This window comes from Magallana gigas, chromosome 6 (assembly GCF_963853765.1).
Source record: "Magallana gigas chromosome 6, xbMagGiga1.1, whole genome shotgun sequence".
NCBI classification, from domain to species: domain Eukaryota; kingdom Metazoa; phylum Mollusca; class Bivalvia; order Ostreida; family Ostreidae; genus Magallana; species Magallana gigas.
Window position 1 is genome coordinate 50,622,534 of NC_088858.1, and position 52,910 is coordinate 50,675,443.

The following is a 52,910-nucleotide window of genomic DNA, read 5'->3' on the forward strand; positions in this document are numbered from 1 at the left end:
TATCCTATGTTCGTTTTTTTCCTAGCTCTAAAAATCACATTATTTTTATCTAAAAACGGAAATGGTTGAAGGGTTTACATAATTCTAATTAAAAAATAAGCATATAAAGATTTAGAAACTGAATATCTTCTAACGAATAGTTAACGAATTGTTTTTTTTTTCTATTGCACAATCCTACATTCAATTTTATAATTATATGCATGTAAATATTTCACAACCGTACAATTACAGACGTTTTGAATTTCATCAAAATAGCAATTGAATTGAGAGAGAGAGAGAGAGAATTAAAAAATTCTTTTCTTCATAATTAGTGGTCTCATTTTCACAATTAGTTTATTTTTTGCTTATTAATGTCCATTAGTCTTTATTTTCTACCGTTTTAAAAAAATCATACATTAAATATCAGATATATAGTCAATGAACAATCCTGTTGTATTTTTGTTTTGTTATGCACCTTCATTTATATTTATCCAAATATTATTTATAATCTACAATAGGTAAACCAAATACGTATTTATTTTCTAACTTGCATTTAAAAATCATGCTTTGTGCTTCAGTCTTTGATTCTGTTGAAGATGGATTTTTTTTTTAATTTCAGTATTCATTTGTTTCACCATTGAGACGTGTGCTGAAAAATTAGTTCATTCTGCTGAGCAACAAGCTCAAGATTCAACAGCACATTCTTTTAGGTATAGTCGTTTTACCGGTAACGAATCAGTATGCGGTTTCGTCGTGTATGCGACTATTATTATCAGAATTCCAAATGTTTTTATTTTTTGTTTAAATCACGTATCTTTGTCGTACTTAACTGTAGTATCAAACTTCCGAAAATATAAAGGATGAATTACGGAGACAGTAATTTCAACACCCCCTCCATTTTTCTAGTTTCAAATTCGTTTTCCAGTATCGAATCAAGCGCCCTCTATAACTTCTGACCGAATATTTTGAGGCGAATTAATTTCAAAAATATACTAGAGGTACATGTTAATAGACTTATAAATGAAGAAGGAAAACCAATGGTGGGAATATGTCATTTAAACAAATAATATGATCGTTATTTTTATCATATCGTTTTCCCGTCAAATTGAAACTTGACTTGAACAGTTTTCATTTGCGTTACTTTATGAAATTGAATTTTCATGAAAACACTTTGTAATAGTAATTGATGATACGTAGTTGCCATTTTCATTTGTTTTGCCCGTATATCTATCAATATATCCAGCCAAATAATACTCCTGTCCCAATGAACCGAAACTAGGAAAACTGCAGTATCAAGCAAAGTTTGGTCATGTTTCAGCATGCCAATGTATCCTGTTTCTCTGAGAGGACTTTCCATAATATTCAGCAATATTACCTTGTTCCAGCTGTGGAAAGGGTTGGAATGCTCACCAAGATGCCTTATTTGATTTAACAAGATATCTGTGAGCCAATGCTCACTAGTGATACCCCCGCTCTGATGTGAATATGCAAAATAAGCAAAGTCGACATTTAACAGAAAGCTGGCATCCGATTGGTACAGAAATATATCCCACAATATGGCATGCCTAAACAAATAGTGTGTTAAAATTTCAAGCATCTGCGATAAACAGTTGCTGAGAAATCTTTGACGAAAATTTGTTTGAAAATTTTGGTTAAAAAATAAGCAAAGTCGTCATTGAACAGGAAGTTGACACCCGATTGGTACAAAAATATATCCCACAATATGGCATGCATATACAAATATTGTGTAAAAATTTCAAGCATCTGCAATAGATATTTGCTGAGAAATCTTTGACAAAATTTTGTTTGAAAATTTTGGTTCAAAAATAAGCAAAGTCATCATTTAACAGGAAGTTGACGTCAGATTGGTACAAAAATGTATCCCACGATATGGCATGCCTATACAAATACTGTGTAAAAATTTCAAGCATCTGCGATAAACAGTTGCTGAGAATTCTTTGACAAAAATTTGTTTGAAAATTTTTGCTAAAAATAAACAAAGTCGTCACGTCATTTAACAGGAAGTTGGCGTCCGATTGGTACAAAAATATATCCCACGATATGGCATGCCTTAACAAACACTGTGTTAAAATTTCAAGCATCTGCGATAAATAGTTGCTGAGATAAATGCGACAGAAATTTTTGTTACGGACGGACAGACAGACAGACAGACGGACGGACAGACGGACGGACAGACACACAAGGGTAAAACAGTATACCCCCTCTCCTTCGGAGCGGGGGTATAATAAGACGACAGAATGAAGCTTTAGTTGCTGGAGGAGATGCTAGGTGTTGTTCGCCAGGACACACAGCCAAATATGGGTCATACAGTCTTCAGCTGGGACAAATCCTTGATGTTCAGCTTATTCAGGTAAAAAAAAAATGTTGCTTGAAAAGCTTTGTTACTTGCTCAAGAGATGATAAAAAATTTTAATTAGTTTAACACTAATTTTTCTCATTATACCTGCACTTTCTAAAGAAAGTTCGGGTATATTGTTGTTACCCTGTTCCGTCCGTCCGTCCGTCGGTCCGTCTGTCACGTTTTACTTTCTCAAACTGCTCTTACATCTTATAAACCAGCAAACTCAACTCTTGGGAGTTTGATTTGAGGTATCATGTTGTTTTGTAAAAAGGTATTCTCTGTTAGTCCTGGGGGTCAAATAATTGGTAAAAAATGACGTTTTTTCACAAAAAATCTTTCTCGAACTCCTCCTACATTTTCAACAGTAGACAAATCATCTCTTGGAATATGTTTAAGATATCCTATAGATGCGCGATAAAGTTTCGGAATTTTCAATTTTGTCCTGGGGTCATTTAATGGCTGAAAAATGACGTTTTTTAAACAAAAAACTGGTTTCAAAACCGTCATTATTTTGGCATTAGCCAAATGATCTTCTAGAATATGATTTGGGGTGTCATATTGTGATCATAGTGTGATCATGTTCCAGAATTTTTTGTTTATTAAGGGGATCAGTGCGCAACAAAAAATGACATTTTTTTGCAAAAAAAGTATTGTTCCCAGAACTCCTCTTACATCTTTTGGAGTAGCTACGTCATCTCTTAAGATATAATTGGAGCTGTCCTATAGATGTGCAATAAGGTTTTAAAAAGTAAATTTCATCCAGGGAGTCATATAGTAGCAGAAAGTTGACGTTTATCACCAAAAAAAAACCCCATAGATCCAAGAGCTCCTCTTATGGTTTAATGGATAGACACATCATATCTTGGGATATGATAGGGACTGTTCTATAGATGTGCAGTAAGGTTTTAAAAATTTAAATTTCATCCAGGGAGTCAAAAAGTAACAGAGAATTGACGTTTATCACTTCAAAAAAACATAGATCCTAGAACTCCTTTTATGATTTAATGGATAGACACATCATATCTTGTGATATGATAGGAACTGTTACATAGATGTGCATTACACTTTTGATAAATTAAATTTAACCCTGAGGCCCATTACCTACATACCTTTTGTTGCCCTTTAAGGATCAAGAACATATATGGTTAAGGGGTGGGGATCTCAACCGTTTTCGAGATATTCGTGCACTTACTGTTCGAGGGGGGTCATGACCACCCTCGGGGCCCATGACCTACATACCGTTTGATGCCCCTTGACACAAGAAACAAGAATATATATGGTTTAAGGGCGGGGATCTCAACTGTTTTGAAGATTCATGATTTTGACTCATCCAGGGAGTCAAAAAGTAGCAGAAAATTGACGTTTATCACTTCAAAAAACATAGATCCTAGAACAAATGCCGTTGTGCAAATGTGAGGGTGAATTTCTTGCATTCCTCAAGTGGTTTCTTGTGGAATGCTAAACACTGATTTAACAAATGGCTGGTTCCATGTTATGGACACAGTAGTGCGCCTTCTGAGCCTGTTGCTCCTGTAGTAGTTTCCGTTTTCTTGATGACCACGGTAAGCAATTTCCTTGATGAACTGCGGTCACTTGAGCTCGTGTTCGCCTTCTCAGAACGGTCAAACTGAAACTTGGGTCATTGCGTGTTCGTGCTGTGTCATGTATGAATTTGACAAATACGGAAAATGGAGGAAAAGTGCTCCCGTTTTGACGTTTGAATCTACTGGCTTCCGTGACCCACTTGTCTTGCAAGTTCCATGGCAACTTTGAGGCAATAGGGTTGATTCCTGTGGTTGTTCCTTCACAGCGGCTATTTCGCTTACTAAATCAGCCAGGTCAAACAAGCGTTTGTTATCGTTGCCAGCAATCCTCGGAAATGATGAAATACGCTCTTTCAGACTCCTTTCGACCATCTCTGGTGACCCGAATCGCTCTTCAAGTCTTAACCAGATCTTCTTCACAGCCTGGGCCGGGTTGTCGGCATTGCACGCACGAATGCTATTTGCTTGTTTGGAAGATGCAGGGCCGAGCCATCTGACAATCAAGTCGAGCTCTTCAGTTGCTGTAGTGCCTAGCTCTCTCGTTATCCTTTTAAAGTTCAGCTTCCAAGATACATAGAGCATTGGATTGTCATCATACATAGTTAGTATTGACATAAGTAGGTGAGGAATCTCTCTCTTCGATTCTGTCTCCAGTTTCAGGCTCATCTTGACCGACGATGGAAGCCAGATATTTTCACTGTGCAGTTATAAGACTGAAAAATCTGTCTTGTTCTTCAGTTTATTGTTGCCTCCTCGTGAGAGGGTGAAAATACTGAAAATAAAAACAAAATAACATAAGTACATACTTGCATAAACATTATTATACAGATGACAAATGTAATGAGCTGTTAAAAATACAGGTAACAGATCCACATTTTACACTATGCCAAAATTCAAAAAACCATGAATATGGAAGTTTTACACTGTAAAATCATTATAATTAGTTGCACATTTGTCAAGCACACTTTATCTGATAAAACATTTTCAGAGAAACTTGTACTGTCTAAATGATGCAAACTTACTCTTTGGTTCACAAAGGATTGGAGGACGAAAATAATAACGAAAACATTTCGGCGGCAATATTGCACTACCTTCTATATAACAAAACCAATAACGGAGGGTGAACAAAGAACAAAAATTCCGGAATAACAATTCCGTCACATGCCATATTGGGAGTAGAGAAGAACATTTTTTTAAGATTTAAAACATTTTTACAATATGGCCATATTGGCCCCACCCTAGAACCTGAACCCCTGAACCAGAGGCCATGAATTTCACCATTTTGGTAGATGGCTTCATGGACATCATAACCATGCATTCAGTTTTTTCCTCACATGTGCGGAAGTAGAGAAGAAGATTTTTGAAAATTGGCTTTTTTGGCATATTTGGCCCCGCCCGTGGCACCCCAGGGGTGGTAGAGCCATTAATTTTACAATTTAGATTCTTCTTACCTTAGAGATGCTTCACACCAAAAATGGCAACGATTGGCCTGGTAGTTTTCAAGAAGAAGATTAAAACTGTAAAATTGTTAACGCACGACGACCAATTGCAATAGGTCACCTGAGTGACTCAGGTGACCTAAAAATGGGGAGCCAATATACTCGATATTATATCCAAAAGGCAGAAAAGGTGCTGGTATTCCAAAGGAAGTAAAAGTTCAGCAAACCAAGTAAACTCTTTAAGATTAAGTTTTGTAATTTGTTTCTATAAATTTTACAAAATATACCATTATTCTATTATTATCATTAATTTTGAGCCCCTTTACAAAAGAGCATATCCGTTGATATATATGGCTCCTGCGGAAAATTGAAGCCGCCGAAAAGTTGTCCCAAAACAAGGGATGTTGCAATAAGAGAGTGTTGGGGTTTAGTTAAAAGTCGGTGTTACGACATACTTGACGAAAAGTATCTTTTTTATTTATCATTTGAAAACGCAATATGCAAGGACTATGTGACCGAAAAAGGACTGCATCACGTGACTCAACAATTTGTTTTCAGATTATGTACTAGTATTGATGGAAGAAGTGGTCAAAGTGAGACTTCAGTTGGGTTCCTACCAAAATTTCAGTAGTAATCGGGAGGCTGCCATGAGGAATTACCCAGCTCCAATGGCAGACTCCTATCCACACGTCCCAAAGACTGAGCTGGTTGAACGCCACATCTGTCGTTTTAACAAAAAGTGAAGATAATAAAAAAACTGAAATGAATATAATTGTAATGTAATGTTCTTAACTTTCTTAAAATCATACCATTTTAAACAAAATTTGTTAAATTTATTGTTGGATATTCTATTTAAATCCAGTTTAGAAGACTTTACAAACAATAATATTTTATTTCAAATGCCAGTGAAAGTGATAACCAGGTAAATGTAAATACATGTACACTGTACCTAGTAACTCCCTGATAGGTACTTAAAACGACAGTATTGTTGGGAGGGAAAAGCAGTTCTAATCTTGTTAACAACACAAGATGGCAGAATCCTCCTGTTGTTTTACCCCAGTCGCTGCCAAATCCACCGAACAAAACGTCGATATGCTAGGAGTCTGTAAACCCTGAAATTACAAACATGTTCCGTCATTATTTTAATTGTACTGAATATACAATGTAACTGGCTGTCTACTACAATTAAATGACCCCTTTAGCTAATATCTAGATTTAATACCTTCATTAATATGAAAATAAAAACAAAAAATTTAATTAATTTAATTTGGAATATTCTATAATATTTATTGTTTCTATTGTACATGTAGATCAAAAATGTGATAGTGGGATATTTACTTGTGTATTAACTCATTTTCTTCCAAAGGTCCATTTTCATGTAAATATTCATAAGAGGATGTTTCCAAGACCCATCTGTTAAGGAAATTGGCAACAAATCCCTCATGTTCTGTGATGCACTTGACACTGGCCTCCTATATTCTAGACTCTATAGCAGTATAAAAATTGCAGCACTTGCACTCTCTTGCAGTAGGCATAATAGTGCAATTTTCACTGGAACACCTGCATTACAAAACGAATGTACCCTTCCAACCCCCAATCTTTTTCGATCTCGTTTCATCCCCCCCCCCCCCAATGGATACTGTTTACTGTAATCAGCGATATGTATACGTCAGTAATTTAATTTAACAATTTTTTTATTTCATTCTATTTCATTTACTTAATCATTATTTATATTTATCCAGTAGATTTACGGTATTTAGATGCATTTACCAGTCCAAGTCTTAAGGTATATTTTCATTCTCCGTTGGGTCTTCGTCGTCGATTTGCGACGGCTCCGAGTCACTGTCTTCATTAAAAATATGTTGAGACGGTTCTTTTCGTCGTATAGGTTCGTATTGATAAAGCTGTACATTTAATTTAAGGCATATGTCTATTTCTGGTATACTTTCGTCCGAGTCACTTTCGTTGGATTCGAAATCAACGCGCGACGCCATGTTCCACTAAAGGGCAGATAACTCGTTTCAAACTTTTTACCTGCTCTTTGCGTTTTCGTTAATTTCTACCTGTGTATCAATAAGGTGACAAAAATAAAAGTGTGGTAATTTTTATTTTAACGTAAACTTACTAAAAACGCATTCTTATAAAAAAAAATAAAAACCGTTTCAGTTGGCCTTTAATACTTCATGCTGATCCAATACAGGACTAATAGGAAGGATAGTACTGTCCTTAGGGAGCTGCTTCCCCGCCTGTAGAGACTGAATTTCTGGTCCATACCTCTCCTTCTGAATTTCTCTTACAATGAACTGTTCGGTTTCTGAAGACAAAGCGCAGATCTCATCCTTCAGATCCCCACCCTGTCGTTTCTTTCTAATTTTACGTTTCAGAAGGAAATGACGAATACTAGTACCTCCCATTCTGAGAATTTCAAGAAAACGTCCGAGATAGACGATTCGTGTGGTTTAGCAGTTGTTTTCAGGGTTTCAATTTCTGGTCTGATCTCTCTGTCCTCGTCTGCATTGATGAGATCGAACGTTTCTCCGGTGGGCTGAAGTTCTGTCTTGAGGAAATCTGGTCCCCTTAGCCAAAGGATATTCTGTAGTGCTGCTGGTTCTAGACCTCTAGTAGCAAGGTCTGCCGGATTTTGGTTGGTGGGAACATAATGTCACTGTTCTGGGTTGCTAGAGTGTCTGATTTTTGCCACACGGTTGCTGACATAGACGTAAACAGACTTTGATGATGAAAGCATTTCTCTGAGGAGAAGTTTTATCTGGATGACAACAGGAGCTGCAAACCCAATAGGATCAAAGACACTATTGATCATTGACAACACACCTCGACGTGTGTAAGGCTTTGGTTCTGATGATAACTGGAATTTCATAGTGTCAGCAGAAGTGTCCCATGAAAGGCCAAGAACTCTCCGCATGGGTAATTCGTCAGATCCAATATCTAAGTTCTTTAAGTTAGATGCCAAGTCATTTGAGTCAAACTGTTCCAACACTGCTTTATTGTTAGAAGCAATCTTGTGCAGTCTTAGACGGCCTCCTTTATAGAGTGCGCGTTGCGTTTGTTTGATGAGCTTCACTGCTTGTTCTGTAGTTTCACACGAGGTTATACCGTCGTCAAAATAAAAATTGTCATTGTTTTTCACATCTAGATTAGCACCTTCCACACATTTCCTCAAACCTTAGGTGGCGATCGCTGGAGAAGCTGTGTTCTCAAATACATGGACAGTCATCCTGTAATCTATAAAGGGTTTGGAAGGGCCGTTTCCTTCATGCCATATGAACCATAAGTAGTTCCTGTGTCCTTCGAACACATAAAAGTTGTAGAACATTTGTTCCACATACCGTAATTCCGTAGTAAGATGCCTAACAAGCTGTTGTGTAAGGGTGTTCCCTTCATTAAAACGTCGTTGAGAGACGAACTGTGAAATTTGACTGCAGAGTCAAAAACCACTCGGACACTATCTGGATTCTTCGGATGGTAAATGCTGAACAAGGGTAAGTACCAATGTTCGGTTTTCTCATCTACAGGGGAAGCAATTTCAGCATGACCATTATCGAACATCTTTTGCATAAACTCCAGGGTATGTTGCTGCTTGTTTGGATCTCGTTTTAGACCCATGTCAAATGATTTGGCTCTTTTGAGTGCTTGCTCCCTGTTGTTGGCTAAAGGAGTCAATTCGACCGGAAGGGCAAAGGGGCTGTCCACCTTCCGCTGCTGTCTTTGGCAAAATTTGATTCCATTACTTCAATGAACCTCTTGTCTTCAATGGAAAGTCCTATGGTTTCATCCGAGCTGGTTTTCTTAAAGAGCGGCTCTGATTTCGTGTTCACACTAAGAAGACTTTAAAAAGGTTCAAAGTGTGTTGAGCGCCCATTGTCTAGGATAACTGTCTTAGTAACACAAACGCTGGTGGGCGGATGTAGTTTCCCGAGACTGGTTTCTCCTATAATCACCCACCCAAGCGGAAGTTTCTGAGCATACGGAAGGCCATTATCACCAATGCGATGAGCCAAAACGTGGTGTGCATCAATAAGGTCTCTTCCAATCAGGAGTTCGATGTCTGCGTCTGGTTGGAGTTTTGGGATTTTATGGGCTATATCACGGATATGTTGGAACTGTCTGGCAACGTGTGGTGACGGAATTTTATCTCGGTTGTTTGGGATGCTGTCACATTCGATGAGTTCTGGAAGAGTGAGGCGGAATTCATAACCAATGCTTTCCACAACATAATCACTAGCAGTACGACATGATGTTCTGAACTTTCCTGAACATGAGGATAGAACATATTCCAGTGCTGGAGTGTGTTCCATAAATTTGTCAAAAAAGGAGGATGCCAAGGAACGATTGCTTTGATCATCTATTAGAGGATACAAAGTTCTTGAACAATGTGGGCAGTCTGTAGGGTACACGTTGAACAGGACGATCTTGGCACATGATCTGCTGGTGTCTGCTATAGTCCCACATACTTGAGTACAAGTGGTATTTACACTGTTGTTCATTCCCTCCCCTCCATGAGCTTCCATCGCTTTCGATCGAGTTTCATGATCGTCTTCATGTAGAGCTGATGGGTGTTTGTCACTTTTGCACACTACACATTTCACAGTCTCACGACAGTCTCTTCTGAATTGTCTCTGAGGGCCGCAGCAATAAAAACACAATTCGTTTTTCTTTAAGAATTCTTTCCGTTCGGTGATGGGCTTGGCTCTGAAGGAGCGACACATGTTCAAAGAGTGATTAGTACCATGGACTGGGCAAGAGTCAGGCATCCTGGGAGAACTGTAGTATGATGGGTGAGTCTCCATCTCGGTTTTCCTGGCTGAAACTTGCAATGGTCTTGTTGTTGGTCTGTTTCTATGATGAGCTGATTCTGACTCATTGACTTTCTCGTAGACGAAGCTAGGGTCATTTCTGACTTTGGCTGTATTGTGTATATACTTGAAAAAAAAAACAGAAAATGGCGGATAAGGTACATTGTTCGCCGATTTGTATTTAGTTGCCCCTGTTGTCCACCTCTCCTGCAAGTTGGTAGGGAGTTTGGCGACTAGTGGGTTGGCTCCAGAAGAGGAATTATAGTAAGCAAACACAGTTACATAACTTGGATATCTCATGATGGATTCAATTTCGGCCACTATGTCTGCTAAGTCAAACAGTTGTTTTTTGTCATTGTTTGATAATTTAGAAAAGATGCTATTTTCCTCTTTAATGTTTCTTCTACTATCTCTGGACACCCAAAGCGATCTTCCAGACGATTCCATATTTTCTGTAGGCACTGAAAGGGGTCTTCAGTGTTGGAGGCCCTGGTTCGTAAGGCTTGATTTGATTAGTTGGGTCCAAGCCATTTCACTAGCAGGTCGACCTCCTCTGCTGGTGATACGTTGAGTTCCGAGTTCTTGAAGCTTTACTTCCAAGCTATATACATGTCTGGTTTGGCATCATACTTGGTCATACGAGAAAGCAAGAGGTCTTTCTTTACTATGAATTTGGAGAATGTCTGTGTTCCAAGTGTTTCTATGTACATTCACTGTTGAATGTACAAATGTAGGGGCATCAACGTTCGTAGTGGTATGGCTGTTCTCATTTGTTTGTTTGGCTTGGTGACTGGTGACCTGTTGAATTTCCTGTTCAGTGACCCGTGGGCTGAGATCTACTTGCTGTAGATGTTCACAAGAATATCTCACAAACTGTTCTGTGCGTTGCTTAGTAGCTTCTTCACTAACTGACGATACTTCAGATTCATCTTCTTCTTCATCGAGTAGGTCTTGCATTGTTTTCACTCTTGTTTTAGCTTTATCCACGTCTCTCTGACTGCTCAACAACTTTAAGTTTGCATCTAAAGCAGCTCTTTTTATGATTAGTTCGGATTCCTGTTCCATATACTTGTGCCTCACTTTGGCTGCTTCCAGGTCTGTTTGTTGCTTGATGAGAATAGCACTAGTACTCGATAGACGCGATCCTGAAGACTTGCTTGACTTGGATCTTGTGGATTTGGGTTTCTGCCAAATGTAGGCCTGAATATTTTCTTCTGTAGCTTTAATTTGACCGTCCTAGGTTGGAGGGTTATTCACTTCCTCCATCTCCGATATTAAAGCTCCAATATGTTTCATTAAGGCTTTTGAATGTCTTCATTCCCTCTAGATATGATTCCAGTTGGTTCCATGTGTCCTGGTATAAAGCCGCTTGGTATTTGATGTCTGTCGTAACAGTTTCTAATAACCTTTGGTCCTTGGGAGCTTCGTTTTCTACTTCCTGTAGAAGTTTGTCAATGTCTTTTCCAATGCTTCTTAGCTTTGCAGAATATTTGTCTAAAGTTTCTTCATACTGTTCTTGTCCCTTTTCCGTAATGGATCTCACACGAGCTGATCTGTAGGTCACAGAGTTGGAGGGTAACCTCGCGTCCACGCTCTTGAAGGTCCGAGATTTTGTACTGTTGCGTAACAAGAGAACTCAGTGGGTGCAGTTCTTTATTACTTAAACATACCTCCGGAGAGGGTACAAAACTGAAACATGAACAAACATGATCTTAAAAACATGTACACAGTAATCACATGAAAACTACAGGAATGGCAACCACACTTTATCAAAACATCAGGTTATCTGTACTAATTCAACATATAGATCAAATAAATTCTTTGAATAATACTGAAATGGACGTTGGTAATTGGAAACATGGGCTTCTGTACATATATAAAAATATGGCAGTAATGGCTTTCCATAGAAATTTCACAGAATAATCTGCGAGTAAACATTAACACTTTCCAGAACGGCGGGGAATCACGTGTTCTAAATACAAACCGGACCCGACTCGAATCCGTAATACACTACAAGCTGTATCACATATTAATGTCTAAAGTGTAAATTCCCGCGCTTGCGCGGGTTATTATCTAGTATTGTCTAAACATAAATAGATCGTAAGTGTAGTTGCCTCAGTATCAATAAATGGGATGTTTTTCATCCTTCTAACTAAGCATGATTTTCGTTAGGTAAGACACGTAACACTAACGTACAAATCATTCCTGTGTTGAACAGTTCATGAATACCAGACTGAACTGATCGATGTTCGTTTTATATTCAAGATGAATATCACAACTATATGCTTGCATTGGACTTTAAGACAACAATAACTTGTATATCAATAACTTAATTTAAATTTTATATAATAAGGAACAGGAATGGTTCTGTTAATGTGTCACTTGAACACTCGAATCCGCGCGTTTGATATCACCGATTGTCTAATATAAAATTATAAATAAATGTCATATACCTAGCTGAATATTATAATATTGTGATCATTGAATTTTTTTCTGTAAACAGTCCCGAAGACACTTGGCAATAATCAAATATTCCTTTATCAATTTTTGATTTTTTATATCACTACGTTAAATCAAAAGTAGGCACGTAGCATCGTTTTAAGTGTCGTTGGTGGAATAGGGGGCAGACTTAAAACCGAAATCTCGGCACCAAGAAATTGTCAATTTTCTAATTCCTATTCCAGTGAAATTGGTATCTTTTCAATGATAAGAGCTTGATATTTAAGGCTACACGTATCTTAGTCATACAGGTAATATTTTGCTATATGTTTCTGTAAGTTGCAGTGTTCTTGTTAATCCCCTACCGGTTTTCACCGGAGGGGACTATAGCTTTTCTCTGCGTCCGTCAGTCCGTCCGTTTGTCTCTGTCTGTCCGTCCGTCTGTCTGTCCCACTTCAGTTTTCCACACTTTTTTTTCTTTATGCGTTTGAGGAATAATATGAAATTTGCTGAACAGCTTCAAAATGTCAAACTACAGATCAAGTTTACACTTTTGTAGCGTCTGGTTGACATATTTTCGAGAATATTAATTTTTTATATCCCAATTTTTTAATGTTCGGGTTCGATATTCTGCATAACAGTACATTGTTTTCACAAAGTAGCATGAAACCATATGTTAAACATATTGATTATTTTTTGCTATCAAATTAGGTAGCTTTGTTTTACTAATTATTTATTAAACAAAAATAGACAATTCCTTAAATTTAAAGTTAATCGTTCATCAAAATTGACCCCTGTGAAACCGTAACAGGTAAGGTTTATCAGTCGATGGTTCACTCTATCAGTCATGAGTCTATATGTATGTTTATATGACTGTTCAATATAACTGTAATTGCGTTTTACACATGGAATTACTCTGCATATAATTTATTTATATTACAACAAATGAATTATTTATGTGGAAATAATTTGAAGGTCATATCTAATTGTTGATACATGTGTAACTGAGTGATGTAATGTCTGCCATTGAGAAGGCAAAGTATATGACACTATGACTTTTTAAGGCGACAACCGCATTTGTTTTTCGAATTCTCGTCATTTATTTCTTAATACATTATGTGCAATGTTTTTGACATATTAAAACCCATGAAAACTATAGCACGGTCTTCATATTATAGTCTGTCCAAAGTTATTGCTTCCATCAGCTTTCGATGAGTTTTAATTAATATACACATCCCTGTGAAAGAGGTGCAGTTACAATTAATAAAGAGGAAAATATCCAAGATGTCTTCATTAACACTATTAATTTTTTACTCATAAAAGTTCACTAGAATGAGATTCATAATGGGTAACTTTACATCTTTTTACAAATCGGAACTCAATCGGAATACCTCGCACAATTTTTCATCCGGGTTATTGTACATGTATGGCTGATGCAATTCGAAACCCTGTAGACGTTCTATTTTGGGTTGGGTATTGAAATCGGAAGCAGTAATAGAGACCTTTCAAAACAGATAATCTGGATAGTTTTCATATTAGTGAATGAATGTAGTCTGAGCACAAAGGTATTTATGATCATCGAAAAATCAAGCTAGTAGCGAAAAGTGGTGAAAGCAAAAATTTGGGACAGAGTATAGATGGTATAGATAAATGCTAAATACGACAGACTACAGGTGTGATATATCTCGATTTTAAGTAGACAAAATACAGATTAAAGAAAGTCTGAGATCTTCCTTTCCATTCTTTTATTTTGTGTGTTAATCATTAATACAAAGTTTTAAGGTATAATGTAGTTTCTACACCCAGAAGCATCAATAGGTAGTCTGCAAAAAAAAGAAGATCGAATAATTGAACAATGCATGTACCGTCATTAAATATATGCAATAAGGCATTGGCACAATCATCAATTCTTGCACGAAAAATAATGCTCAGTAATATTTTTATTATTCTAATTATATAAATAATTATATAAATAATTAGAAATAATATCTTTTGGTCGAGACATAGATTATACATTCTAAAGCACATTGAAATAATTCATTGCAGTATTTTCAAGAAAACTTTTATGTGTTAATGACTGCATAGAAAGCTTATATGATATTAACAGATAAGAAAGATTTCATTGATATACCCCCCCCCCCCCCAATTAAAAAAAATAAAAATAAACCAAAAAAAAAAAAAAAAAAAGGAAAAAAAAGCCGGGCTGATCATAATATTTTGAAGCATTGAAGCATATCGATAGCAGACTATTCTGTATAAAACGATATTAGAAATTCTAGAACACAATAAATATTTTTTTAAGATCAGAAATATTTCCATTGGGAATGGAATTATAAATTTGATTTTGAAAGAACATTTATGTACTAAAAGATATCATGTGTTCCTCATTTTTTAAAAATATGACGGTCTAAAAATAAGGGGCAAGATACTTCATACATAATTCTTACATTGACAGGTTGCATATTTTGATCAGAAACTATAAACAGTTTACCGATTACAAAAACAAAGCTAAAACATTGTATAGATTAAAAAAATAATAAAGAGGAATTTCAATGATTGTACAATGTTGGAAAACATTTTTTTTTTAAATTCTTAACCCCATAAGCTTAGAATTAGACAAAAGATATCACCTTCCATTAATAAAACGGCTAGGTCCTTAACACATTGATTTTTAATTTATGAAGAAAGAAAAAAAAAAAGAAAACAGGTAACGAAAAGGAAAGGAAAGATCAGTTAGTATTTTCTAATTTTCTAGTTATGTTTTATACTTAGCTCCATTTACCTTGCCTATCTTGCTAGGGACAATGCCTCTTCCTTGTAGTCGGCCGTACACTCTGTTTCTCTGCACTTTTTTTTCATTCACACGTCCGTGCAATCCCCCATACAGATCCTTTCCAAGAACATTACCATACACTTCGCTTCCATAGTGTCCACCATAGAGACCATTCTTTCCATTTGTTCTTATTTCAATCAGACCTTTTCCGTTCAATCCCCCATACAGATCCTTTCCAAGAATATCCCCATATACTTCGCTTCCATAGGATCCACCATAGAGACCATTCTTTCCATCTAGTCTTCTTTCAATCAGACCTTTTCCGTTCAATCTCCCATACAGATCTTTTCCAAGAATTTCGCCATATACTTCGCTTCCATGGCGTCCACCATAGAGACCATTCTTTCCATTTGTTCTTATTTCAATCAGACCTTTTCCGTGCAATCCCCCATACAGATCCTTTCCATGAATATCTCCATACACTTCGCTTCCATAGTATCCACCATAGAGACCATTCTTTCCATTGGTTCTTATTTCAATCAGACCTTTTCCGTTTAATCCCCCATACAGATCCTTTCCAAGAATATCGCCATATACCTCGCTTCCATAGGATCCACCATAAAGACCATTCTTTCCATCTAGTCTTCTTTCAATCAGACCTTTTCCGTTCAATCCCCCATACAGATCCTTTCCAAGAATATCGCCATATACTTCGCTTCCATAGCGTCCACCATAGAGACCATTCTTTCCATTTGTTCTTATTTCAATCAGACCTTTTCCGTTCAATCCCCCATACAGATCCTTTCCAAGAATATCTCCATACACTTCGTTTCCATAGGATCCACCATAAAGACCATTCTTTCCATCTAGTCTTCTTTCAATCAGACCTTTTCCGTTCAATCTCCCATACAGATCTTTTCCAAGAATATCGCCATATACTTCGCTTCCATAGTGTCCACCATAGAGACCATTCTTTACATTTGTTCTTATTTCAATCAGACCTTTTCCGTTCAATCCCCCATACAGATCCTTTCCAAGAACATTGCCATACAGTTCGTTTCCATACTGACTGTTTCTTTCGTAGCCACCGTAGCCAAAGGCCACAGAAAAAAGGACCAGACAACAAATCAACTGGATCATCTAAAACAGGAGAATGGATTGATATCATTTAAACAATAAGACTATTTGAATCTTTTAGTATTACGAAAATAATTACATTTCAATAATTAAATTTAGGACGAAGCAATTTGGCCTACCTTGTTGATACACAAAAAGGTCTTAGTGAAGATTCTCTGTGCCTTAAGACTCAATGTGCAGGGGTATTTATACCAAGTATTACATAAAAGTCAACCAAAAATCATCAATAAAAATAACTGTTATAAACCGCAATGTGACACATCTCTACCAAGGACATTTGTTTACAACGAACTTTCAACATTGATAAAATGATTTATTTAAGAAGTTCAGAGTCAAAAAGACAATTTTATAGTCATTATTTGGAAAGATATGGCAGGATCAACGAGATAACGCCTTAAAATTAAAGTTCGTTAAGGTAATTGTATTATACCACATATTGTGGTCCTTGTTTGTCATTAATTGCATAAATGATTAAATGAACTGTTTTCTTCGTAGCGGTATCATTATAAATTTTCTGTTTAAGAACTATTTACCTAGAAGAAAAAGAATGCACACAAAACCATTCTTTAAACGGTTATTTTCAATATTTGTACATTTCTTGTTTTATAAAACATATGCTTTATATATATATATATATATATATATATATATATATATATATATATATATATATATATATATATATATATATATATATATATATATATATATATATATATATTCTGACTCTGACACTAAATAGAGAAAAATCAATCAAAATATTGAAATAAGTATGTTATAAAATACTATCTCATAAAGAGTTATGTTTTAGATACGGGAGTTTAATTTTAGTCGCTGCATTCATTGTAGATTAAATTTGGTTCATTCACTTTATCCCGGAAATAGTAAAACCGTCCGTATCTTTCTTTATTGAATTTTCTCCTCGTGGAACATGTAAGCTCGTTATAATTTACGCTCTTACAAATTCCCAAATATTTTATTTCAAAAGTTTTAAAAGATTTTGAATATTTTAAGTTAATATGTAAAAAATATTTAGCCATTTTAAAAATATATTATCTGATGATATGTATGTAAAATATCGGATCTTCGGGGATTAAAAGGTGTATCTCAGAGAAAAAACTGCGAATCTAAAACCCGTATGGAAGGGTACATAGAATATATCATTTTACTTTGTATATTTAAGATATATGGTGATGCATAATCTAAAAATATTTAAATTTTCAACTTTCTTTGGTCTGTGATCACATTACGAATAAATTTTGAACCATAAAACCCAATAACTTCATAAATAATGAGTAACACAAAATGGGCGTGTCTTATAGCAAAACCGAAAAACAGTATTGGCTGCGCCGCCTAGTAATACATCGCATGTGCTACATTAAAAATAGCTGTTTTAAAGTGTACAAATCGGAAATAAAATAAGGAATCGGGAATCATTCTTTGAACATTATTAGGTGATAATTTCGGTCGAAGCGTGTTCAAATCTATCATAAAGCCCTTTGGACTTTGATTTGATAACGCCCCGACCAAAATTATCACCTCATAATACTAAAAAAATAATTTCTTATTCCTTAAGGTATACGCTTACTCAGAATGAAAAATATTCCACTGATGATAATGAAAAACAATCTGTTGTGTGTTAAAGACCTATCATGGTAGTGCTGTTTTTCACTTTCAAAAAAGTAGGTCAATGACCTACTTTGTGAGATAATTGAACATTTTTTGAAAATTTAAGAAAAGTCCCTTAAAATTTAACACCATGATTGAAATTTTCTTAATTTTGAAAATAATACAAAGTGCTTAACTCTTTTAAAAATGAAATACAGTTTATGAATGGTAGTAACACTAAACAGACACAAAGCAATAAGTTTTCAATCACAATTTTTATGAATATTCCAATCCGAATTTTCTCTATCAATTTTCAAATTCCTACCCTTTTTTCAATTCAATTTTACAAAAAATTGAATGATGTTAATACTAAAACATTAAGAGCATTCAACTAGGTATATTGACCTTACTCTGCAGGCATAAAAGTTATATGAGGTCAATGATCAAAATTTTGAGAGATGGTGTCTTTTAGGTTTTCAAGCATTTTTTAATATTGGGGTAGTGTGTGCCTTTAGAATATCTAAGAAAAAGTGAGATAAAGCCAACAGAAAATATGCAAAATTATGTAAACTAACAAATAAAATGTTAACTTTGAATATTACAGAACTAACAAAAATATTTCAGTGAAAAACAAAATCTGAAAATTTTAGTCCGAGTTTCCCCTGTTTTGCTAAAAGTCCAACTTTGCTTGAGCCTAATTCCATAAAATAGTAAAAATATCGAATGGTTTGTCAACAATAATTCATTTCATAAAAACTTTTAGTGTTTAGAACAAATTTTACTCATGACATTGAACTTTATAACAATCCGAATTTGAGAACTCAAACCCTAAGTAAACAACGTCCTTAATGTATCCCACTCCTCATATGTATAAAGATTATCTTGAAACGTACATAATCGAAATCTGTAGACAAAACACACTTAAAAATACAAAGATAATGGGAGGTCAGTGTTCATCCCTCTAAATTATGACCAATTTAATTTGACCTTTTTGCGCCTAAAATGCGATTTCAGCCTGATTAAGATTTGTGGTCAATGTCATTTTATTAAGCAAATATTTTCCCTGAAATATTGTTTTTAATTACGCACAATGGTCACACTGAATTGAGGGATAACGAAAAATAAATTGTACGAAGCTGCATAAATTTTTGTATGACCTTTCTGCACTTAAAATTGACAAATTCTATAAAATTTACAATTTGATTGAAATAAAAACATTTTGAATATCAAGAATTTTATAAAATTAATCCAGTTTGCCTAGATATGTACATGTATTCAGTATCATTTTGACATAATAAATCATGGGGGTCAGTGATGTCAAATTTTAGATATAAGGCTCTTGCGAAATTTGGCTTCAAAATTTTTTGACATTTTCTATATATTTCCATGATTTTATACTAAACGTCTATCATTCTCTCAAAATTTAGTTTTGTACAAGTCACACGGTACCTACGAAACATGTCACAATCCTATCAAGTGTGAAAAATGAATAAAAAGAAAAGTATATTGAAAAAAAACTAGCTTGTTTCTGTCATTTTCTACACCTTTCGATCGAGAAAATAGTTCCCTCAAAAACGTGTTTGTTATTTGAATTCAAATGGATATTCTTTATGAACGTTGTGTAATTATGAAATGATGATCTTTCTTGGAGGTTTAAATTAATAAAATCATATTCCTTTAAAATATAAAGAACTCTGCGCAATGAAATCAAAATGTGAGGAGTTAGATACATTAAATACATTTAAAAATGTTGTCATTTGTTTCTATTTTTAGTAACATTCCTATTCTATGTTTAGCCAGATAGTTGCAGAATATAAGACGCCGGGAATTTAAATATACAGAGTTCTGTTTAATCAATACAAAAAAACTATTGCACCATAAGTTGGTTATATCATTAGCAAAAATATATTTTAAAGTTATTTTTTTACATTGGTTGTATTTATATCATAAATAGCGAAGCTATATCTCTGACTTAATTAAATGACATCTGGATTTGGGGCAATGTTAAGGTTACGTGGACTAAACATTTTGATTTAAATATAAGTAAGAAAAAGAAAAACGTATGCTTATTAAAATTTTTGCATTTTGTGAAAAATGGTAAATAAGTGCTTAAAATAATGATCTTATAAGAGAAACCAAGCTCTCTTTAGTACTTATGTTTTCTTTAAAGGGACTTAAACACGATTTTACTTAAAAATTTTCAAATTTAATTTTTCCATTTTTAATGTTTTTACTGATAAATATAGAAGTTTTTAATGCTCTGTCAAAATTTGAAAGTCAAATATCAAGTTGTAAGCAAGATACAGTGTTCATTATCTTTTTGTTTAAGAAATGGTAATGCTCTACAATAAAATTTTTGTAAACAACTATAAGACTTGAGCTTTGTTTACATAACAACCAACTCCTACCTCTGTATCTCACTTGTAACTTAACTTTGACATTCAATATTTTGATCAATCATTTAAAATGCACCAGCATACCATTTATACATAAAAGTTAAAATAAAATTTTTGATCTTAAATCATGTCCAATCCCTTTAAAGCTAAGTAATATGGGATAAATTGATGACTAATAAACACAATGTTAACATAATTTTAAACAATATTGAAAATACCGTTAAAGTAACCGGATGTTAAAAATACACTGGAAATGATGATTTCCTTTATATGTCTGGTTAGTTTTAAGTTATTCCATACTGTATGAGTACACATTTGATATACATAAGTCATGCTTTCGACATGTTCATCCGATAAAAAGCTAGGAACGTGTTTCTGATTTTTTGGCGCACTAGAGTTCAATATACTTCGCCGTGTATTATGTGACTACCAAACTGGTCAGTAGCAGTTTCATTGACAGTAGCACGCTTAAACTGAATTTGTTAAAAAGCAGAAAACTGGATTTTTTTTTTTACAAATGTGGAAAAATGAAGTCATTTGTTATCACCCGCATTAAGACGAAAAGTAAAGCCAAACAAGTCCGAGTGACTAACCAACCCCCCACAATCAGCTGACAATTTGTAAGTTGGATAAGGTTAGTCATTATGCTCCCCGCAAACGAAGTTTTTTTTTGGGGGGGGGGGGTTATATAGGAATCACCTTGACTGTCCGTCCGTCCGTCCGTCGAAATTCATGTTCGGTCGATATCTTTCTTATGAAGAAACATTGGAAGTTCTTACTTCACACAAAGATTGCTTATGACCTGAGGGTGTGTCATGACCTTGACCCAGAGTCTTTCGGGCAAAGTCAAGGTTACTGACAGAAAAAGGTTAAAATTCGTGTTCGGTCCATATCTTTTTGTTGGAGAAACTTTGGAGTTCTTAATTCACATAAAGATTGCTTTTTACCTGAGGATGTGTTATGACCTTGACCCCAAGTCAATTGAGAGAGTTCAAGGTCATTGTTTAAAAAATGTTTGATTCCTGTCTTTGTCATGTGTTGTATTAATGGAAATAAATAGGAGCTAAAATTTGACACCAAGCATGCTTGTCCCAAGCCACATAAAATTTTTTAGATTCTCATCCCTCTCTCTGAAAATGGCCTTCCTCGATTTATTTTATTTTTTTTTTATTTTTTTTTGGGGGGGGGGGGGGAATAGTTGGGAAAAAATTCGAAAAAAAAATCGAGCTTAGTATACCAATAATTCAAAATATTTATATTAAATGGTTGCTTGACATATGGATTTTCGTTTTGATTCGAGTCATGTTTGTTAACAAAAGGATGCAAATGTCCTCATGTATTACCGGTTAACTTGAAATAAAATAGAATTTAAAGAATAGAAATTGGTTTGTGTAATCATATTAGCATTAACAGTTTCAAAAAATAGAGCAGTTGTTATTCATAGAAAATGTACGTTGAAATAGATTCATCCAATATTTTCTATAATAGAAAAAATACATGAATTATGATTTATTTTCTTAGCGGGGGGTATCAATTGTAAGCTTTCTTACAGTACCTCTAGTTTTTTGTATTCCTTCAGACTATTGCATAATTGAATTAAAGTGATTTGAATACATGTACCACCATTAATCAACTTGAAGATTTTATATTATTAGTCCCCTGCCGGTTTTCATCGGAAAGGACTAAAGCTTTCCTCTGCGTTCGTCAGTCCGTCCGTCCGTCCGTCCGTCTGTCTGTCCCACTTCAGTTTTCCACACCTTTTTTCTTTATGCGTTTGAGGAATAATATAAAATTACGTCCGTCAATCTTTCTGTTTTGTCCATTTGTAAACTTTTTACATTTTCAACTTCTACTCCTAAGCACACTCTGTCAATTTCAACCAAACATGGTAGAAAGCATCATCGAGTAAAGAGGATTCAAATTTGCTTATTTTAAGGGGTGATCATTAAAAGTTATTGAAAATTTGTAGATATTTTTCAAATTCAATTGGCCAGAAAAGTTGAAACTTGTATATTAGCATCCTAAGGTAGTGTAGATTCAAGTTTGTTCAAATTACAACCCCCGGGGTAGGGTAGGGCTTTAATGGGGGGGGGGAGGGGGGAGGGTCAGGTTTGATATAGGAACATACAGATAATATCTTTAAAAATGTACGTCTTAAAAAAGTTTCTTTTCAAAAACCATTTGGCCAGATAAGCTGGAACTTGTGTTGGAGTATTTTGAAGAATGTAGATTCTTAGGTACATGTTATGAAATTTGTTCAAATCATTTGCCCCAGGAGAAGAGTAAAGCAAAATGGGTGGATCAAGTTTTACTTAAGAATATACAGAAAACCTTTTAAAATCTTTTACGCGAAAACTATTTGGCGAAAAAAACTGAAATTTGTGAATATCTAGGTAGTGTAGATTCAAATTAGTGCAAATCACGACCCTCAGGGGTATGGTGGAGCATTAATGGGGGGGGGGGAGTTTAACATACTATTTGGAATGTATAGAGAAAATGTTTTAAAATTTTCTCAAAAATTATTCAGCTGGACTTGTGTGGAAGCATCCTTAGGTAATGTAGTTTCAAGTTTGTTCAAATCATAGTCCCTAGGGTAAGGGTGTGGCCATAATGGGGGGGGGTCAAGTTTTACATAAGAATATACAGAGAAAATCTTTTAAAATCTTCTCAAATAACGTTTGGCCAGAAAATCTTAAACTTCTATGTAGGCATTGTCGTGTAGTAATTCAAGTTCGTTTATATCATGAATCAAAGGTGTGGATGGGGCAACAATAAGAGGAGGTGTCAAATTTTGCTGAAACTTGTTTGAAAGCAAAGGTTGTGCAGATTAAAGCTTGAGAAATATCTTCTCGCAAATACTCAAACAACAAAATGGGCTTGGCATTTACCATGAAAATATGTGAATAAAACACGGCAGATCTACCATGTCTGATGTATTTTTAATTGTCAAGATATTTATATTTTGATACACAGCAAAGTAAACAACAGTTTTTCACATATTACAAAATGTTTTGAATTTAAATACAGAGCAATTTGTCAGGGACCGCAATGTCCATATCTGCATCGTTGATTAAAATGCAACAAATGACACCCTGTCATACATTGCGTCAGTACCCAGCCATATAGCAAATATATTTTACCCATTGCTCAGCGGCCATTTCGGGTAAACATGCCCCAATCCCAAACGACAACAAAAGCTCTTTTTAGCATTTTGCATCAAGGCAACCCAGACCTCATAACAAATTTGTAGGATCTGGGCCTTCCCATATTAGGATCAACTAAATCAGTAATCATTTTTGTAGGCTGGGAAAAATTTTGACATCTGAACATGCCATATGGAACCGTTTTGCAAGAAATATTGATATAGAAGTTATTGAAGGACGAAAGGCAGGCCCATTTAATCTGCTTATGCATAATTTTCACATTCCGTCTTTGGAGGTCCTTCTGAGGAATCATCTAGCTAGCTATTAAGAATTTTGTAACCCACCGTAAACAAAAAAATAATGTGGAAAATCTCTAATTGTTCGAGAACAATAAGTCTACTAGTTTAAGGAAGTAATCAGTCTTATTTTTACGTAACTGATTTATACGTTCCTTTAAAAATGTGACGTTAATCGATTACAAATAAAGCAAAAAGCAACTGCTTCTTGGAATTGAATGTTGGTCCTTTTTGCAGATTTAAGACGAAAAGGGGTTGTTTTCTCATGATAGATGTGAGACGAAAATAGCCGTTTTTAACAACAATATACATATAAGACATTTCGCCAATAAACCACAAAATGCACACACCGGAACAACTGCTTACACCTTCGGTATTTCAACACATTTAAAAGGATGTCCGAAAGGTATAATTGAAGGTTTCTTGGTAAGAAATTATTGTGAAATTAATTTTAATTAAAAAAACCTACTTTCAGTTTTGGTAAACTCGCTACAGTAGAAGTTAATTTGTATCATTGCAATGAAATAGTATATTATTAAATGATTACTTAAAGAGTAAATATATATTTACTTGTAACTTATTTAGAGTATAATTATATAGAAATCAAAACTTGACAAATGTTGAACAAATAAAATAAGACTATTCCTTTCTTAAATGCGCGGTTATAATAGTTTTGATAAATAAATCTTTCGATAACGGGGTAACAAAGAACGCGGGATGACAAGTTCAAATCATGTAGGACGAGTTCATCATACGTCTGGCAGATATTTGGGATCGGACGACTTTGATTTAAAAAAAAATAACAAAAATATGCATACACTTGCATATTACATACTTTTATTATTAAACGAAAGATAGATAATATACCTTATACTTAAATTTGTGAACCATTGAAATATTTTGTAAACAGCTCTACGTCTTTTTCAATAAATGACTAAACGCTTAAAACGAGGAGTTAAATATTGAAAGGTTGGGGGTTGATCCCACTCCCATTATTTGTTTAAAAAGGCTTTCATCTAAAAGACATGTTTGGGACTCATAAAAATTAAAGTAAAATTTGGCCTAAAGAACAAAATATAGAAAAGAATTACGACGCACTACACTCACCCCTTGGTTTAAATTAATTGGTTTTATAAAGTTTTGTTTTTTTTACAGTCAGTCGAAACAAAAAGAATTAAGGCTACATACATATATATACATAATCAATTATTGTTTAGATTTTCATCCCTGTCCGCTCCTTTAAATATCCTGTCAGTTGCTTTCTGCAATTCAAGCTTTTAAAAAAAAATTAGTAAAGAAAAAAAACCACAAAATCGTACACAGTACATGTATATACAAAAAACGACTTGTTAGTTCTATATAAACTAACCCGCAAGAAATATTGTAGGCATAAGATACGCTTAATGAAAACAAAACCGATTTATTAAACGAAAAAAGCGACGATGACCGACAAACCTGATGAGATTCACACACGATAGGACAATATACACGCACAATACGACATTATTTTTTTTTCTGTGTATACGTACATTTGAATAAATAATTAGCACAGAAGCATAAAAAAAAATTATGAACACTATCAAATAGTATTTTTAAATTTTCAACTGCGACAATGGTGTTAGAAGGTCTATAATATGCATACAAATTACAAAGTTCACTTTTCATTACATTTCTATGAATTTTTGGTTAATACTTTAAATATCTGCCTTCATAATCTAGAATCGATCATTATGAACTTTAATTTACCAGGTGATTTAATATGTCAAATATGAGAACTACTTTGAAAGTGAAATAAGATTGGAATGTTAACTTGTTTGGTTGCGTAATCAAATCCTGTGAAGCCTTATGAGCTTGTTAATCTACTCATGGTCATGACCTCGCGCATAGTTTGTATTCCAATTAACTTTTTAGCACATTTTGTTTTTATATTTACGATTAAAACTGACTTATAAAAATATTATCAACCGTGTATGTTTTCATTAGGAAAACTATAAAAACTTGCAATGGTGATATTATAGTGACTTTGTAAATTAATACGATTTTTTATCCCCTAAACTTACCAATGAAATCAGTGATTTAACAGTCTAGAACAAAATGCGTTAATCATATAACATTGTAGAACATCTGACGTGGAAGAGCTAAATAAAAAATATAAAAGCTTTTTTTCCGAACGAATTACGTACTTGTTCAGACATATTAGGATTTACTCAGACGACGAAGTAGCCATGAGAGAGAGAGAGAGAGAGAGAGAGAGAGAGAGAGAGAGAGAGAGAGAGAGAGAGAGAAGAGTGATATTGCATGTCATTAAGAATGCAGAATGGAATAATTCTTCTTGGAAAGCTATATTTTAATGTTTGCAACATTAACCACAATCTGTTGTCACTCCCTAATGCCCCTTCTTGCCTTTTCCTTCCGTTTAATTCATTTTCCTTCGCCTTTAAAACACTTTCACGGATACTATTATTTCTCTTTTAAACACCAACATACGCTTTCTAGGGAGTAATATGTACTTTTAGATAAAATAAATACTTTAAAAATTATACATTCTTTAAACTAATATGCTTAACAATATATTAAACGAGGGAAGCTACATGTGGTAACAAACAAGTTGTTGGACAAGAATATCAAGAACTTTGACTAAAATTATCTTTACGCAAGTTCTATAGTCGATACCATGACCTTGTCAGCAAGTACAGTGTTTCATTAAGAGACAATGCTAACTTTTTCATACTTACTAGACCTTTATTTATACATAGATATACAAAAGATTGACTACATTTTGTACGGTTTTTTCTGTTTTCCATAACCTTGTCAATAAGCACATGGTGGGTGCGACCGGTCGGCAGGTGATACTTACTCCTCCTATTGCACCTGATCCCATCCTTTCTTTTCAGAGTCCCTTGTTGCTCTGCTCTGACTTTGCTTTATGAATTTTCGAGATGTTGTCGGTTTATTATTGTCATTTTTCATGCTATCTAATTAAAGTCTAGTTTTTAAATTTAATCCAATAAAGCTCACCATTTAATTATAAAAATAAGCTCATACTTTGATAAATTTATGTGATATGTGAATTATTTCCATCCTCGTTTGAAGACCATGTCTATGTCATGAAACTATAATTTAGCTCTTCTAAATATTTACACATGTACAAAATGACATCAAGCGCAAGCGTGGAAATTTACACCTTCTTCTTAACACATGGATATGATACAATGATTAATATGTTGAAACATATTTTCCTTCTTTCTTTTTTTTTCTTGTTTATTTTTGTATATGTCTAAATTTTTTCAAAACTGCTTTCTCAACATAACATTTTCTTTAAAACTAAAATAGGAAAAAACCAAGTATACATGAATTCCAGATAATAAAAGACAGCTTTAAAAAAATAATTGGGGAGCCCCCCCCCCCTCCCCTCCCCACTATTCAACTTCCCCGTTTTAATTATTATCATAGATGTACACCGAAAAACACAATCTGTTTATTATTCACACATTAATCTATAAGGTTAACCACTAATCTGTCGTGGTATAAAAATGTATAAAATTAAGAAAACGTTACTGTAAGCATATCTAGTTAACTTGCCCTACACTTTCCGCCATGACGTTAATTAGTCTATCCGCGTTCCTGGACATCCCGTTTGGAAAGTTCTTTGAATAAAAAAAAACACCTCAAATAATCCATTTTATTATAGTCTGTCCCAGGTTCTCGGTTCCGGGATATTTTGACAATTTTTAATAAATGTCAGAGAATTTTTTAGTAAAATGAATAAAATTAAACGCTAACAAAAATTTCCAAACAAAATAACAGGTAACTGACCGCATAAATGTTCCATTAGTTATGCATGAGCCGATTTTCAAAGTCTACGGGACTTTACAATGTTAATTTCGGCCATTGCTGCCAAGCGTACGAGGGAGTAGTTATTATTTTTCATGCGCTTTAAAATAAATCGAAAAAAAAATAAAACATAATGTTTTATTTAATCTGTGCAAATATAAATGATAATTTAGCTATTTAGCGAGACTGTTAGTTATCCTTTTGTAAATTCTAAGTCAGGAAAACATAAATCCGAGTGTGATGCAGTACAACTAATGATGACCTATATATCGATACGTATAAGTTACGATGCGCTGATATTTTAAGCATGATAAGTGACTGTTGGGACTGTGAACGTTTCAATGACAGCGCAACTGGAAAGCTTTTTACAAAGGTATGTTAATATTTTATTCTATGTATCGTAAATGGTTTGATAATAAGAGCAATCATAATACTTCAGTTGTAACTTGTTTATAAATGAATCTGCAGTGCGAAAGCGAAAGTAGGGTACCCCTGTGAGTTTTTGTTGAACACATACCGTTAAATTAATCACTTAATATATTAAACAGGAATAGATTGAAATCCTCACAAACTTGACAATAACCTACTGTTAATTTGACGTTGGCACACTTGTAAATCTGTGGGCCAATGATTATATCATGTGAATGAAAGTAGGGGTGGAAAACATTCAAAGAATCAGCATTATAAAAGAGCATTCTTCTTGAAATTTTGTTCATTGCTTTTCTTTAACCCACAGCTTAAAATTTTAATTGTTTATTGATTAATTAGTTCAATTTCTAAACATGTATTTTACCTTACTTTTGAAATTTAAAAATAGAATTGTATTTATTTATTTTAATTTTATACTGTTATTAATGGTTATAATAACCAGGCCAAGATATGTAAGATAATTCGTTTCATGTAAATTACCAACCATAAGCCAAAGAATTATCTGATATCTGCAGTATTTTGTTTCCTGTTCCATTTATGGCTTTAAATGATAATATAATTTCATTAATGAAATAGTTTCTTTTAATATGTTATAGAATTATATATTTTTTTATGCCATTCTTAAAAAAGTTTGTTTAGAATTGCCGCATGGAGGTTTCTAGACCCAGGAGAGTGGGGATTTTTTTTTCAAATTTGAAATTTATCTTATCAAATTTTGATAAAAAGAAAAATCTCCATATAAAAACTTCTTTTTCGCAAATAAAATTTCATCATGGGGGAGGGGAATTTCAATGAGGTGTAAGGCAATTCCAAACAAACAATAATTTTACTTTGGCCTTATGCAAGATCCAATTACAAACATCAGAGGTCATCTAATTCGAGCAAGCTGAACAATTTAAATCAATATTAATATGCCAGCTGTTTTAAAATTTTGAACAGCAAGAATATTCATCAATTGAAATTAGTTCAAGAAGTCATCAATAGGACAAAATATTGCTGAACTACAAGTACCTGTATACAAAGCAGAAATTGTTATTAAAATTTTTAGCAACTTGCAATTTACAGCTAATATCCATATTAATCCCATTCAGCATCTACATTATAGTATTAAACATAGTTTTTAAAAAAAAAAAAACAACAAGGAGAAATGTAATTATAATTTTATAATGTTTATTTTGTACAGAGGTCATTCATGATCAAACCTTTTGTTTTCATTATAACATGAAAGATAATCATTAACAATATATTTTATAATGATAGATGTAAAGTTAAAATTAGATGTTTGATATTATATTATCACAGATGTGCAGCATCACAGTCTTTACATGTGATATTAATAATGGAAATTATCAATTTCAAATTCAACAACAAATCGGCAGAATGAAGTTACTTGTATTTGTAAACTAAGCAACTAATCAAAGATGTGCAATATCACAGTCATTACATGTAATTATTATAATTGAAATTTATAATTGCAAATTCAACAACAATTAAAGCAGCAAAATGAGGTTACTTGTTTTTATAAAATAAGCAACCAATCACAGATATGCGATATCACAGTCATTACATGTGATAAATATAATTGATATTTACAAATTCAACAACAATTAAAGCAGCAAAATGAGGTTACTTGTATTTTTAAAGTAAGCAAACAATCACAGATATGAAATATCACAGCCATTACATGTGATAAATATAATTGAAATTTACAATTTCAAATTCATCAACAATAAAGCAGCAAAATGAGGTTACTTTTGTTTATAAAGTAAGCAACCAAATCACAGATATGAAATATCACAGCCATTACATGTAATAATTATTATTGAAATTTACAATTTCAAATTCAACAACAAAGAAGCAAAAAGAGGTTACTTGTATTTGTAAAGTAAGCAACAAATCACAGATATGCAACATCACAGTCATTACATGTAATTAAATCAATTTAATTTATAAATTCATATTAATCACAAAATTTACAAAACGTGTGGGGAGGAAGCTACTGGTAATACATAATTGTGATTGAACTTGAATAACATATATACAGGTATTATAATGGAAGTCCCTGTTACAAAGAGAGAGCTGATCGCTATAGGAAGATTGATACTATAGATGAAGATCTGCTGACGAAGCCATTCATAACATGCAGAAGAAGAATAGTTGAAGTTTCACTTCTCAAAAGTCAGGTATACTAGTTCAGTATTGGGACTGCTTTTATAACTTACCATCTTCATATATATATAGTCATTGAAATCAATGAAAAAGATTAACAATGGATGGAAAAGATCATTTGTACAAGTAGAAATCATTTGTAGATTAATTTGGGAGTTGTATTATGTTTGATCACCCTAAACAAGCATGCATTATTAGCACATTGAATTCATCATTCATTTGTAGTCATCATGCTACAAGACAGATCTAGAAGGTAGGGGCCCATACCCCTTTGAAAATTCAAATATATTAATAGGTCTCAGATGCATCAATTATGATTTATCAAATGATATTTTGTCTCGTACCAAAAAGTATACAAAATATTTATTTATGTGAGCAATACTAGTACTCTGGGTGCTGGATGGACAACTTTACTGTTTTAAATATTATGAAAGTCGAGACAAACTTGAAGAATGAATATTTGTTGAAGAGAAGGATTAAAGTTTTTAAAAATTATTTCAAACAGTATTCAGTATATTATTTAATCCTCATTGTTCAAAGAGAGGTAAAATATACTTGTCAATTATCATATTTACCTGTAAAAAAACTAATTAAAGATGCTTAGTTATAAATAGCAGTCCCATAAATAAAGAAATGAAACTAATCACTGATACAAAATTTCCAAAAAAGTTTAAATTACCAGTTCGTTAATAAATAATACATACATTGTATACTGTGGAATCATTAGATTTCGTGGTGGCTCAATTTTCGTTGAATTCGTGGGTACCTCTCATCCACGAATCAACATCTTCCACGAATGAATATATAAGGGTAATAAAGTCATATTTCCTTCGTAGGTTTAAGAGAATACACGAAATTATGTCCCCATGAACCTGTAAAATTTAGGCAATCCACGAAAACTGCGGATATGAGAAATTGTTTTTACAAAATAATTGAAGGTAGGTCGCGTCTGACCTTAAAGACACAACATTTTAAAATATTTGGAATGTTGTGTTTCTGTCAGAATAACAAAAGATAAGCTACATTACCGGTACGTAAAATATTCTTTTAGATGTTTTCAAATATGTTTTCCCCCAAATTATGTGGGACTACATGTAAAGAATACTGGTACGCCACTTTTGAAAATTGAAAATTAATTATTAAATTAGGTGTAAATCAGTGATTAATTTTCTTTCTTTTACCTTTAAAAGGGAGCAGTTCTCCAGAGACCATGGGAAGGCTCATGAAGGAGCTGGATTCAGTCCATACAAAGCGTTCCAACATTGGACACACTTACCTGACTTTAGAGAGGGCTTGGTACATATGCGGTGACTCCACCTCTTACACACCTCACACTCAACCCAAACAATCTTTCGAGACTTTCCAGGAGCATTGTAATCACCACATATGCAACAAGTGACTTCATTGTCAGACTCCTCAACGAAGCCCATGGATTCGTCAGAGTCAGAGTCATTTTCGTCATCACCAGAATCTGTGTCCATGTCACTGTCACTGTCTTCCGAGTCCGTCAAGTCTATGACCACAGGAGCAACCTCCTCATCCTGGACTCCGTCGAGTTTCCACAGTTTTTCTTCGACCTCTCTTATCACGTGACTCTCTACCTTACGCCACTTCTCAACCCCATAAGTTGATCTAGCCTGATTAAAGAGTTCCTTCACTTTATCTTTCTTAAATGTGGAATTGCTCCTGGCGACGAAACTTTTTAATTCAGCCCAGACCAACTCAATAGGATTAAGCTCACAGTGATAGGGAGGTAGACGCAAAACTGTGTGACCTGCCTTTGAAGCCAAATCGTCTATAACATATTTAGGACGAGGCTTATGTTGCTTCACCAATGTGATCAATTCAGCCTTGATCATTCCCGGGGCGTAATGGATACCCTTTCTATCAAGCCAAGACTGGATCTCGGCCTTCGGTGTCGACGAAGTCGGACACTTAGACTCAGGATCCAGATGACTGTGATAGGAAGCATTATCCATCACTATGACTGAATTAGCCGGTAGGTTAGGGAGCAACTGCTCAGTGAACCACTTCGTAAAGTTTTCCGAGTTCATCTCATCATGATAATCCTGGTTGCCTGTTTTCGACTCGAAAATGAGAGCAGATCCCGGGATCATGCCCACAGCCGAAGAACCTGCATCCACAATTATCAGACGAGAGCCTTTCCCAGATGGGACAAAACGCCCATGACCTCCACGATGTGACTCAAAGGCAGAGGTAGATGTCCTAGAACAGTCCACCCAATCTCCCCTTGCTACATGATTGGTGTTCAACCAAGTCTCATCCAAATACACAATAGGACGACCCTCCTCTCTAAACTTCCTAATGGACCTCAGGTAAGTATGTCGCATACTTACGATGTCATTCCGATCTCCAATGTAGCGTTGGTTGGAACCTGCTTTGTAGAACCTGAAAAAATGGATATCATGTTGTTATGCACCTATCATTTTTCATCACATAATTTTATTTTGGTTTGAATGTTTTATTGTCATTGGTCTTTGTCCATCATAGTCTGTTAAAATTTTACATTTTTAACATCATCTTAAGTACAAGATATATTGTCAATTTGCCATGTTAGGATGTAGACACCAATAATGAAGCTTTAAATGCAACCATGACACTCACTGACAGGTCCATCTATGGGCTATGGTATTCCAGGACCGTCATGACCTGTGAGGCATGTTTAATTGGCCATGATATGCTTTAGTAAAGTCTACCTGTAATTTTTATTTTTTCAGATCTACAGTGCATATGACTCTTCAGTTTTACGTCATGACAAAGTAATTTGTCTTAATGTGCTTACCTGAACCCAAGATCCTTCACGAGTCTCCCCAATGAAGACTTGAAGAGCCTGACTCCCTTTTCTACCAGAACATCCGACAGTTGGCGCAATGAAACGTACTGGCCCTTCAACTGCATGTCATGGATGGTCCTCTTCACCAGGTCTGCATCGAAGTCATCCAGCTTCCTATCGGGTCCAGGTTTCTTCTTTGGAGCAGGGACTTGCAAATCCTCCACCACCATATCAACTGGGTCTTGCATAACTTTTCTCTTTAGAGTATTCTCAGATATTCCTATAGATGTAAAAACAGATTTTATTAAATATGTATTTACTAGTACATGTACGATGTAAACAAAACATTTGTGTTGCATGGATTAATACAAATTCATGCTAACAATTTTATAAATTTAGGTCTCTAAGCTAAGTCACTCAGAGAACCTACTGGCTTGCTATCTGTGAATGTAAGTTGTCATCCATGGTGCTTTGTGCCAATGTTGAATTTAATTTTCATCATTTGTTTTAGGAAAAAAATGCATCCAAAGTATCAAAAAGGATATCGATTTTTAAAAGGAATTTAATGAGTTTTCTATTTACAAAGACTTATTTTTACCTGTTGCGAGTGAGAGTCTTTTCAAAGGGTTTTTGATATTCTTCACCCTCCCCTGCTTGCATTCCATGGTAAAATGCTCAAATATCTTCTTTAAAAGATCTGTAGGCTGTAGAAAAGAACATGCATGTTTTAGATTAAGAACACTAGAATCATTGCATAGGTGTTGGAAGCAGGGGGCTGGGGGCTTTTGCAAAGTTAGTCCTAACCATTAGGCATATAGCATCAGGGAGGGGCCACCCCCCCCCCCCCATTCAGGGAGGGGCCAACCCCCCCCCCCCCACCCCCACTTCTTCTCGCAGCAAGCATAATTGTTCATAAATTTAAATATCAAATAAAATATCAAAAGTGATATTGAAAATTGGACCCACGGATTAGGAATTTTTCATGATTCTGGAGAAAAAAAATTTTTGGTAGGTAAGATTCTTTTTTGGAGTAATAGTTATACCCCTCCCAAACGGATTAGAATTTTCATGATTTTGGGAATTAGGTTTTTTTTTGCTTGTCAGATTTCTGATGATTAGTCTAGCCCCCCCCCCCCCCCACTTTCAATTTGCTTCCGACGCCACTGTATTCATTTGATTCAATACCTAATCATGTATAAAATTAACCTACAGAAAAGCAAAAAACATCGAATTCTATTGAGCATTTTAATGATGTCAAATTCATTACTGCACACGCTTTAAGATTGCATGATTTTAACATTAAACATGAAACACACTGTTATCTTCATATATCTGAATCGGATCAATTTGCCTTTTTCAAACATAGATATACCGGTAAGTAATAAACAGCTATGTTAAAAAGTTCACAGTGATACTAGGAACTTGGTTGGCACCCCAGACCTTGAAAGTGAAAATAAAAATCCTTGCCAATTTAACCTTTTTAAAATTTTGTTCTATAGGTTAAGCTTACTTTTTTTTTAAACTGTCCCCAAAAATGTGTGGGGGGAGGGGTATCTTTATTTTAAATTTATTTTAAAATATGTCAAATTGCATTGTTCATTTTGAGAAAAATGCTCCATGGTGTATACCTGTTTATAGTATTCCAGTTTATTCTATTCATTACAAATTAAATTTTGCAGGACACGTATCTTATGTTTGTTGAAAATATATTCAGTCTGACTCTCAATATGATAGTACACCTGAATATACACTCAAAAACCAAAGAATATCAGTTTTTCTTTTTTTCCCTTTACTATTTTAAAGTATTTTTCATGGAAAACAGATGTTGGCACTTGCAATTTTTCTAATATGTGAACATTTTGATTTATGATGAATATTATTCAATGATTGCTCATTTTTAATATGTTTTTAAATTTCAAACCCTTCATTGAAATAAAATTTTAAAGCTGTTATTTCCCTTGCAGTTTGTTTATGCAAATTAACTGATCTGATTAAAGAATGCTTTTTGCACATTAATGTAATTATCTTATATATATCAAGATCAAGATGTATATATAGCATTTATACACAGGTACCTTGTTACATATTCGCCCTAGCACTATAACACATGGATCACAACAGAGGCTGCCATCTTGAAACTACTTTATTATTATGTATTAATGCGCATGACATAAACAACATATAGAACCGAGCATGTAAACATTCCGGATATAACATCTTCTCCCTCCTTAAGAATGATGTACATACCTGTTTCATTATACAATATTACTTATGCTAACTGTCAGATATTGTTGGTTGTCTGTGTTTATTGTTATTGCATAGCAAGTTCTCAAGAATTTTCCTTTTTATATATATAAACAAAGGTTTACTATAATACACATGCATTACGACCTTAGCATGTAAATAAAGATACATACAAAATACAAACATTCTTGACTAGGATTAATTGCAATGAAACCTCTTGGTTCCTGTAAGTTGCACAGGGGATTATTATGCCCCAAAACACAGTACAACTGAAAACTTAAACTAGATAACAAATTGGTTGGGGTTTCGTTGAGTTACTTGGAGTATACATAATCTTCCAGGATTTTTGGTTGACGGGTACGTAACGGGTAACGTCTCTCGGACTGGATGGGTGCTGTTGATTTCAGCGGTGTAGACAGACTAGACTCCATGTTTTTCGCAATAGTAGGTTTAACCAACGGAGTTGATCTCCTCGCACTGTCCGATAAAACCGACGGTAAAGATCTGCTGTTCGGCGTCTTTAACTTCTCTGCCCAATTGTCCATTGAAACTGAACTTGAAACACTCGGCTCAGGTATCTCGACATCTGGTAACATGATTGGAATCTGTGATGTTACAATCTGATCTGCATGCCTCCTCCACTGTGTTGAAGGGTCCACTTGCACACGATAGGAAACAGGTCCAGTTCTTTGAGCAATCATTCCCGGAATCCATTTATCCTTCCCACGATAATCACGCATCATTACCGACTGTCCTGGTTCAAATTCTCTGTTCTGTGTAGTTCTCTGTAAACACATTTCTTCTTGCTTCTGCTTGACATGTAACTCTGTGTTTGGCCTCAAAAGATCCATTTTCGTTCTCAACTCCCTCCCCATCATGAGCTTTGCTGGTGTTTCATTTGTTGTTGCATGTGCAGTATTTCTATACGCCAACAAGAAATTTGCCAGTTTTCTTTCAATGCTCCCTGCATCATTCTTACTGCATTTCATGGCTTGCTTGAAAGTTTGGACAAAACGCTCTGCAAGTCCATTACTAGATGGGTGGTACGGTGATGTCTTGATGTGCTTTATGCCGTTAGCATTCAAGAACTCTTCAAATTCTCTTGAGGTAAATTGTGGGCCATTGTCACTCACAATTGTTACTGGAAGTCCATTTCTGGAGAAAATGGTTCTCAGAACATCAATAGTACGTGTTGATGTGGTTGTGCTCATTTTCACCACCTCTGGCCACTTTGAATTTGAATCCACCATTATAAGAAACATATATCCTAAAAACGGTCCTGCAAAATCTATGTGAATTCGCTCCCATGGCTTGGTTGGCCACTCCCAAGCATTCAATGGTGCTCCCTTAGGCGAATTCTGGTTTTGTTGACATCCATTACATCTTTTGGCGATAGTTTCAATGTCCTGGTCAATTCCTGGCCACCAACAGAAACTCCTAGCAAGTGTTTTCATTTTGACCACTCCTAGATGTCCTTCATGTATCTGTGAAATCACCAAGTTGCGGAGTTTGGTAGGTATAATGACTCTTACTCCCCACATGATACAGCCATGGTGAATAGATAGTTCACTTCGTCGTGAGTAGTATGGTGCTAACTCTCCATCTTTGTCAGTAGAAGTCCAATCACTGTTAATGCACGACATGACACGACCTAGAACTAAGTCTTTACGAGTTTCGTTTTGAATGTTTTTGCTAGAAACTGGTAGAGTTTCAATCTGTCCAAGATAAAAAGCGTCCACCATATCTATGGTTACATCAGACTCTGTGCTTTTCAGTGGTAAGCGTGACATGGAATCTGCATTCGCATGCTTAGAAGTTTTACGGAATCCAATTTCGTAGTCATAAGCAGACAAGAAGAGAGAATAGCGCTGTAATCTTGAAGATGCTGTAACTGGGACTCCTCTCTGAGGACTGAAAATGTGTATCAAGGGCTGATGGTCGGTGATCAACTTGAATTTCCTACCAAACAAGTACGAATGGAATTTCTTGATCCCCCATATGATTCCCAAGGCTTCTTTATCAATCTGAGAATAGTTTTTCTCCGCTGGTGCTAATGTGCGAGAGGCGAATGCGATTGGTCTCTCTGTTCCATCAGGTAGCTCATGAGAAATAACTGCACCGAGTCCATAAGGTGATGCATCACATGCCAGGGAAATAGGCAATTCAGGGCTATAATGTGTAAGTACCAGATCTGATGCTACTAAGTCCTTCACCTTGTTGAATGATTCTTCACAGGATTCTGTCCAATTCCAATGGCTGTCTTTTCGCAACAAGTTATGCAACGGTCCAAGCACTGTTGCCAGGTCAGGTAAGAATTTACCATAATAGTTCACTAAACCTAAGAACGATCTTAGTTGAGAGACATTACATGGGGAAGGTGCTTTAACTATGGCATCAATCTTCTCTGGTGTCTTGTGTAGACCATTTCTATCAATCACATGTCCACAAAAGGTAATGCTTTCCTTGAAGAATTCGCACTTCTCTAGATTTGCTCTCAGTCCATATTGGCTCAATCGTTTCAGTACCATGTCCAAATTCTTGAGATGTTCTTCATTACTCTTGCCGGTTATAACCATGTCGTCTAACATACACTGAGTTCCAGGGACTCCTTGTAATACTTGCTCAATGGTCCTCTGCCAAATAGCAGGCGCTGACGCTATGCCAAAGGCCATGCGATTATAACGATATAATCCCTTATGTGTGCTAATGGTAAGTAGCTCCTTGCACGATTCATCCAGTGGAAGTTGCAAGTATGCTTGCTTCAAATCGATCTTGGAGAAATGCGTTCCACCATTTAGGTTGGCGAAGATGTCATCAATTTTAGGTAATGGATACTGATCAACATTGAGTAGTGGGTTAAGCGTAACCTTAAAATCGCCACATATTCTGATGCTTCCATTCTTCTTTAGAACAGGCACAATTGGAGTTGCCCAATCACTATGCTGTACTTTGGTCAGAGTTCCTTCCGCTTCTAATCTCTGGAGTTCTTCTTCCACCTTTGTTCGTAAGGAAAAAGGAACAGTCCTGGCCTTGACATATTTTGGTTTGTTTTCTCTGAGTGTCAGTTTTGCTGTAATGCCCTTCACAGTTCCAACTTCATCAACGAAGACATCTTTATATTTGTCTATAATTTCACTTACGCTGGTAGGCTTCACAGTGCTAATAGCATGCGTGTCCTTAATCAATCTCCAGTCAAGTTGAATTTTTCTCAGCCAATCCCTGCCAAGAAGAGCTGGTCCTCCCTTTTCAACTATGTATAATGGCAATGTCTGTTTAGTGCCACCGTATTCCACTTCCACGTCCATATAACCCACTGGCTTGATGTGTTCTCCCGAGTACGTGCGTAGAGTGATGTCTGCAGTTTTTAACTTCAGATCTCTGAACTTCCTCCTGAATTCTTCCTCCGCCATGACCGAAATAGCTGAACCAGTGTCCAATTCCATTTTCATCCTCATTCCATTTATTTTCAGATGGATCCATATGATGTCCGCACTTGTTAAATTGTTTAGTTCTAAACTAGCTATATAGTTGTCATCACTCACATCCTGAGGGTCATTTTCAACATAATGAACAGGTTTTCTTCTTTCATGTTTTCCAGATGTAGGCATTTGAGGTTTTGAAGTTTTACACGCTTTCTTTATGTGTCCCGTATTATGACAGTTGTGGCACTCAGCATTCCTGAATTTACAGTCCTTTGCTACGTGGCCACTTCCATTACAACGATAACACCGTGCTCCTCCTGACCGACAGTCTTTCGCTATATGTCCTTTCTCACCACACCGATAACACTGTACTTCATTTTTCCTGTCGTTTCCTCTGGAACGTCTATTCTTCACATGCAGTCTGTTCACGGCTCCTGTATCTGTCCGATTCCTAGCCTGTACTAATTCTGTTGCATCCTTAGCTGCCGCCTCCATTGCCACACTGATCTCCATAGCTTTTTCAAATGTCAAGTCTTTCTCTGACAGCAAGCGCTTTTGAATGTGAGGGTGTCTTATACCACATACCACTCTATCCCTCAACTTTTCATTTAGCGAAGCATTAAAATCACAATAAATCGAGAGTTTCTTTAACTGAGCTACATACTCCGTTATTGTTTCTCCTTCCTTCTGGTCTCTTTTATCGAAACGGAAGCGTTCTGCTGTTTTGATGGGCTTAGGGGACAAATGGCTGTTGAGTAATGTCACCAAGTCCTGATAAGTCTTCTCAGCTGGTTTATCAGGAAAAGTCAAGTCCCGCAGGAGAGAATATAATCGTCCACCGATGAGACATAATAAAGACGGTACCTTTTTTCCAGGATCTATCTCATTCACTGTAAAGTACTGCTCAAATCGTTCGACGTACGATTCCCACGGTTCGATAGTCTCGTCAAATGGGTCAATCTTTCCAATTAAACCAAACGCCGCCATTACCACAGATCCAAAATATAATGGGACGGGTTAGAAACAGACAATTTGGAATAATTTGAGGTTACCGGAGTTTATCCTCGTCGCCAATATGTTACATATTCGCCCTAGCACTATAACACATGGATCACAACAGAGGCTGCCATCTTGGAACTACTTTATTATTATGTATTAATGCGCATGACATAAACAACATATAGAACCGAGCATGTAAACATTCCGGATATAACATACCTGATATTTTTTTTTGAATATTTTTTACAAGAAAATAAGTCCGTGTACTGGTACTATATTAAACAAAATAATTCCATGTACATAATACATGTAATTATATTAATTATAGAACATGGACAAGTACATGGAATTATTTTATTATAAAAATGTAAAAAAAAAAAAAAAAACCTCAGGCGCCTGTGCATTTAAATTGTTTGTCCATTCACAACTTAATGTAGCATAATTTTGATCATTATAAGTTGTGAATAGCTCATATTGTTAAAACATTTGAAGTGATTTTCAAGAACAATGCATGTAATATGAATATAACTTTGTCCATTCACAACTTGTATTTTACACCCCCATACACCTTTTTTAAGAAATCCAAAATATTTCCATGTTATTGAAAGTTGTGAATGGCTCATGATATATCAGATTTACAAAAATGACTTCACTGTATTCTTTATGTATACGGATTTAATTAATTGGGGTCTTAAATGACATGGTACCTGTTGGTATTTATACAAAGGTCATGGTCAAATTTTCGTGACATCATACAAAGCAGACAGCAAAAAAAACGTTGAGGATGTAACTTGAAATTCAAATCTTGCAGTGTTATGTCCAGGTGGTGATATATGGTCTTGCTTTTGGATTGCTATGGACGTTTAAAATATGATAATTGTGTTGTTCTTCTGAGGATAAGGAATAGTTTCAACGATGATTTCAAGGTAGGCCTATGTGTTTTCAAAATACTGTATTAATCTCACAGAAATAATGGAGAAATAAAACATTTGGATGGAAGATTTTACCGTTAAACGGTTTCAAATTACGCTACGTTGATATCATTAACGTGTATACTGTACAATAAATAGAAACAATGAAGTCCTTTTTGCAATAAAATCGGAAAAACTCGAGTTGCAAGAAAAAAATTTACCTCCATACACTTGACTGTCTTCCCACCCTTAATCATAGGCATCTTTCTTCTTCTTCTTCTTCTTGTTTTTAAGGTTTTTTTTTTAAGTCAAAAGCAGACTATATTAGGCCTATATTTTTGGTTATTCTCGGAGCAGATGTGTTAAATTAAACGGCAAGTACAGAAACTTTCCGAACGTAAGCGTGAACGCGATCAACGTGCGCGACGTTACATACGTCACAAACGTAAAATTACGTATAGACACGAACTTATGTGAATAATGACAGGCCCCTGCCGAAGTGGTAGCCATTTTCTCCAATGTTAAATTCCCGTAAGGATCGAATTTTTGGCTGTGTAGGTTAACTGTTAGACTTTGAAAAACTATGAATATAGCAGATGTCTTGGAAATTTTTCATATTATTGAATGGATATCTTTTTAACTCAGTGATATGTATAAATATCGAGTAATCGTGCAAAATCTGCATCCAAAAAATCTTGGGACAGACTTTAATTGATTTTTTTTAAAAGTAACCATAGACTGCCGGTCCAGGGTATCTGACCACGATTAACGACGAACTCGTCCTACACTTTTTGCCATGACGTTAATATTTCATAAGTTGAAATCATGTTCTTGGATACTCCGTTGTGGAAAATTCTATCCAACGCTCTTACCAGAGGTCGTGCTTTGCATTCATCTATCCATCAAAACTAAAATCGCGCATTCAAGAAACAAATTACCTTATATTATTTATTTAACATTTGTCAAAACTTAACTTCTATGCATATGATCAGTAAGTCAGTAAGTGTTCATCATCCAAAAAAATTTGCAAGCAAAAAGAAAAAAAACCAGTAATTTTTTTTTAAAGTGGAGGGGGCAAATCCATGATAAGTCGATTTTCTATGTGTAAATTGGAAGAAAAAAATGAAATATTATTTTTTTCAACATGGGGGGAGCTCTATGATGAGTCAAGTTTTATATGTAGGTTTAAGAAAAAATGTCTTCTGCAAAAAAAGGGGGATGAACTGACATTACAATCACTTTAAAAGAGGAGATACAGTGCAATGAATATTTATATATTAAAATCTTTATTATTCAACAACATTGTATCTGAGATTAAACTACTGTTCTACTTATAAATAAATAAATTATAAAAAATCTTATAAACTATGAATAATGAAAATTTACTGAAAAATAGATATGTTTTATTTTTTTGCATTCAAATTTTACGTTGTTAATTTTATTTTTATTGATTTATTATAATTCATTGTTTGATCACATGCTGTGCTCGCCCCAACGGTCCCACCGTAAAACAGATTATGTCTTTAAATTTTCTCATGGTTTTATAACCTTCAGTAAGTTTGCTATTGATGCTGTTTCTAATATGTTAACTAGATCCACTAACTCAAATGCTAGATCGGGTTGTGAACCTAGCACTGCTTAGTTGAGTTGTGCAACTAATTTCTGGTATAAAGTTTGCTCTTCAGTAACAAGTTTTAAATGTTTTTGTATCTTTTGTTTTCGGGTGAATGTGTGGATGATCCAATTCCACCATAGATTTTGACTGATCTACCATAACTTCATTTTCACACTGTTTGATATATATAATTCTATGTACTGGACATCGTTCTCTTCCACTTATTAACTAGAAGTCTCTGTTTCAGATTGCACAACAAATCCTGAAATTCTAATTCTCCGGCATGTAGGTCATCTACATGACAGCATACTATTCCTGTCAGTTTTTCCGCATTGTTTGGTAATCTTTGACTGATTGCACCCTGATTCAAGTAGTTCATTCCGTACACTTATTTATTTCCATCCAATCCAACAGGTGTATCACTTTTCTTGGGAGATTTAATGCAGACATCTCGTTTTAGTTTGTTTCCTTGCAGGAAGGCATACTTTATATCAGTAGACTGTTTATAATCCAACACTTGCTTCCTGCTACTGCAAGAAAAATTCTAATAGCTCCATTTCCAACTGTTGGACTATATGAAGGGATAAAAAAATGTTCTTCAAAACCCCGTGGAATCAATCTGGCTCTTGTACTTGTAACTTCGCCAGTTAAACCCATCTTGTTGATATTGTTTTCTGTTCATGGTCCTCTATTTCTTCAAATTTGTCGAAATGATAAAACATTTTTAGCTCGGTTTTCTCGGCTTTCTCTATCAACATTTGACTCTGTGATGCTTCACTTTTAATTTCAGCTCTGTTTACTTTCCTTTCATCAAATGCTTTCCACTCCACTTCGTCTAACTCTCCACTTTTATCTTCATTGTCGATACTGTCCCTAAGACTAAACAATAAGGTGTATCTTCCTGTTGCCTTTAAGTACGCCCCAATTATGCTTTTGAGATTGCGCGGGTAGGTAAAGGCAACTCTGTTTAATGTTTGATGACCGTCAAAATTATGATCAATTTAAAAACTGTTTATTTTCATTAAAACAGTGCTGAATATATATACCAAGTGAATGTGTTCACCAAGGTATTATTTCTCTACTTCGGAATCGACTTGATCTTTGAAGCTGTGTCATGGTATCACGTGACAGTTAAAAATAAATCACTTTTCGACCTTAACAAAAAATCAAAAAGTGTAACGAAGTGCATTTGTATGTTTGCTACGAAAAATCGATCGACAATTTGTTCATGTTTTTTAAAATTACTGCTAAAATCCTATTGTTAATCGAATAAAATAAATATTGTCAAGATTTATCGGAAACTTTCTCAACTTCAATTTCATTGAAAATACTACGTATTTTTCATTTACAACAACGAAGCGCAAAATTCTAGCAGCACTTTTCAAATAGTTTAGGTCACAAATTGTTGATATTTACAAAAGTCATCTGTCATAATATCCGGGGTAGTGTTACACTTTTGCCTTTTAACTCTATGTTATAACAGGAATACCGATGGATTACACTAAGTCTTTTTATAGGGTGTACAAAATCATCGATAATGCATCTGTCATTTCAATAACAAACGATCCAAGCTATTAACACTAATCAGGAGGTGTCCTTTTTATTCACTTTTGTTTTAAAATCATCAAAATTACGGCAGATTTCCTATGATTCATTGTATGAAATAGGGCTGCTGAAATATGTTAGTTATATTATACTTTACATTCAATTTAGTACATAGATTAAGAGAGAGAGAGAGAGAGAGAGAGAGAGAGAGTAAAATGATTAGTTCCGACATAATCATATAACGTAAAAATCGCGAATACTTTTGTCATACCGCTGTATACATATTTCCAAAAGAACCACGTGTTGTTTGCCTTGTTCGGTTCAGCTCGATAGAAGTACATGTATAATATTGACCGGATATTGGCGGGGAATTGACGTTTCTGAAGTTTGATAAACATGATTTAAACAACAAATTAAAACATTCGGATTTCCGACCATGATAGTCGTATGTACGACGAAACCGCATACTGATTTGTTACAGGTAAAAGGACTGTAGTGGGGGTTTTTTCTAATGAAAAAAATTAAAGTATCTGATGTAAATACATTTAAAATGTCTCAGTAGTAAAAGATAAACATATATTTTTCCAATAGATGAAATATTCTAACTGGAATATACGGAAAAATTAAGTATACAATAAGTAAATGAGAGAATTCGAAAGCGAGAGAGAGGGGGGGGGGGGCGTAAATAATCTTACTTTTGTTACTTGAATACGGCGTTTTATGGTGCAGCATAAACTTTTCCATTCTCCCTGGACATCAAGAATAAATATTCTAAATAGCGATAGAATTAACTTGCTTTATGAAAAATATTGTACGCACTATCATTTATTTTTGGATGATTGACGGTTATAAAATGGAAAAGAGATGCGTAATTGACGTCGTGTCGTATAGAAGGAACGTCAAAACTAACGTATTGAATTCTAAACACCGCCTTTTAGCACTAAATCCGTGTTGTTAAACATGATCAGATATAAACAAGTTATATATCATTAGAAAGAGAACATTCTCAACTATGACTCGTGTAAACCTCATTGTCCTTCAAGATTTGGCCAAATTCCGTCAATAACGTCCCTTGTTCTTTGGAGTTTAAATATTAACTGATGGCTGATGAAACCGTTCCACATTTGCAAGTAGTTTCTTGCCATATTTTCCCATGCCAGGAGTATCTCGATGTTAACAGTTTTGTTTTCCTCTTCAAGTTTAATAAGCATCATTTATGTTACCGGATTTCAAAAGAAACTTGAACCATTTATAGTTACCATGCAAAAAAAAAAGAAGATTGATTATTTTAAAATGCATGTACCGTCATTAAATATATGCAGGTATACATTGGCAGATCATCAATTCTTGCGCGGATAATATGTTTAGTAATATTATGGTACATGTTTATGCCATTATTTTTTAATATCAAGATTTAGAAATAATATTGTTTCGGTCAGGATATAAGTAACAGATTTATAGGCACATTACAATAACTCATCGCGGTAATTGTTCAAGAAAACTATAATATGTTAATGACTGCAAAGTATGCTAATATGATATTAACAATGATTTTATCAAAATACCAAAAAAAGTAAACCTTACAGAGGAAGGAAAGTAGGACAGATCATAAATATTTGATTGACACTGAAGCATATCGATTGCAGATTATTATCAACAAAACAATTTATTATGATTTTAGAAATAGTTTTAAAAATATTTTTTTTAAGATCAGTAATCTTTAATACGGTGAAATGTTATAAATTGGATTTAAAATAGAATTAATGTGGTATAGAATTTCATGTGATCCTCATACTTTTATATACAGTTTACCCATTAAAGATATAGAAAAGAAACTAAAGGTAAAAAATCGCGTAGAGTTTTCTTTTTATAAATGAAACTTAAAGATGATTGTTAAGTGTGTAATATTTTAAAAGTTATATTTTTCAAAACATTTTTCACCATAAGCTGAAAATTAGACCAAAAAAATCAGTCGTCCTCTATAAATCAGCTGGGTTCTCAACAAGCAATAGGATAATCACAAGCATGAGTTGTCTAATGAGAAACATTACTCAGTCAGATGAGGATGATTGTTTGTTAATGATATGTACAAGAGATATGTTGTCTATATGTAAGATTATTTTTTTGTTTGGAGTGTTTTAGCCCAAATAGTGAATGAAAAAAGAATGGGGACTAATTTTTAAAATGTAATGTCATGAATGATTGGTTTGTTTGCCCATGACGATGGCCACTGGAGATAGGCCCACTGCCCTTGAAAATATTAACCGCATCCTAATATAGCTGTTCCAGAGCTATCTGTAATCAAAGTACTGAAGTACTGAGGGGAGTTGATTTTATCGATTATCATTTATTTTAAAATCAACTTATCTTGCATGGCAATTAATTTCTAGTCTGTATTTGAATTACGCACTTTTTTATTATATGAATTTTTAAACTTTTCCGACATGAATTTCGAGAAGCCCCATATGAATCATGTTGTGTACTAGTAATATTTAAAGATAGATTTCAAACTATGTATTAGTAATCGAAGCAATTCTAAAAATCGTATGGATCCAAGCACTATTGATATCGAACTCTAGTCTCGTTCAACCAGACGCTCGGCTGTCTCCGTTAATCTCCGACAAGCAAGAGAGCCTCTCTGCTTGTCGGAAATTTAAGGAGACAGCCGAGCGTGTGGTTGAACGAGACTTTATTACACTCTGGCGTAGGAACACATGAGACTACAAAAAATATCTAAATTGTTCATATTATATAAAATCTGACTATTTTCAAAGTGTTTATAGATAAGTTTATTTGAAAAACAATGCTTCAGCATACGTTACATCGAATTTTTCTATTATTTAAAGAACTAAGTCTTGTCAGCGGCGATGATTTGTGCTAAGGTCCAAACACTGTTTCACTTTCGGTTTGCCAGAGTAACTGCATAGGAGAGTTGATTAAAATCAACTCCCAAAAAGGTTAAGTGTTTCTTGGGAACTCCATTCGGAATCCGGAAAATATACAACCCCATTGAAATTGGTCAGAAGATCGAGCCACATTTGCATATCTAATTTCATTGCAGAGGTAATGTTAACATGGTGATAGGGTTTAACTTTACCAATAATAGCATTATAAAAACGTCTATTATTGAATGCTCGACTACCTTTTATGGCCCTGCCAAAGAAATTAAGTTTGCCTACAATGCTCTGCGGTGAATTGCAGTGAATTGATGGTATTTGTTCTTTTCTAAATATGATGTGTGAGAATTGACAACATTTCTTGAATCTTTGGTAGTAGTATGCAAATTTGCATTTGAATTGTATCTATGACCAGACCCAAGAACACAAGTGATGTTGTAGGCCCCTGTGCTTTGTCCTTATTAAGTGCAATCCCCATATCTGTACATAGGCTATAAAATGTGTCGACTAGCATATGCCAATAATTAGTCACAGACCTACCGGCAAAAATAAAATCGTCTAGGTAACGATGGGTGGTTTCTAAACCAGATTGCCTTCTGACCAACCATTCGACCAATGTAGAAAATGATTAAAAAAAATTTACACGAAATTATGCAGCCAAAGGGCAACATTTAATCAAAATAGTAAGCACCCCCAAAGAAAAGTTCTAGAAGTTCAAAATCCCCAGGGTATACGGGTATTAGCCCCTCTTTTGCTAACAAGGCCCCCTTCCCAATTTGCTTATGGTATTTACGACTGTGTCGAAGGAAGTGTAGGTAACTGTTGTATCTTTATGTATGTATTTATGCTACACGACGGTGGGTAAGATAAATGTGTTAACATTCTCCAACCGCCACAGCTTTTGGAAACTAAAACGATTGGCGAGACATGAATGTTGGGCATAGGTGGTTGTAGGAGGGGGCCGGTCATGCGGCCCTTATCCGCCTATATAGAGAAAATATCTGGGTATTGATTGGCTGATACTAAGTTGTGAGAAAATATAGGAAGTCTGGGTCCTGCGTACAACAATTCAAATCCTTCCTTAAAACCGGTATTTAAAGTTTGTGCGTCTTGCCTGTCTGGGTAATGTTGTAAATACTGTGAAATGGACTTAATGAGGATTGGGGTGCTTTCCAGAGAACAAAGGCTATTATTGTTTGGGGTGTCGAGATAACGTTTTAAATTGTGCAAGATAATGGAGAAATCTTTAAATGCGCTTTTCTTAATGTTGCCAAGATTGAAAATCCTGTGGTCATAAAAACTGCCAAAACTAACATGACGTAAGACCAGAAACAATAATACTCTTAATAAGACAAGAGTTAAAGGTACGAGTTAATAGCTTTGGTGCTACAAGACTCTTGGAACACCATGAAGGCTATGTTCGGTGTCAAAAGATAGCTCCATCTGGCCAAAGCTTATTCATGGCGTATAGTCGCATTAGACAGAAAATAAAATTGTCCTTATCACTAAGAAAAGGTTTATGTCGGAGTGTAGGAGTTAACCCTTTTGCATAGAGTAATGACCATGGTACACACTTTATTCTGAGCCAAATACCATCATTAACTAAACATTCTAAATTCTTAGATTATGATTTTCTAAAACATCTTAGTAAGCATCTTAATGATAGTGTTCAACTGTTGCCTTTAAGGCGGCAATCTGTCCGTGTGGCTCGCTACAACTCTTATTTCCAATTTGTTTCTTTGTTATAATTAGGTATGTTGATTTTTCAGTATCGTTTTAACAGCTTTACATGTATATTTCAAAAGTTTTGGTTTATTTGCATATTTCACGTGCATTTCCATTTACATGTATTTGCAATTTCGTTGCTATTATCCCTATAACCTTGCTTACAAATGTAACCAGTTAATAATTGGTAAGAAAAAGCAAGAGTCAAATCAAATAATTCATCTCTGTGGAAAGAATTTCAAAAAAATTATATTGTTGATATTTAAGTAAACCGATCAATGCTCCTGAGCAGGTCTAGTGAATGAATCCAAATAGAAATATCCTTTTAATGCGACAAAATCATTTTTTTTTTAAATTTTCGCGTCTTATATCTTTTAATACATTTCGTTTGAATGTTTTGACATATCAATTCCCGGGAAAACTATAACACGGTCTTCATATTAGATAAAAGCTAAATACCACAAACAACACGTGTGATAAATCTCGATACTAATTGAAGAAATAGACTGATAAAACAAAGTCTGAGTTTTTCCCTTACATGTTTTTATTTGGTGTGTTAATCATTCATATACAGTTTTAAAGTACATTTTACAGATGTAGTTTCCTGGGACGTCAAATGAAACTGGAACCATTAATAGTAACCCTGCAAAAAAGGGAGATTTATTATTCTAAAAATGCATTTACCATCTTAAAATTTCTTATATAATACATTGGCACAATATCAGTTCTTGCACGAAATATAATATTCAGTAATATTAAGGTACATGTACATGTATACGCTATCATTATTTTAATTTCATTGACTAGAAATAATAGTGTTTGCTTGGAACATACGAAAAACAGTTTAAAGCACATTAAAATTATTATCACATTTTTTTTTCAAGAAAATTATAATATGTTAATGACTGCAAACTGATCTAGTATGATCTTAATGGAAAACAATGGAATCATCAAAATATCAAAAAAGTAACCTTTACAGAAGAAAAAAAGCTGGACATTTCATAATTAATTGATTGACAATTGAAGCATTTCGATTGCAGATTATTCTCAACAAAACGGTATTATATATTCTAAAAACATAAAAACAGTTTTTAAGATTAGAAATATTCCATAGCGTCAAAAGTTTTGGTTTTAAAAGAGCATTTATGTGGTATATAATGTCATGTGATCCTCATACTTTTAAAATATGACGGTCTGAAAGATGGAGGCAACGTATTTCATTCATAACTCTTACATTTGCATGTTACATGTTTTGATCAGAAACTATATATAGTTTACCGATTATAGTTAACAAAGGTAAATCATTGTATAATTTAAAAAAAAATTGCAGAGGATTGTTAAGATTGTAACATTTTGAAAATCATAATTTTCAAAACTTTTTCTCTACCGTTTGCTAAAAATGAAAGAAAAAAAAAGTCAATAAGCCAGCTGGGCCCTCAACACCTTGATTTTAAATATATCAATCAAAAAGATTTTTAATGAAAAAGAAAGAAAATACCTTGAGTATCGGGAAAAATTTTTGATTAGAATTTTTTATTAAGCTCTTTTTACCTTGCCTAACCTGCTATGGCCAAGTCCTCTTCCGTACACCCCTTTTCTCGGCAGTCTGTTTTCAACAAGAACTTTTCCGTACCCTCCCCAATACAGATCGTTTCGAGGAAGAACACCATACAATTCGTTTCCATAGAGTCCACCATACAGAACATTCTTTCTATTTGTTCTTGTTTCAATCAGACCTTTTCCGTACGATCCTGTATACAGTTCGCTCCCAATAAGATCACCATACAATTCATTTCCATAGGGTCCACCATAGTGACCATAGAGACCATTCTTTTCATTTATTCTCTTTTCAAAAAGACCTTTTCCGTACCATCCTCCATACAGTTCGCTCCCAATAAGATCACCATACAATGTGTTTCTACCATAGAGACTGTTTGTTTTGTATCCATAGCAAAAGGCCACAGAAAAAAGGACCACAAAAAAGATCAGTCGGATCATCTAGAACAAAAATATTGATTGATCTTATTTCAAAATAAGGACCATTTGATTCATCGAGTATTGTGAAAACAATAACATACGTCAATAATGAAATTTAAAATAAGCATTTGGCCTACCTTGCTGATAAACAAAAAGGATTTGGTAAAGATCCTGTGTGCTTAAAGCTCAATGTGCAGGAGTATATATACTAACAGTCACGTAAAAGACAACCAAATATCATCAATAAAAACAGTCGTAATAAACCACAATGTGACACAACCCCAACGAACATTAAACATTGATACAAATAATAAATCACAAGAGGCCATAGTAAAAAAATTGAAAAATTGCACAGGGTCATCGAGATTACGGAGCAACATTTCAGATCATTAACGTAATTGTTTTATTTTACATATTGTGGTTATCGTTTGTCCCTAATTGACAAACATGATTAAATGTACTATTTCTTGGTATCATTTTCATTATTAATTTCCTTTTTGAGTACAATTCATATATATATATATATATATATATATATATATATATATATATATATATATATATATATATATATATATATATATATATATATATATTGTTAATTTAAGACCAAAGAGATGAGGTGTTGAACTTTTTCTTGCAGATAAATTGATGTTTTAATGTTGACTATTTATATCGTAGTGCACATAAATGCTGTGTTGTTGATTTTGGTTGTAGTTTTGTGTATAAACATTCGTTCAGAAGTTGTTAAAGTATCGATTGTTGGATCTTCAATTATTTGGCTTGCATTTGGTTAAGCTAGAATGAATTAGGGAGGGGAATCTTGATTTTCTCCCTGGGAGTTAAAATAATAGTGACAAGGTAAAGACAGAATGAAATGGCAATTATTTCAATTATTACTTTAAATTCCAATTCGTTTAAGCTTATTTGTTTCAAATGTGATTTGGTAGATTTTCCAGAATGTTTTTAATAGCTTCTTATAAGTATTTTTTTGGCTTCCTTTTTCTAAAAAAAAAATCATTTGGGTAATATAAGGGACTGTTTCAAAAGCTTTGTAATAAATCAAATTGTATGAGATAAGTAGAGCATCTACAATTGTGTGATTGTACATTTACTTTAAAAATATCCAACTCGTTGAAATGGTTATATTCGCTCGACAAGGCTCACGAATATATACACTATTTCAACTCGCTGGATTTAGCAAATATAAAATCTCACTCTATAGATATCCTCTATATATTTGCAAAATGTAAACATAAGCATGTATACCATCATTGTTTATATACATGCAATAAGACTGGGATTATTGAAGAGGATAGATAAAGAAAGGGGGATGAGTAAATGGGCCTTGGGTAGAGGATGGGGTATATGGTTTTATGTTAATGGTAAAAAACAACACGTTACAAAAAAAGTTATTGATTTGATACTTTTATGACTATCTTACAGTAAGAAACAATTATAATTTAGTACTGATATGTTGCCAGTGTCTTCCATATTAATTATTTCCACAATGTTTTAGTAGTAAATATTTCTATTATTATTTTCTCTTGACAACAAAACTATGGGGGGGGGGGGGGCAGGAGTTTGCTAAATACAAGTTTCTTTCTTTCTTCTGTCATTTTGCAAAGTCGCCAGACGACTCGTTATCAATTCAATACCATTTCGAAGAAATCTCTGTCATGCATTTGAGTAAAAAATACAAATCATATTCCTTTGGTATAAAGGAGGTGCTACAACAGCTTCTATCAATAGCATTTCAGATGGTCAAATTAAAAATCCGGGCGCTGGAAGTCAAGAGCTTATAAGTGCTTCGTAAATGTACCAACCTCAAAGTTAATTCATCATTGAAGTGTTGAAGTGTTCCCCTTTTTTCTTGCAGCTTACTTGATTATTTGTATGTTGTCTGTTCATAATATTGTGCACAGAAATGTTGAGTTGTTTATTTTGATTGTGTTTATGTATATTTATTATTTCAGAAGTTGTTGGATCTACAATTATTTGGTATGCATTTGGTTATGCTAGGATTAATGGGGGATCCAATCTTGAGTTTCTCCCATAAGATCTTACATAAGGTGGCAGGGAAAAGGCGGCATGAGATGGCCACATGTACCCCCCCCTAAATCAGGAAATTGTTACGGTATTGGTACGGCATTGTCTGATTCATCATTGTGCTATTTACAAACGGGGATTATTGATGCGCATGCGCAATTCCGTCAATGTTGATATTATGTAAACAGTCAAGTTAAAAATAGCATTGAACTAAGGAAGACACATGGCAACATACATAAACCATTTATTACCATAAATTATTTTAGTAAGCATCTAAATGAAAGTGTTCAGCTGTTGCCTTTAAGGCAGAAAACACTCCGTGTCCATATGGCACAATCTTTAGCTATACTGGAATAGGGTTATGTTTAGT

At 34.4% G+C, this 52,910-nt stretch overlaps 3 protein-coding genes and 2 long non-coding RNA genes across 5 annotated transcripts; 1 reads left to right on the forward strand and 4 right to left on the reverse strand.

Annotated features, from left to right (window-relative positions):
- Positions 1-14,288: 14,288 nt before the first annotated feature.
- LOC117688818 (eggshell protein 1) lies at positions 14,289-16,660 on the reverse strand. Its single transcript, XM_034467307.2, has 3 exons — positions 16,607-16,660; positions 15,360-16,490; positions 14,289-14,400 (listed from the first exon to the last, which is right to left on the reverse strand). The coding sequence occupies exons 2-3, from the start codon at positions 16,488-16,490 to the stop codon at positions 14,389-14,391; spliced, it is 1,143 nt and encodes a 380-aa protein (XP_034323198.2). The 5' UTR covers positions 16,607-16,660; the 3' UTR covers positions 14,289-14,388.
- An 11,278-nt stretch (positions 16,661-27,938) lies between these two features.
- On the forward strand, positions 27,939-35,108 carry LOC117688899 (uncharacterized). The gene is made up of 4 exons (XR_010714719.1): positions 27,939-28,137; positions 30,238-30,376; positions 31,553-32,698; positions 33,101-35,108. It is a non-coding gene; the product is annotated as an uncharacterized lncRNA (long non-coding RNA).
- Positions 30,291-33,865, reverse strand: LOC136276262 (uncharacterized). Its single transcript, XM_066087809.1, has 3 exons — positions 33,755-33,865; positions 33,166-33,436; positions 30,291-32,771 (listed from the first exon to the last, which is right to left on the reverse strand). Exons 1-3 carry the CDS (start codon positions 33,819-33,821, stop codon positions 31,583-31,585), a joined length of 1,527 nt encoding a protein of 508 aa, XP_065943881.1. The 5' UTR covers positions 33,822-33,865; the 3' UTR covers positions 30,291-31,582.
- A 606-nt stretch (positions 35,109-35,714) lies between the features above and the next one.
- On the reverse strand, positions 35,715-39,809 carry LOC105335390 (uncharacterized protein K02A2.6). The gene has a single exon (XM_034460983.2). The coding sequence runs from the start codon at positions 39,807-39,809 to the stop codon at positions 35,715-35,717; it is 4,095 nt and encodes a 1,364-aa protein (XP_034316874.2).
- Positions 39,810-49,034: 9,225 nt separating this feature from the next.
- LOC117688817 (uncharacterized) lies at positions 49,035-50,782 on the reverse strand. Its single transcript, XR_010714913.1, has 3 exons — positions 50,629-50,782; positions 50,066-50,512; positions 49,035-49,157 (listed from the first exon to the last, which is right to left on the reverse strand). It is a non-coding gene; the product is annotated as an uncharacterized lncRNA (long non-coding RNA).
- Between the last annotated feature and the right edge of the window lie 2,128 nt (positions 50,783-52,910).

Excerpts from the sequence above, each read along its gene's own strand:
- LOC117688818 (XM_034467307.2), bottom strand. The coding sequence starts at position 16,490 with ATGATCCAGTTGATTTGTTGTCTGGTCCTTTTTTCTGTGGCCTTTGGC.
- LOC136276262 (XM_066087809.1), bottom strand. The coding sequence starts at position 33,821 with ATGGAATGCAAGCAGGGGAGGGTGAAGAATATCAAAAACCCTTTGAAA. Across the intron at positions 33,437-33,754 it reads AAGACTCTCACTCGCAACAG|GAATATCTGAGAATACTCTA; the intron begins GTAAAAATAAGT and ends TTACATCTATAG. Across the intron at positions 32,772-33,165 it reads GTGAAGGATCTTGGGTTCAG|GTTCTACAAAGCAGGTTCCA; the intron begins GTAAGCACATTA and ends CCATTTTTTCAG.
- LOC105335390 (XM_034460983.2), bottom strand. The coding sequence starts at position 39,809 with ATGGCGGCGTTTGGTTTAATTGGAAAGATTGACCCATTTGACGAGACT.